We start from the raw sequence: 72,089 nt of genomic DNA on the forward strand, positions 1-72,089 counted from the left end.
GATTGTGCAGTCTAGAAGAGGTAACAGAAATTCAAAAAAAGTACCAGAATGAAAACTAGAAAGCCAGAAAATAAACATGGATTTTTCTCCAGGAAAAAAAAAAATTATATATAGAGACTGTCCTGCTTATCACTGGATCATTTTGGATTCTAACACGGGGAAGAACTTTGACACCGTCACCTGTTTCTATCTACTCTTCTAGGTTGTGCCAGAGTTTCCATCAAGTTACCACAATAATCAATTCAGACATATTCTACCTACAGACTATCATGTTCTCTATTACTGACATCAACATTTTTTTTAAGATTCATAGACATATTTAAGAGTTTCCAAATGGCAAGTATGTTCATGTGTGCACTGACAGGAGCATGTCTTTAACATGGTTTAGTAGCATCCTATGTAATTAATGTGTTCAAATCCTCTAACTGGGAATATATAAAATTATTTTTCAATTATCTACATTTCTTTCTGCCTTTTAGAAGCACATAAAAAATTATTTGCAAGGCATAATATATGCTTTGCATGATTAATATCTCCCCCCATCTTTAGGTTTCATTACACTTAGAAATTTAAGACCAGGAGCAAACATCTGTCAGACTAAATTTTTGCTTTTTCATAAGTGCAACTTTTTAATAAAAATTTACATCTAGATAAACAATCTTCAGATTTTTGAAACTTTAATAAGATTTTAAAAACATCATGACTTTGAACTGAAAAACATACATGTTTAGCACACAAATATTGTAATATGAATCAACTCCAACTCCACATGAAAACATGTGACTCAAATTACAGTTTTAGAAGTTAGTAATTCACATTTAAGCAAGTTAGCGCCTTGCTGAATTCAGCCGTGGTAAAAAAAGAGACTTAGTGCATATTGTAATGGCACAATGTGCTTTTGTACCATTTTGTTGGTATTTTTCACCTTATTAAACAAGATCAAGTTCTTGAAAGTTGGTAGATATCAGCTAACTTCCTATGACATGTGAAATTTCCAATGGTAACAGATACATTTTGTAACAGAACACTTTCTATAGACTTTTCCTATCTTAAAATTTTAAAAGCAATCATTTGTAAGGATTGCATCAACATCAATGTAGCAGAGGAAGATCAAACTTTATTGAAACTGCTTGCATACAAAATATATTGCACTATAACCAAACAAATGTCAACATAAAATCCAATCTGTTGTCGCTAATATGTACAGAGAATATTGCCCAAGAGCAGTTACATTACAAGGTCATTCTACCTTGGTTAATTATCTACAGTATTTTAAACCGAACAGCTTACAGATGATGTGTGCAAGGTACCAATTTCTGTTTTCAAATACTATACATTCCCAGAATAAATAACTAGAAATCAACATTAATGTTTGGCAATACTTTTAAAAGACTTTTTAATATTCTTGAAATCATGTGCAGTTTGTTGCCATTTTTATATGCTTATTTGTATGCAAGGAAAAGTAACCGTAATATGAAAATTCAAAGAAACAAACTCACAACAGACATCAGAGGCAGAACTTCGGTTTGTACGGCACTGTACAGATTCAGTGGTACCCCTACTTGGAGTTATTTTTTAAGAAAAATATAACATCTTAGAGTGAAGATCCTTCACATATTTTCCTCAGTAAATCTCGTAAAAAAAAAAAAAAACACAAACCCTCAAAACTGAAACCCAATATGTCAAAAAAACAAAAGGAAAAAAAAACTAAAGAAAAAAGTTTCATGTGTTAACCATCCTAGTCTGCTTTCCAATTCTGCTTATACATTAGACCTAATATTTCAGAGTTTACAAAACATTTAACCTGCTTCCAATGTTTCTCAGACAAAGTACCTGTACTTCACAGGATTATTATGCACACAAATGACCTTTCTACCTCCCCCAAATAAGCTTGAAATGAAAATGAGAAACTTCACAAAACTCGGGGAGGACAAAATAAAAGACAGCTCTAAGTTAAAACTGGTCATCAGGCCAAAGAGCAGGCGTATCCTACTAACTTTCAACCAGGAAGATTTGTTCCTAGCTGAAAATATTTGAGCCTCTTGCAAATGAAAAGACCGTTACTACTTTTCCGGTCTATACAGAAAAATTACACATCCCTCTCAATAACACTATTTGTCAAACTTCAGTGCAACAGAACAAAAACAAAAGTCTTATTCTTTATACTGCCTAACCTGATGTTTATGTAAGAAAAAAAATATGGAAAGCATGCATTCTTCTATAAAGTACTAATGTTTGACAGGGTTTGCTACATCTTTTAACATTTAGTGTTCCAACTTATCTTCCCTGAACTCTGCATCCAAATATAATATTCCTACCTGCCAAGATATAAAAAAGGCACAGATCATACAACTTTTTTTTTTTTTTTTGCTAATGAAAATGACAAACGTCACATCACACACATCTCAGGGTCCACTAAAATACTGGAAAAGTGGACCAAAACATAAACTGACACAGGACATGAAATGGTTTAGTATTTTATGGACTTCTATATGAGATTGAAAATAGAAGTCTAATATGATTACCATAAATGCTATTATTCAGAAAAACTGAAATATACCAGTGAGTTATCACCCAATGCAGGGTAAACGGTCCAAATTAACAAAGAATATCACTGCGCGGTATTTAAAAAGTAAACCAAATGAAAATCCTGTCCTGAAGTGCTAAGTATACTTAATTATTTAAAAGTAATGTTTCAAAAATTTTAAGACCTCATTGTGTGCAAATTTGAAAATTGCTGCTTATGGCCAATGTGAAAAAAGCAAAATTCTTAACGGAATTGTTCATTTCATGCCCTGTGCCACCTTGCCTACTATTTGTCTTTGGCCTAACAAAGTTTTCTAATATGGAATAAGAATTATGGAAATGGTATAGGGGATATATCACTCCAGAATTATGCAGTTTAGGGTACTCCATTAACAAGTGGTTGCTGGCCATCCACGGTGTCTGGCTTTTCCTTCCTCTGGTTACGATCTTTACCCGTGCGCAGCCGATTACCTTCACTGGAGGTATTCTGTAATGTTTTAGTGTGGACACTCCTTTCATTATTGCAGTCAACTCTGATCTAAAACAAGTTATAGTTGTTATATACACAGACCATATTCTGTTGTAATCTGCAATTGGCCTGACAAGAAATTTAAGCCCAAAGTGTATATTCCACATGTTAAAAGGGATTTGAATAGAAGAAGTGTGAGAAATTAAGGTCAGGTAGGAGCTTTATTTGGTTTATGATTCTAAAACACTCTTCTTCTGTAACTGGAACACCTTGGTCATCTCACTGCATCCAAAGTTAGATAAAAACTCACAATCCTACTGTGTCTTCTTCTAAGTAGAACAAAACAATGAGAAACAAATAGTTAAAATGAACTCCTATTACGGATTGCAAAATATATATGCAAAATATACAGGTCTGTTCAAAAAAATGGTTTATTCTTCAAAGATATGAAACCCAGGAGGAGAGAGACAAATTATTGTCTTCCTATTCTGACGTTACCAGAGCAATAACTTAACTCACTTATTAACTAGTCTTTAGTTGACATCTTCATTTCTATCGTAAGTATGATTAACTTTTTCTACACTGAGGGCTCCCTTTGTCTTACAACATGTGTGTGTATATAAATATACACACATACTGTATATATTCATATATATATATATACACACACTATATATACTCATATGAGCACTGGTTTCTAGTAGCTTATATTACCGTAAGGAAAATCAGAGGATCATACAACTTAAACTCTGAAGAATAAGAATAGTACAGGGAAATTTGAAGACACTAATGCGTGGGAGAACTGGAATCCCAGGAAGAGAATAGAGATGGATATGATTTAAAAAATAATATTCTGAGATTTATATAATATTTTAAGTGCCAGCACTGAACACTTAACACTGCTAATGCAATTGTAGATGCTGTACAAAAGAAAGATAATGTTGACACACAGGCCTAAAACAATTAATGAAAGTACTGATATGCTTCAAGTACAAATGGGACTACCTATAGTCCCAAAATGGTGCACTCGAATTTCAAAGTGTGTTTAATTGTTGGTCCTGGGTGAGTGTTTTAACTGTTTGGTTGTCAACAGGGGAATTATGAAACTGGTACATAAACGCCTTATAATTTCATCAATCTCTAGGTCTAAGATATTTTCTGTGATGATCCTTAAGCACCAGCTAATAGTTAACACCTACTTATAAATGCTAGGACTTCCCTAGTGGCTCAGACGGTAAAGCATCTGTCTACAATGCCAGAGACCTAGGTTCGATCCCTGGGTTGGAAGATTCCCTGGAGAAGGAAATGGCAACCCACTCCAGTACTTCTTGCCTTGAAAATCCCATGGACGGAGGAGCTTGGTGCAGGCTACTATTCATGGGGTTGCAAAGAGTCAGGCACACCTGAGCGACTTCGTTTTCTTTCTTTCTTTCTACAAATGCTATGAATTCTAAGGAATATTCTGTCATGAAGTTTCTGCTCTTAAAATTTATGTCTCACTAATTCTAGGTACTGGTCCCAAACCAATCCATAGTCATGAAGGGACCCCCAACTACTTGGATTAAGTCTTCAGAGTTAAAGAAGCAGCTGAAGAGATCATGCGTTCTGGGAATGAGGTACCAGGGTTCAAATATTACTCTGCTGCTGCTGCTAAGTCGCTTCAGTCGTGTCTGACTCTGTGCAACCCCATAGGCGGCAGCCCACCAGGCTCCGCCATCCCTGGGATTCTCCAGGCAAGAACACTGGAGTGGGTTGCCATTTCCTTCTCCAATGCATGAAAGTGAAAAGTGAAAGTGAAGTGGCTCAGTCATGTCCGACTCTTAGCGACACTATGGACTGCAGCCTACCAGGCTCCTCCGTCCATGGGATTTTCCAGGCAAGAGTACCGGAGTGGGGTGCCATTGCCTTCTCTGAAATATCACTCTAGTGTATGCTAACTATGTGACTCAGTCTTTCTAAACTTCAGTTTACTCACCTATAAAACAGAATAATAGAACTTCTTACCTCAGGGTACTGTTGAAACATTAAGTGAGATACAATACACCCAGCCAAGATACCTGGCTGTGCTTGGGGGCTCATTTTAAAATTATGTTAACAATGTGTTCAGCACAGGTGCTGGCCACATGAGATGCATTCTCAGGGTAGAGGTTGGCTCTAAATAGGCAGCTGACTGATTCAGCATGTACTAGCCAAGTGTCATCAGCCCTGTCTATTGTGAGCTAGATACCTTCTTTTTCTTACTTTCCAGTCAAAGAGGACACCCTATCCTTGCAACTCTGGTGAGAAGGGATGTGGGTTCCTCAGGGCTTATACAAGTCTCTCTCAGTACATTCCTGGATGTTTCTTTCCTTGGAGAATGGGGGTAGGGAGGATTACCTATGTGGTACTTAAGTCATAATGTGGTTGTCGAAATCTTTACAAATACTGAGACTGCACATTCTTTAGATACATCTTCTTTGTATACTTGTCATAAAGGACTAAAATTGACCACAAATGTAATGTTGAAAGGAAAGTATTTCACAAATACCTATATAGTATAGCAAATTCACCTAAATCTCAAACTTATGTAACTGGGACAATTTGGATGAAAAGAGGCACGTAGGTTTACCTGGAGGGATCCATCTGCTGTTCTTCCTTTAGCCTCTCTTGGATTACGTGGACGATTATCTGTTCGGGAGTGATCGTCGTTTCCTATAGGGACATTTTTAAAAGGTTCAGTGGTCACTGATTCTGACATGCCTATTGTAGAGTTCTTTGTTCCCACATCCTCAATTTATTTAGACCAACCACAGAATCTAAAATATAATCAACCTAGCAATTTCAGTTACACACTGTCTAATAATCTAGCATCCAGGTGGCACTAGTGGCAAAGAACCTGCCTGCCAATGCAAGGGACATGAGACCTGAGTTCGATCACTGTGTCCGGAAGATCCCCTGGATAAGGAAATGGCTACCCACTCTAGTACTCTTGCCTGGAGAATCCCATGGACAGAGGAGCCTGGTGGGCTACAGTCCACAGGGCTACAAAGAGCTGGACATGACTAAAGCGGCTTAGTGCACAGAAGCACATGTTACAAAAAACATTCCTAAGCCATCACAGTTCTACATCAACTGTGTGATAGGTCAATCTGAACTAATGATTAGATGTGATGTTTAGAGTACCCAAAGAAGCTGAACTAGTTATCAGGGGTTATTCATATGTTTGTAAACTGTAAGGAAGCCTGTCTGATATTGCTAATTAATTACGTGAGCCTTTCTTAGGTGACCAGTACAAAATGGAAGAAATGGGGGCTTGATAGTATGTCACTGAATCACCTAGCTTTTTCATAGAACTTCAGACAGTTGTTACAATTCAGCTTCATTTCTTAAACGAAAAACCCTCTGTACCTTTGAAGCTGCCTCCACGTCCTCTTCCTCCTTGTCCTCTTCCTCCGCCGCCACGCCGCCGCCCGTCTCCTCTGCGCAGGAAGTTCTCCCTCTCTTCCTCTGTTGGAGCTAATGACCAATCACTGAGTTCATCTCTGTGGTCAGATTCTGTTTCAGAAGCATTTGATGCTTCAGAATTAGTTCCTATCGAGAGTTAAAAGTTATATACCATTGTCCGACTTAAAAAAACGTTAGGTTAACAGAAACTTCCAGAGACGTTTCTGGGGGTAATCCATTACACTTCCCAATTTATAAGCCCACCAAAGAGTATATATCACCTTCCATTTTGTAAAACAAATTATCTTAAGTTCAAAATGAAGGTTTTCACGATATTTGAGGTCAATTTTGTTTCAAACATTTTTGGTTCTCATTTATAAAAAAAAAAGGAATTCTATTAGCCATCTAAGTTCAAACCTGAGTATGCCACATCATTTAACAGCTGTGCTCCTTTAAACATCTGTGCTCTCTGGAGGAAAAGTTGCCTACAACAATTAAATGCAATACCTTGATAAACAAAACTTCTAGAAAGAGAGTTCCTTTTAACAAGGTTTGGCCAGGGACAAAGGGGAATGCACACATTTTGGTCATCTTAGAGAGGGTGGCAAAGGTGGCCATCGTGGCTACTATCTCAGGGAATGGTCTCTTGTGAGATCAGGGATTGGACCTCGTTGAATGGGGATATGCTTGTCTGATGCTTGGTCCACAACCTTCCCTCCCACTCCCGCAGGAATAACTGATTATTAGAAAGGATTTACTGTAGTCAACTTATTATGCCTGAGGGGGTGGGTTAATAACACAGGGGATGGGAGATGGGAAAATAACTTCTTGGTGAGGGGGAACCTTCCACAGCATCAAGAACAGACTGTTGGGAAAGGGATGAGGGCTCAGGTTCAAGGTTGGCCTTAGGAGTAGGTAGCTCTCTCCCCCACTCCAGAACAGCAACTCTACTACCTCTCTCTTCCTCTGTTGGAGCTAATGAGCAATTATAGCTTCACCATTATAGCTTCATTCCTGTGGATCTTGAAGGCTTTTCCATCTTACAGAGTTCCTTTTTGAAACGCAAATATTTGTGAGATGGATTATACCTTATACCATCATTAGCAAGTTACATAGTAGATACACAGTTGAGCAAGACAGTAGGCACGGGCAGTGGGATAGCGTTCAGTGAAAGGTACTGGGAGAGAAGAAAGAAGCACTGAGAGAAGAGCTGGGGAGGCAAAGAGAGACTTCGCCTACTTCTTGACTTTGCCTAGGGCTGACTTTGGCCATGCCACTCAAAATCACCTTATGAGCCACAGGATGCAGACCCCTGATTTACACAGTCCATCCAGCAAGTATGACCAGCACATGCCTGACGAAACATGAGCCACAGTACACAAATGAAAAAACTTTTGGCTATATAGTAATAAAATAAGGAAAGGCCTTAGGAAAGGCATTAGCATACAAGGGCTTAAGCAGATTTATCCCCAGTCAGACTGTGGACAGAACTCACACCTGCCCTGTGAACTCTATGGGTTATTATCAGGTTTTTCACTCTATGTGTCTTGCAACACAATTTGACCCACTGTGAACTGGAAACCATGTAGTGAGAAATTGTTATAATGGGGTTCTAATGAATATTAGAGATTAGCAGCTCTTAAGTCTAGGAACAGATAAAGTTACTGAGTAAAATGCTTAGTTTGTACCTGAAGTATATCCAGGACCGCGTCTGCCGTGCCCCCTATTTCTGTAAGGTCTACTACCTCGACCCAGTCCTTGACCATCATCAGTCACATAGCCTTTTTCCTTATCTGTACGATTTGGTGGTGGTCTAGAACTAGCTCCAATCTGTCGCAACTGCTCATCAATTTGTAATCTCTCCAAACGCAACTGGTCTACTTCCTATTTAAAATATACAAGATAACAGTAAAAATAATTTGACATTTTACTTAATAAAACCTTTCTCCTTTTCATCAGATAAAAAGTATACTGGAAATATTTCAATTTCAGCTCTAAGTTTATAGTAAACACTGTTACACAGAATTATCAGGAAATTGAATGGTCTCCTTAAAAAGAAAATTACTACAGATAACATATTATTGATGTCCAGAATTAAGAGACAGAACAAAAATACTCAGCATTAAAATTATACTGAAAGAATTTAAAGTTATTTAATTTGGCAATATTATCCAATAGATCTGCTAAGGCACAAATATGGTAGTTTTGGGACTTCTTGATAATAGGTTATTGAATAAAACAACTCTAAAATGTATGAATACAGATAAATGACATTTAAGACTTAACCAGCTAAGCTTAAAAATCACACATTGTAAATAACCTTAATTAATGAAACACTGAATTTGGGCCATCTTCTACTTTCAAAGAACAGGAACTATCTAACAGTTAACCCAAAAAATTGGATATCATGCCTTGAAAACCTCTTAAAGACTACAACTCTGCTAAGACAAGTATGATGAACAGTATAAAATCAATTGACCAAAATATACACCTGGGGTCCACTAACAGACCCTCACGCACAATGCTTCCAATATGCTAGGTTCTGTCAAAACCAGATGATGTCTCAGTTCTAACCCTTCTCCTTCCAATCTATTCATGAACATCGATTTACTAGCTGCAGGGAACTGGGTCCACAACTAGAGTAGTGGTTGGGTGTCTCAGTCAAGCAGAGGCAATCATAGGGACTGTCCACATGAACAGTCACTGGGGAAGCCCCTGTAAAGCTAAGTTCTTAAAATCTTAGTACAACAGTTTCAGGAAAAGGGCAGGTAAGGATCTAGATGAGTGTCATCTGTGCTTTGAACCAGACATTGTTTTACAAAGGACTTAATTAAAGGAGAGACTGCCGCTGAGTGGCTTACTCCAAAAGTACAGTCATAGCTCATGGAATGGGTGGATCTTGCAAAACAGAATGGTAGTCCAGGTTATCCCATGGGGGCAAAGCAGTCACCACTCGGTGAGAGATGCAAAGCCCACTCAAGGGAAGATCTGGTGATGGGAAGCATGGCAACAGGACAGCTGCTAATAATCCAAAAAGATATTCAATGTGAAATATAAAGCAAAAGATCTAAAGAAGAACACTGGTTAAAAGAACAAGGGACTGATGCAATGCAACCTTAAATTTCCAGGTCTTCCACATTATTTAAGCTAAGAATAGGAAGAAAAACACATACAACAGATTACACATAAGACACACTTTAAAACAAAAGTGAATAAGCAAATCAATGGGGTATCCTACCCACATAAACCTTGCTGGATGAAACCTCTCCATTTTCAATTATTAATTGACCACCATAAGAAGGATAAGAAGTGCCTAGCTACTATGTGTTTCTTCCTTATTTACATGTAACTATAAATTGCTTCATTTTATTTAAGAAGTCAGCAGAAAAATTCTTAACAGGATAGCCTCATAAATACAATAGAAAGTTGGATTACTTTAAAAATAACATTTACTACCTGTTACAGTATGTTTTTGATACATGTGGATACAAAAGATGGAATTATAAAAGTGACATTGGTAAAATTCTATTTTTTTGAATTACAGAACAGTTGGCCAAAATAAATTTTAAAAAACACCTAGTCTAGGGAGGTGATTTTCCTACAAACACAGAGCTGGTCATGGCAGAAGATTACAATCAAGTGCTGGACTGCCAATCCACTGCTTTCTCTGCTACGCCTTGCAGTCTCCTGGTTCCTGCTTTCCAGATTCTAAGCTGGAGTAGGCACAGTGGTACAAATACCAACTAAAATGAGCTTTTCTACAAGGAGACATAAATTGCTTCTAGTTTGTAAAACGGAGTATAGAGAAAATTATGAAGGGTACACATTCAAACAGAGGACTTCATGAAACTCTGGGCTATTCCTGATAAATGACATAAAGGGGACAACAAAGTTAAGTGTTACAGACATAAAATTTGGCCTGGAAAAAACTCTCAAGGGTTAGGAAGGATCAATGAGATGAAAAAGATTTCAGACAGGATCGTCTAAAGTGGTATGACGGTTTAACAGAAAAAAAAAATGGGAAATAGGGGAATTTCTTCAGAATAGGGATACTGAGTCTTAAATTTAAAATGATGGAAAATTGACTTATGTTTTCAGAAAGAATACAATAAGCTAAACAAAATGAGGTTTTTTTCTATTATCTTTCATAGGTCTTTCATTATCATGTACAGGCTAGAAGAAATCTTAATTGTGTTAAGATTTACTATGGAGTTTTTCTATTTTAGTGCAAAAAGATTCAAAGTTCTTCCTGTTCTCACCTTTAAATAGTTTAGGTGATAATCCAAAAGAACAGTGGCATTAGCAATGCTGTCTTTTGTTCCCACAAAAACAAACGGTACCATACCCTGAAAAAGAAATGACAAAAACAATCTTATAAAATTAATGATGAATTACAATCTGAAATATGCAAATAATGACTAAATCCCTAGCACAGGATCTGACAAATGGTAGGTACAGCAAAGTTTGTTGAAAATATGAAATACATAAAAACAAGAGTAGTTAGTATATTTTACACATCTCCTGTGTATAAGGACAGATCAACATAGCAACCATTAAATGTATCACGTTACTATGATTTAAACACTGTTAAATGTTGGCAAGCGTGTAAATTATGTAACTCAAAATTATACAAGTTTTAAAATGAGACACATAAACAAAATGAGTACTTTAAAATACTCATTAATTTACTACAGGTTTTATCTAGATAAAATTCTTTAAAAAAATTAAAATTAGATACTAGGGCACAAAAATAAAAACTGAATCAACTTTGCTAACCAAGTCAACAGAGTACAAGCAAGACACAAACAAGAAGAGTTAGGATAAATTAATGTGCACTTAGTACTTATTACGTGAAGGGGGGAAACTGGGCATATTCATGAACATAAAATTTAACATTTCAATATATTTCAATAATGTACTCTGAACACTGAAAAGGATTGAATCATTAGGAAAGTTTGATCTCCCTATGATACAACTTTAAGGATAAATTTTTTTAAAAAACAAGTATACTAAAAATGTGTACTTCTAGCTCAAAATGTATACTTCTAAATCATCAGCAGAAATGAGGGGAAAAAAAAAATTGTTTCTTGTCACAAGTTACAGGGAAGCCTAGGCCAGTTCTGTCGGAGAAGGCAATGGCACCAGTACTCCAGTACTCTTGCCTGGAAAATCCTATGGACAGAGGAGCCTGGGAGGCTGCAGTCCATGGGGTCGTGAAGAGTCAGACACGACTGAGCGACTTCACTTTCACTTTTCACTTTCATGCACTGGAGAAGGAAATGGCAACCCACTCCAGTGTTCTTGCTTGGAGAATCCCAGGGACGGGGCAGCCTGGTGGGCTGCTGTCTATGGGGTCGCACAGAGTAGGACATGACTAAGTGACTTCACTTTCACTTTTCATTTTCATGCACTGGAGAAGGAAATGGCAACCCACTCCAGCGTTCTTGCCTGGAGAATCCCAGGGACGGTGAAGCCTGGTGAGCTGCCGTCTATGGGGTCGCACAGAGTTGGACACGACTGAAGTGACTTAGCAGCAGCAGCAGGCTAGTTCTATAAGCTAACAGCTGGCAATTATGACCTTCAAAGCTGAAAATAATTCAGTATTTCACTACTGATGAAATTCTCATGGTTACTGATAGTCACAAGTGACTAAAGAAAAGTACACAGTAGTTTTGATGTAGATATATTAGAATTTTCTAGGTGAAAGCAGCCAAGAAACTTAGCAAGTATCAATAACTCTTTTAAAAAGAGCATTTATTCGATAGGTGTTGGTACTGCTAGGCTGCTTTTGTCTGCTTGCACTCAGTACATAGCATCTTAAACATATGTGGGGTTGGAATAGGTTTTTTTCTTTTTCCTTCCACATGGACGTGGCTGTTGACAGGGTACAAGACTGAATAATTGGGAAATATTACTTGCAAACTGGCATCCATCTGGTAGGCAAGGCATTGCTTCCTAGTAACAAGGACCACCTGAAGAATCAGGTGCCACTGAAAACGCATGGGCTTTTTTTTTTTTTTTTGACTGAATGAACTATGGAATTAATCAGGCCTATGACCCAGATCTCTTTTTCTCAAAAATATTTTTGACTGTTGAGTTTTTTTGTTGAGTTTTTTTTCCCCAACTGACTTTCTTACAAAGCAGTTAACCATATTATTTTCCAAAATGCCCTATGATGAAATGCTATGCCCTTCTCCTTGGATCACATACTATCAAAATAAGCTTTAATGCCATAGATTTAGCTGATCAACTTTGAAGCAAATAGTGAAAAACAAAATTATCTTTCAACATTTCCAAACTGATGATGTACCCAAGTGCCACTCTATTAAGCATAGCACTAGTGGACCAGAATAGTTAAGACAAAGAAAGGCAAGAGCGGAACAGTGACCTTCAATGTAGATACCAGGAAAAAGTGATTCCCTGATCTGGGATGAGAACTGGACTCCCCTGCACAGAGGAATCTCCAATCCACTTGCAGTTACATTTCTCTTTATAAAATGGTATTTTCGCTTTTAATCCCTTGTTACTCATACCATTTTTTCCCATCAACAGTTCTTACAGGCCAGGTGGGGGGGGGGTGTGCCCTCAAGAAACTAACAATGTAAGGATATAACAAGTAAACATCTATGTGGTAAGTGCTACAGACAGGGATGACCACATCAGAGCATCAAAGGGGAGAAAGGCTCTTGAGCTCATCATGGGGAGGGACCGATGGCAAGTACACGAGGAAAGAGGCACATGAAGCAAGCCCACAGCAAGGTGGCAAGCTGGAGAAAACAGAGGGCTTCTGGCAGAGGAAACATATGCATATCTCTAGAAGCAACAAGGAGTAGACAGCAGTGTTTGGACAACTCTAAGTATGGCTCAAGCCTCTCTCCAGTGCAAGGAAGAGAAGTGGAAAGAGATGATATTGGTCAGGTGGCTATGAAAAAAAGGCCTTGTAAGCAACAGGAAGGAGTATCAGCTTTCTCCCCAGGGCAATGGAGCCAAAAACCCCACAGATACACCTCCACCATGCCCCAACTCTGATGATCATTTGAAGTCTTTCTTAACAAGGGGAATAAACATTAAAATATAAAATTAAAATGTATTTTTCAAGGAATGGTTTCCTACCTGCCAAGCCTTGAGTTCAGGTTTCTGGGATTCCCCTGCTACAATGGATGAAACCACTAACACCTAAAGCAGTATAAGGAATGCAAGTGATGTCATTAACTATAACAAATGATACACAGAAGCCTGAACGCAGGACTTTCACTGCAGGACTTCTAAATCCGTTTCTAAACAATTCGGTTAGTTCAAATATTGAAAGTCAGTTTAAAAAATATGGCTTTAAGTAACAATTATGCATCTAACAGAAGGTACATTTGGATATATTACAACCTGCAAAATTTCAAGAGCTAGAGCATGAAAAAATAAAAGTCCACCCTCAAAAGAAAAATGTGACCACTAAATGCAACCCCATATTTTATGTTTACAGCATAAGATTTGTCACTGTGAATAAACTGAAAAGTAGTTATCCCATTGGTCTGTAATATCTCATAAGCTGGCAATCAGATCTGAAACAGATACAGCATGAATAGCCTATAAGCCTAACCAGAGAACACACCCAAAACAACAACTGTGACATTTGGGGCAAAGAAATTACTTTCAGTATAATTCAAAGTGAAAATTATTTCCTACCCTCTGGACTTTTGTGCTGTTAGGTTGTGAAAAGTGAGTGCTGTTTTCCTTTATATCTGTATGTTTTTTTTCTTCTGAGGGAATAGGTCCAACCCTTGAGTTACTGGAAGGTAGGGAATTTGGTGGCATCATTTCCTGGATGAAAAACACAAAAGAGAAAAAAGGGTCCATTTTTAAGACTTTACTGAGCACCATTATTGTATCAATGATCATCTTTAAGAACAGAAACTATTACAGACAGTTTCGGTAAACAAACTTACAGAATGCAAAAATTGTGCAATAAAAATGCACACAAATTGAACTTCAGTTAAAAGAACCTTTCACAAAAGCAAAGACTAGACAACATAAGAAAATTATGGCAATTTGGAAGGATTTTATTTTAAACAGTACCATTGTACAGAAGAGCACGCCCTCACCTTCTCCATCCCAAATACTTCAAAAAATGTAAGGCACACAAACACAAACACACAAACTAAAAAAGCCAAAGATGAAAGCCAAAAACCTAATTAGTCTCCCAATTTTGTCTCTGCCAGTAACTTAAGTGATATTTGAAGTGTGCTTCAGATTTTGTTTTTTTTTTTTTTAATTTTTAGTTTTTTATTTTTTAAATTTTAAAATCTTTAATTCTTACATGCATTCCCAAACATGAACCCCCCTCCCACCTCCCTCCCCAGAACATCTTTCTGGGTCATCCCCATGCACCAGCCCCAAGCATGCTGCATCCTGCGTCAGACATAGACTGGCGATTCAATTCACATGATAGTATACATGTTAGAATGTCATTCTCCCAAATCATCCCACCCTCTCCCTCTCCCTCTGAGTCCAAAAGTCCGTTATACACATCTGTGTCTCTTTCCCTGTCTTGCATACAGGGTCGTCATTGTCCATCAGCAGATGAATGGATAAGAAAGCTGTGGTACATATACACAATGGAGTATTACTCAGCCGTTAAAAAGAATTCATTTGAATCAGTTCTGATGAGATGGATGAAACTGGAGCCGATTATACAGAGTGAAGTAAGCCAGAAAGAAAAACACCAATACAGTATACTAACACATATATATGGAATTTAGGAAGATGGCAGATTTTGTTTTTACATTTGTGATGGCCCATGCTAAAGATCTAGAAAAAAGACTTAAGGAGTTAAAGGGGCTAATACATAATCACAGCATCAGAGACTAGAAAGAGGCCGTCATCTATAACTTCAATTAACTGGCAAGCCTGACAGAGGTTTTACATTCACATTATGTGCATATTAGAGGCCTCTAAGTTACTGTGTCAAATAAAAGACTTTATTAGACAAACCAGAAACATGCACTAGAAACATACCTCTTCTTGTGGAACATTTTTCTCATTTTCAGCCTCAATTCTCACCCTCACAACTCCTGACTTGTCCACAATCTCTTGAATCAGTTTTCCATTTTTTCCTATTACTTTGCCTAAGTTAAAAAATGAATAATTCATGTTTGGTTTTAAAATCACACACCTCAAACCAGTAAGCACACCCTACTGTAAACTATAACATTTTTTATGTATAAAATTTCATATAATTTTAATTCTATCTCAAAAGCAAAACAGAGACTTTTTTCAAAAAAAAAAAAAAAAAACAGTGCAACTGGCTTTTCATTCTATGAAGTCATCACAGTTCAAACTCCTTTGGTCCGGTACGAACTGAGTAATAACTTGTGAACTGACAGGATAATTTTGCATTTTTAAGGCAGTTCAAAATAGGCTCTTATTTGGCATACAAGGGCACACTTTAAATGTTCAGGTAGAGTGGTGTGTATCCTTCTTTCTGCAAAGCTCTATAAAAAGAATTAATGAAAAGGATAAATAATAGAAAATACAATTGCTTATTTGACAATTTCAATCCTATCTGCATCTGATTTACACCTGCTTCTTTGCCCACGGCAAATATTTTTAGAATTTTATACGGCACATTTATAAGACACTCTAAAAGCGGCATAAGCAGCTATGCTGCTGCTTAGTCACTCAGTTGTGTCCGACTCTTTGTGACCCCATGAACTGTAGCCCACCAGGCTCCTCGGTCCATGGGATTCTCCAGGCAAGAGTACTGGAGGGGGTAGCCATCCCTCCTCCAGGGGATCTTCCCAACCCAAGGATCGAACCCTGGTGTCCTACATTGAAGGCAGATTCTTTACCATCTGAGCCACCAGGGAAACCCATAAGCAGCTATACGTTCATCTAGAAGTACACATTTTTCAGGCCAATGTGTTAGTGGACTACTACTCTTGTGCGTGACTCACAAATTAAACTAGTATGTTAGAAGGTGAGGTGATTGGTTACAGAATAAAAGATTAAGAAATCACAGTTTAGCTTAAAACCACAATGAAAAAGTTTAAAACCAGTTCAAGATTAAGTTTTATCATATCACCTGTTAAAACTCTGAAGACTTCAAATACCAGCAATGGATAGGCACTCAAATCTCTCTCACTTTAAAAAAATTAATCATGTACTTAGCTGGGAAATGACTGCTTTCAGAGCCAGCAAAACAAGACATTCCAAGTACTAAAAACAACTCATTGTAGAAATGTACATACGAATTACATCCAATTCCAAGGGCACACTCCCAGGTACTTAAAGCAAGCTGAGCTGGCCATGCCCATAAATGGGCTTGCCCCCCCACTTCATCTAAGGTAGGGATGGGGATCCTAAAGAATTCCTAAATGAAATCCTCAAGGAAATCAACCCTGAATATTCATTGGAAGGACTGATGCTGAAGTTCCAATACTTCGGCCACCTGATGCCAAGAACCCACTCACTGGAAGATATCCTGATTCTGGGAAAGATCAAGGCCAAGAGAAGAAGGGGGCAACAGAGGATGAGATGGTTGGATGGCATCACTGACTCAGTCAACATGTTGTTTAGTCGTTCAGTTGTGTCCGACTCTTTCTGAGCCCATGGACTGCAGCATGCCAGGCTTCCCTGTCCTTTACCATCTCCCAGAGCTTGTTCAAACTCATGTCCATCGTGGAAGGACAGGGAAACCTGGTGTGCTGCAGTCCATGCGCTCAGAAAGAGTTAAACACGCCTTAGCCACTGAACAACAATAAAGGAAAAAAACAGGAATGAAAATTTGTTGAGCCAATCCTAGATAAAAATGCAGGGAAAGCCTTCTCAAAGCCAGACCTTGTGGTTCTTCCAATCAGAATAGCCTTGGTATTCCTGCTGTGTGTGCCACTCTCACTTACCCCCACAACCTCTTCTGACTGGTCAGTGGTCAGGGAAAAGAACTGACACACTAAATCAGGACTCCTGACCTAGGTGTTTCTGCAATTATTTCTGTTGTTCTTCCCTTCAAATGAAAAGGGATAGAAGGAGGAGAGAAGTTACATGGAGTCTTCCCATTTTCTTTTCTTTAAATCTGTAGCACATTTTCATGAACTGATGCTGATTTTAATAAAGGTCTTTTAAATGAGTTAGCAAAAAGAAAAAGGAGATTTTGGCCCAGGTTTCTACTAGTATCTTAACCATCCTATATATAGATAGGATATATACTATTATATATAAATATATATATATATACATACTGTGTATTAACTACGACTGAACAATTAAACAAATTAAACAATTAAACAATTGTTTAATTAAACAATTAAACAAATTCAGTGGGTGAAGAACAAGCAAATTATTAGAAAAGTTCGTGGGAAATAAGAGATACCTTGTTTGAAATCTGATTTTTTAGCACTTTAAGTGATAGGTTTTTAGAAAACACTACTGAATAAAAGGAGCAAAATATAATTAATTTCAGTTCCATTGTTATTGTTGTGTTAGCCACTCAGTCGCTTCTGACTCTTTATGACCCCAAGGCTTCCCTGCTGGCTCGGACAGTAAAGACTGCCTGCAATGCAGGAAACCTGGGTTCAATCCCTGGGTTGGGAAGATCCCCTGGAGAAGGAAATGGCAATCCACTCCAGTATTCTTGCCTGGAAAATCCCATGGACAGAGGAGCCTGGTGGGCTACAGTCCATGGGGTCACAAACAGTAGGACATGACTGAGTGACTAACACTTTCACTTACTTTCATTCTAACTATAAAATGTATGCAACTGCTTGACAAACTGTAAATAAGAGGGAAAAATACATTCACAACCCCTCTTCTCCTGAGGTAATCAGGAGAGTGCTAATCATACATTTCCCATACACACAACTGGCAGTGACATTACATCATCATGCTCTTTAGTTGACTGTATGTAGTATATAGTTGAGAAAATAATTCTGCATTATTTCACTAGTATTTACACTTTATCTTCAAACTGATTTTCTTTGGGCGAAAAATACTATTCTAAGTGTTTTTATAATGGCATAGGAAGATGTTTACAATTCTATGCTGACAAAAACAGCAAGCTAAGTAGAAGTGAAAGTTTGTGAAGAAAATGCACAAAGAGCCCTTATTTTCTCCTTTAAACCTTCCAAAGGGCATGTATTACTTTTTGTAATTAGCCAAAGTTAAAAATATTTTTTAAACGTAGTATGTCCCAATTTTATTGATAAATTTAAAACATATGCAGTATTCTGATAAAACTGCACTTTGCTGATAGATTTTACTAAAGATAACTGCACCATTGAAGAGCACTGGTGGAGAGTTCCTATGTTATTTACACATTATTGTGATGGTCATGAAACAACTCAAGTCAAAATGAAGAATTACAGCTGATGTTGCAGAAAGCCCAAGAGACTTTCAGAATTACTTCTAGCTTTGGAATTTATTAGATTTAAATAACCTATATTCAGATCTTCAACACTGAGATAACTGATATTTTATAGCCCCGTTAGAGAGATAAAATACCAATCTACTCTAAATTATAAAAAGGCCCCAAATGTCATTCATTTTGAAAAAACATTATTTAACATGGAAATATATACAGCAAAAAGGCTGTGCAAAACTTATCCTTCCAGGAACCAGTAGGTCTGAACTAGCAAAGCAGTACCGTTTGTATGCCTTCTGAAAATGTAATCTTTGAGTGTATTTACTGAATATTTTTTGTATACTGCAGCAATAGACTCTATTTCAAAGACTAAGCTTCAGCTAAATAACTCCACAATGAGTGAAAATGGAATTCTATGAGCATAAATAAGTTATTTACCTAACTTGTTTTTGTAGTGTGTGTCAAAAGCAATTTGTGACTCACCTACTAAGTTCCTTGGAACTTGTATGACATCTTCAGCAAATTCAAGAAAGCTTCGAGCCTTTTTCACTGCATCCTGATCCTAATCAAAATGGGAAAAAGGTTTAAATCAACAAAAGATGAGCCATCTGAAATACCGTTTTATTTTAGAAAAAACTATTAAGTATAATATTTACCTCCCCATAAATATGAAATGTGCAGGTATCTTCATCTAGATCAATAGCAGTGACCCCAGGTACCTTTCTAGCTTGCTGAATATTAGCACCATGAGTACCAATAGCTAGACCCATTAGATCTTCTCGTACGATAAACTGTTCATGAAACCTTGAGGCAAGCTGCCTTGAACTCTGAAGAGAAATGCACATCTGATTAGTATGCTTTATCAATATTAAGACAACTGTATTTAGGTCAGCCATGTAAATTATCTTGACCCTGTGTATCAGTTTCTATCTGAAACTAACAGGTTTAAGAAAATATTTTGCACAGCTTAAGTACTTTTCAGGTTACTAAAGGTCTATGTCATTTGATATATTTTTGTTAATAGGAAAGGGCTTGTTGACAATTTTCCAAGGTAACCTTTGAAAACCTATTTGCAAGGCTGCCTTAGTTAACCAGTGACATCAATGTAATAATTAAGAAGGAGATCAACTGTTCCCAAATAAAAACCAGCTCACTGGGTCTGACAGACTCAATATTAAGCAAAGAAAAATTTTAAATACCATCTTCACAGAACACTGTATTCATTTCATTTGATTAAAGGATATTGGTGTGTATATTTTTCTAGAAACGGTGCCATTTATGTAACATCACTAGATACTGTGAGTTTAGATACCTCCCTGATGGACATTAAAGGGACACCCTCCCTCCACCACCCCCAAATCTGAGTAAAGGAATCATAAAAATTGTTGGTACATTAAACTGAATGTTTACAAAGTCAGAGATTTACAACTTATCTTACATATGTGTCTGCAACCTAAAATAAGATCAGAGTCTGTAAGACCTTGTGATCTGGATCCACAAGTATGATGAATTCTTTACATTCAGTGATGACTGAACTAGATTATACTGACACCCCAAAACTTGTGGATAATCACTCTCTTTAGATAGTATCATCAGTATTATCAAAATTTAATGTTTAGTTCTAGCATGCCATTAATGAAAACCAAACATATTAGTGGCTCATGTTGAAAAAATGGAAATTTCTTATCTGAATATGTGGATCTCTTTAATATTAGTAGTGAGGAAAGATAGGCATGCACACTAGTTTCTCATTATTCAAACATACCTGATAATCTGAATGAATGAGTGTTAACTACTATAAACAATTTTAAAAGTATAAAATCCTTTTTGTAGATGAGAGTTAAAAAGTGAATCAAATATTCCTAGGACTTTTCAAGAGGTCATGTTTTTTGACTCCTGGTTCATTCACCTGGTTCATTCTTTTCACTGATAATTCACTGATAAATGATAAGCCAAAGTTATGACAACAGATCATTTAAGAAGAATTAGATGTTTAAGAAGAGGTAAAAGAGTATATTTCCGTATTACAATGAAAGTAAGGAGGCTGTTCTGGCCTAAAAGCTACGAGACAATCACTAAAGAAACCACAAACTTGTGAACACAGGGACATCAAGAAAGAATGAGAGTAAAAAGTAATTAAATAGACCTCCACGGCCAAAAAGAAAATAAAGGAGCAAAAGGAGATATAAATGTCTCCTCTCCTGCTAGGTGTTAGCAATCTCAATTAAGTTGGAAGGTGGCAAGTTTCACAGACTTTTACAAGAATATAGCCTTTAGTAGTGGTCACCTTTTCTCTTCAAATGCAGTCTGGAACTCCTTTTTTTATTTACTATTTCAACTGCATGGTGTTTTCCCTCTAATGAAATGAATAATGATGAGGAAGTCTGGAATCTGGCAATTACATACTGGAGTTGGCACACTAAACTAAAATCCATTTAGTTTCTATGGTAATGGATGGAAGTACTAAATAGTTATCAATGAAAATAAATGTATGGTGATGAAAATTATTGGAAGATTAATAAAAGTAGATAAAATGCACCTTAAGAGACGAAATAGTAAGTTAGGGAAAGAGCCTCTGGCAGGAATCTGAAGACAGGAGTTTTAAAGAGTGACAACCAATTAGAATGAAGAAGTTCTATACCCTTTTAAACAGAGATAAACATACATAATGAAAGGAATATGATTAGATACTTAAATACTCTCTAGTACTTTAATGATAACATGTTATATGGGAGAATCATTGCTTCACTTTATTAGCAGCTTTGATGAACTTCTAGCAAAAAGTGAGTTGGCCAGAAGTTTCTTAATATACATAAACTGCTGCTTAATTCTGAAACCTCAGGTATAAAAATTTTAGTATGATTATGCATTGTACAATTTAATTTTTCAAAATATAGAATACAAGGAATTGCTAAGAACAATAAACAAAGGACAAGCTGCCCAAAGTCATGTTTTGTAACCACACAGTTATCATTTCTAGATAAGCCTTACAAGCATCGCTAGGGAAAGCCACATACCTCCAGCTGCTTACTGGCTTCTTCATTTCTCAGTATCAGAGACAGCTTAGTACGCAGACTCCGAAAGTGCATGTCAATCAGCATGTGTGCTCGCTTTGAGGTGACCTCACTGATGGACTGAAGGATATTTAAAAAAAAAAACTGTTATGATCAAAGCACATGCCCTAAATGAAACACACCAAAATAGACAACTCAGAAACACTCACCAAAACGACGAGCTGATAATTTTCTGGATCATAAGTTACAGAAAAGGCACCAACTGCCTTTTTAAAGTCTTTGTGTGCAGATTCCTTGGCACACCTAAAAGAAAAAAGAATAACCATTGTGAAGTTAAGATGAATGATTACCAACTACTGGGATAAATATATGCAGAGATATTTGCACTTAGCAGAATTGTAGATTCATATTAAACTTGATTTATGCAAAATATGCTATATCCATCTGTAAATTCAGTTTCTTTGCTGGGCTTCTCAGGCCAATTTGAGATTATAGGGAAACGAAAAAACCAGTTATGCTTGTAGGAAATTATTGGTGGTCCTAGATTATCAAAGATGACATCTTTAGGGGAACTTACTTCCCTGGTAGCTCAGCAGTAAAGAATCCGCCTGCAATGCAAGAGATGCAGGAGATCAGAGTTTGATCCCTGGGTTGGAAAGACCCCCTGGAGGAAGAAATGGCACCCCACTCCAGTATTCTTGCTTAGAAAATCCCATGGATAGAGGAGCCTGGTGGGCTACAGTCCATGGGGTCACAAAGAGTTTGTACACAACTGAGAGACTGCCCACCACTCTCCTCTGCAGGCTTCCTGACTTCAGTTATACATGATGCATCCATGGTCAGTAGTGTCTTACTCTTTGTGACCCAAGGACTACTGTTCATGGGATTTTCCAGGCAAGAATGCTGTAGTGAGTTCCCATTTCCTCCTCCAGAGGATCTTCCTGACCCAGAGATCCAACTCACATCTCCTGTGTCTCCTGTATTGGTAGGGAAATTATTTTACCACTGAGCCACCTGGGAAGCCCTAGTTACATATGGTAGGTCACTAATCTTCTTGAGTCAATTGTTAAAAACTTTTGGGGATAGCTACCAGGTGTTCAATTTTGTTCTGCTGTTTCTTTTCTAAAGAAAAAGTGCTGATCAATTATAGGGTGAGAAGAAAACATGTATGAATTAGAAGGCACAAACATACATATGCAATCTTTATAATTAACAAGTAGGATTTCTATGCATTTTGAACTATTAATAGAAGTTAATGTTTATCTAAAGTGTGATTCTAAATCAAATTTAATATATGCTCTTACTTTAAAGAGTCTTATTTAAGCATTACTTCATATCAAGGATGGTAAGAGAGAAGACCTTTGGAAGCTTCTTTAAGCTATACTTGTTACATATGTATCTCGGAATATTAGCTAAAAGGGAAAAAAACCTGGAGAAATCAACATTGCCTAAAAATTGGTTTGTAACTTATGACAGAACTGTATTAATCAGTTTCAAAAATCTTAAAATTCTATGATGAATGTTTATGTTAGAAAAAAAATGTACATTAGCCATCTATGTGGCCAAGTAAGTTTAAACAACTGGAATGTTGGCTTGATTCAGTTCAGTGCAGTCACTCATTTGTGTCTGACTCTATGTGACCCCATGGACTGCAGCACACCAGGCCTCCCTGTCCATCACCAACTCCCCGAGTTTGCTCAAACTCATGTCCTTTGAGTCAGTGATGCCATCCAACCACCTCATCCTCTGTCATTCCCTTCTCTTCCTGCCTTGGCTTGATTACATAACCAGAAAAAGCTAAATTTTTTTTCCCACTGCTTTTGCAAGCCATTTATGTCAAAGTTCACTGAGGTTAAAAATTGTTTCCTATTATTTGAAAATGTATTATTTTAAATTAATTGCACAGCACCTCTTAAGTTCTCAGCCTTTCTTGCAAATCAACTCACATTTGTCTTAAGTCTTCTGGAACATCCAGTTTGATTTTATGAAAAGTCTCTTTTGTGGCAGGTTTGTTGGGATTAACCGATCGCAAACGTTCAATTGTGACAATTTCATTGTATGTAGCATCACAAGCTGCATATTCTATCACGTAAAACTGTGAGAAATAAATCAAAGTCATTCCTGATCACAGAGTTCACATTAAGAACAAGAAGCTATACCTATTCAGTTCTTTTAAAATTCTTTAAAGGGAAAAAAAGCTATTTGATCAACTAACTGAAACACACAAAACATACTGAACATATACACATTTAAATAAAGTAATCAAGCTAGCTATTACTTTCAAATAGAAATCCAAACAGAAATGTATATACCTGGATTTAGAAAAGGGGAAGAGCATAAGAAAAATAATTGAAATAAGCATTTTCCTACCTCACCCTTTATCATCCTCACTTTAGCTAACCACCAACAGCAAGGCTCTTTTTCATTTGCTCTGGAATAAACCTACACAAAAATTACAACATAGAATATTTCACGATTAAAATCATTCAGAAATCTGTAAATTATCAGACATCAAGGAAAATTTCTTAAAATGACCTTAGGTATCTTGGTTGTAGACTTTTAACCAGACTGTACCCGCTTCTAGACAGAGACATTCAGAAACTACCTGGTTACCAGGAAGAGTACTGTAAAATACGCTTCCCTATTTCTCTGTGCTGTCTCTGTGCTGCCTCAGTAATCATCAGTATTCTGAATACGAAAGCTTGAGAAAAGCTGACCACTTATAAAGCTGGGCATGCTTTCTTTGGGTACTCTGTGAGCTATGAAAATGTATCTAAACATGTAAAGATGAACGTGTTTTTGTTTTACTTTAATAAGCAAATAACAAGTTGAAAGTTAGTGATCCTGGCCTACTGCCTGGCTCATGGTCACTAAATGGGTAAAGCCACTGACTATTCAGCCCACTAAGGATACCACCTGGTATTCATGTCTCCTGGGACTAAATGGACAGCAACTGGGTCACTCTCTGGTCTCCTGTCCCCTTCTCCACTAAAATGGACAACTCCACGCTGGCAATCCTCTGGATACCACCTTTCTCCTCTCACATACTGTTGATCAGTTCTTCTAAACTGATCTCTCTGGTGACCACTTCAAAGTTCACTTATGATGTACAGCATAGAACCTTTTGTGAAGACACTAGCAAATCAAGGTTAATAGGAAAAGAGACACATGGTGAGTGACAGAAATACTCAAAAGTAGAAAGAAGACACAGGAGGACAAGGGGATGGGGAGGAAAGGACAGAAGACAAACAACTCAGGGCTCCAACTCTGGTCCCCCTTTTACTACTGAAGTTCATAGAGACAAAACACAGTGATGAAACACAACTTAACTCAACCTACCTTTCCCTCTTGCCCCCATTACTTCCTTTCACCTCTGCTCTAGTCAGAGAAATAATGTCAGTTATTTGTTAACTGTTTTGTCATCCTGACAACAGCTTTTCATTGGTTCCCATTGGTCATGTGACTAAGGTGCGTAAAAAGTCCCCTCTATCCATTACTATTATGAGCATTCCTGGTGTAGACAGACCAAAAGACCTAAGTTAATGGTTATACAATACAGTGACTAAATATAACTTGATTTAACCCACATTTTCTTGTAACCATCAATTCCTTTCATCTCTGCTCTAGCCAGTGATAAGCTCAGTTATGTATCACTGTTAGTGGGGTCACTATGGCAACAGGATCTCATTGGCTACCACCTGTCATGTGACTCAGCTGAGAACTATAAAGAAAAAACAGTCCCTTTTATCAACCCAAACACTACTATGAGGCCTTCTGATACACACAGACCAAAAGTCCTGGTCCTTGACTTCAGGACACATGTAGTCTCCTGGGGAAGTGAACAACTAAAGGTCCTCAAGTACAGACAGTGTTTGTACTCTCTACTTGAGTCCTGACAAAACCAAACCCAGTTCCTTTCACCTAGTTTAAGTACTGAGTACATCTTGGGTAAATAAATAGCACTTCAGAAAAGAACACAGGCTGGACATTGAGACCTTACGCACTCCCTAAAACGGCACTCTTGCCCATACATCACCTTCCATCCTTGGTTTTCTTTCTCAGCCTTATTCACAATGGCCCTAATATTAACTCTCCTCACTAGAACAGGAACCTGTTAAAGGCTGGGGCCTCTTCTGTTTCACTGCACCATCTGTACCCAGTACAGAAAATAAGAATTCAAGGACCTAGCACACCTCACCTGACCTGCACAAATGGATTCTTAGCTGCTTCCATCATACTGAAAATAAAACTGCTACCATTAACAAGGCATTGTGGAGAAGAGAAGTACCTTAAAATGGAGTATGTGCAGGGGGGTGAAGAAGATACTACACAGACCAACTACAACATAAGGCCGACTCCAAGTGCCTGAAGTCTCACAAAAATTTTCAGTGGCTAGAGAAATCACAATCTTTTTGTCAATGTGTTACATCTCCATAGCACCTTTTGGTCAGACATTACTGGCACATAAGCAGTTGGTTCATAGCATCTCCTGTGAAAAGATATTTTACCTATAGGTGTATATACTAAAACTCGTAGATGAGTTTTTAAAAATATCCCAGAAGTCTTTATTGTTACTTAAAGAAATCCTAGGATGCTGCTCTATCGAAAGGCATGGTTCTTTTCCTAATCCATTTTGCTTAAAATGGGGACATGGTTTTAAACTAACAATATATTATTCAAACAAGATTCAGAAATTGAGGAAATGGGGAAAAGAAATCCTAGTGGACAAGGGAAATCAGTGGTGACTTTTCCAAGCTGTGCCTTGAATGCTGTTCAGGCAGCCACATTTAAGCATCAATAATGCATTATGTCAAATCATTACTAGGATGGTGCAGTCAAAAGCCTATTTGCATAAGAGCTGCAATTCTCAAGGTAGACTGAAAAGCATTAAAGACAAGGGATACAAAAGGCGCAAACAAGTTAAATGTTTCCAGTTCTTCAGTGCTTAATAACTTGATGGTGGGGAGACTTACCTCTACTTCATCGCTTTCATTTATATCTTTATTATAACCCACAGGTGGTGGGAATCTCACATCATGGAATGGAATCTGCCTGTCTGGCTGCCAGCTGCAAATAAGCAAACACAATTATTTAACATGTTTTCTGGTTTAATGGAAGGGATGACTATGCTGCCATCAACCTTTGGTTAAGTGTGACCCTGTTTTTCTAGTTTAAAGAAGCAAATGCTTTAAAACTGTCAGTGTTTCACTGAGTGGGGGCATAATGGTAATATAGAGACATTTCAACAAAGTCTGCATGCAACACAGCAGCCTTGTAGTTCTATTCGGAGTATTTCTCTAAACACAATAGATCAACATTACAATTTAACAAGTCTTTCTTCCAATAATTTCAACTTCTAAGAATTCTAAAATGCAGGCCACGACAGCAATTTCCTTTGGTGCTTAAATACGTTAGTATCAGTATGTGTTAGTAATGTCATCACCATACTTCTACTTGCAAAGGAATTTTAACCACATTCCACCAACCACAGAAACTGGTCTTAATGCCCTCTAATTTCCAAGCAAAACGGGGCAGTCAGCACATTAGCAATTCACAACTCACTTTTCCCCCTTTAAATTTTAGATCCCGCGAGGTGGTCAACTCTTGCCATGGATAGCTGGCTGCTGATCAGTATGACGTACCAACATGCACTGGACGGGTGGGGTCTCCTAAACCACAGAAACCCAATGGAGACAGCCTACAGGAGTTCAGTAAGTTGCCTATGTTTTTTCATTTAAAGTTATATGGAACAATTTTGAAAACACCAAATTATTCTTTTAAATCACGATGATATGAAATATTAAAAGATAAACTCTGCAAAACGCTGGCAGATTCAACTGCTAGAGCAGTCATTTCTGGGTTTTCTGTTAAAGGGCTTTCTTAGTAAAATCCTATCGAGAAATGTGCTATTTGTTTTGGGGGATTTTTTTTAATATTCTATTATATAAGATAGTAAGGTAAAGAAGTCAGAATTTGTGGAAATCTGACTCGGGCCTATGTTACACTGCACCTATTTTCTGCATTATTATAAACCCTTGAAAACTCTGCAACTTAAAAGAAAATATCTTCAGGGAATTCCCTGGCGGTGCAGTGGTTAGCACTCATCTCTCTCTCACTGCTGGGAGCCTAGGTTTGATCTCTGGTTGAGGAACTAAGATCCCACAAGCCGTGCAGTGTGGCCAAAAACAACAACAAAAAAGTGTCTTTACTGCAGAAAAACTTTTTTTAATATACTTACTGAAATTAGTGACCAATGTTACAGATAAACATGTATATCACAGATTCATTGCTAAACTTTATTTGTAAAGCATGTAGTGATACATAATTTTCTTCATTCCAAAGAAGGAAGAATTATTTTAAAGATACAGAGATTAAAATTCAAATTCTTTTTTTTAAATGTGAAACACAGAAGACAAAAAGAAGACATCTAAGTTAATGTGGTATTACAGGAGTTTATGACTGATAAGAAAGGATATAAGCTGACGTTTTATAAAACATCAGGTTCATTTTTATATGCTTGCTTTACAAAAATCAGAAAACAAAAAGGAAATGCAAGGGAGTACAAAGACACTACTTTGGTAGGGACCTATCAAATCCTGTGACATGCTCAAACCCAGTGTTGAATCGCATACATAGTACACAAACACAAGGAAAAAGTTGATCTATTTCAAATTCCCAGCATGACAGTAAGAGAAACTTGTATACAACTATGGTACAGGAGAGAACTAGAAGGTCCAAAGACAAAATAATTTTAAGTTTATAGTAGAAATATGATTGAAAACATACGAGAACTGATCACTGTAAAAACTAGAAACCAGACACTTTCTTAAACGCATAAAGGAAGTAAGAGTATTTGCTTAATAACTTAAAACAGTAGCAAATAATGAAAACTCTCCTTTTATGGAAAATAGTGTTTACCTCATGATGGAAGCAAGCAGATAAAGGGTGTAAAGGAAAAAATTCCTCTCCAAGTTATTAAAGATTCCTCTGTTAGAGGCATGATGCTGTTATCCAGTCTATAATGCATGGATAATCATGTAATGAAGCAGATTCTGAAACTTTTGACTCTATGTATTCAAAGAAAGATAGTCTATTACCCAAACTTGTATTTTGGACCAAGACCATTTGTCTAGAACTGAAAATATGATTGGAGACTCTAAATCCTTTTATCTCTGTCCCCTTAAATTTTAGGCATCTGAGACTACTACAGTTGACCCTTGAATAACTTGGAGGTTAGGGCCACTCACTCACTCTCTGTGCAGTCAAAATCCATGGATAACTTATAGTCAACTTTCCATATCCAGAGTTCCTCTGAATTTGTGGTTTGTATCATGGATTCAAATGACTCTGATTCGTGTACTACTGTAGGATTTACTACTGAAAAAAATCCACATACAACTAGTCCTACACAGTTCAAACTCATGACCCTTGGTCAAGGGTCAACTGTACTTTGTCCTATTGGTAGCTAAAAGATCCTGCTAACATTCTATTTACACCATGTCTTGGTCAGACACTGTATTTTAACAGATTTATTGAGATATAATTCACATAACCCTATAAGCCATCCACTGAAGTGTATATACAAGTCGATGACTTTAAGTAGATTCATAGATATGTGCCACCATTACCAGGGACTTCCCTGGTAGCTCAGTTGGTAAAGAATACACCTATAGTGCAGGAGACCCAGGTTCGATTCCTGGGTGGGGATGATCCCCTGGAGAAGGACATGGTTAACGCACTCCAGTATTCTTGCCTGGAAAATTCCACGGACAAAGGAGCTTGGCAGGCTACAGTCCATGGGGTTGCAAAGAGTCAGACACAACTTAGCAACTAAACCACCACCATTACCAGTGAATTTTAGAACATTTTCATCACTTCAAAAAGAAATCCCATACTCTTTGGCTATGGCTCTCCACTCCCACCAGCCCCAAGCAACCACTTATTTATATATTTTCTCTATAGATTTGTAATCTGTTTTTGATACACTACTGATTTCTCTAAATGCCAAAGAACTGATGCTTTTGAACTGTGGTGCTGGAGAAGACTCTTGAGAGTCCCTCAGACAGCAAGGAGATCAAACCAGTCAATCCTAAAGGAAATCAGTCCTGAATATTCAATGGAAGGACTGATGCTGAAGCTCCAATACTTTGGCAACCTGATGTGAAGAGCCGACTTATCAGAAAAGACCTTGATGCTGGAAAAGATTGAGGGCAGGAGAAGAAAGGGGCGACAGAGGATGAGATGGCTGGATGGCATCATCGACTCAATGGACATGAGTCTGAGCAAACTCTGGGAGACAGCGAAGGGCAGGGAAACCTAGCATGCTGCTAGTCCGAACAGTCGGACATGACTAAGCAACTGAACAACAACAATTAATTTCTCTTGTTAAATAAAAAACAAACATTGTAACTGTTGACCATCCTTGAGAGTTCAGTAAAATCCTAAGATCATGATCACATCTATGGGTTTGGCAAAGGAGTTTATACGTACTTGAGAATCTTGAATAGCTACTCTGAAAATAGCTTATTAACAGCATTCAAAAAATTTAGTCAAGAGACCTGTCTTCCCAATAAAATGTTAACATCTATCTCTACTATTGACGCCTTTGTACATACAGCTAATGTGCCTAGGCCTCTAAGTATTTTTATGTATTCATTTAACAGTAAACAGAAAAGATCAGTTACTGCTATAGATGATTTTAAATATATGAAATAGATAAAAAATGTTAATAGGCAAACGTAATTATTTCCAACAAAATATACCAAAGGACTAAAACTATCAGTTTTAGATTTAACATTACAAAACTCACATCAACTTTCCCAATGGATTCCCATGAATCCATTCACTTTCATCTTTAAATATTTACAAATATCTCTATTCAAACTCTCAGTTACTAGCACAGAACAATCTGGTTTCTTCGTTCACATTCAAAGGAACTGAGATGTAAGGGTCAAGATTATACAAAAGGGATCTCCGAGGTCATTAGCAGGAACAGTCATTCCATTGGTTTAATACTGAATTGTTCACGAACTTCCTGGTCAGTAACATGAAGATCCATTCCTGAAAAACACTCAAACTAGACTTGAATTTTTTTAAATGAGGAGTAAAAGGAAAAATTAGCATAGAATGTTAAAGAACCTAAATATTAAAATTATATCAAGACACTTACTTGTTTTCAAATGCCACTGTTATTGAATCTTCATGAACATCTTTTACAAATGCCTATTAAAAAAACACAGTTAAATTAACTTCTAAGCTTAAATATCATTTTTGTTTTTAGTTACACTTTACAGCAACACAAATATTTTATGTTTAACAACAGAATGAAGCTTCAAGTAAAAGATTGTTAGTTTGCGAGGCTCACTCATTCATGAATCACATCTGTATTTACATACCTACAACGTGCTAGGCCCTAGGAATACTGATTATTTAAAACAGAGGAAAAAGAATTGCTCTAGAGTTCAGCATCTAATAGGAGAAAGACAGATAAGTAAACTGAAAATTACAATGCAAAGCTGAAGGTATACTTTAGATTAAAAGTATTAGAAACTAAGAAACTTGTTACAGAACTATATACCAGTCAGTATGGATCTGTTATAACGTATCTTCTTCTCCTTAATACAATTTTAGGAGAATACAATAGTAAGTAACTAAATATAATCTCAAATCTCTGTGAACACAAGTACACTAAGTTCTCTTTAACAATATGCTGCTAATACCACTAAAAAGTCCAATTACCAGAGTTTAATTAAATTCTCAATCTCACAGGCACTTGGTGGAAAAAACAATAATATAAAGTACAAGTTTAAATCTTTTAAATCTGATGACGCAATTGCTAATAATCTGCAAAAAGACATAACAAAATAGCTAATTATCAAGAAATCTTTAATCAGCATGCTGTCTGTAATTCTATAAAATGATATAACAAAATAGCTAACTATCAAGAATTCTTTAATCAGCATGCTGTCTTTAATTCTATAAAATTAAGTTTTTAATAGGTGCAGAAAAGGAGGCTTTGTTTTTTGTTTTGACAATTAGAGGAGTAGGATAAAGGATAAAGAAACCCAAGGGGCTTTTTATATCTTAATTCATTTCAAAATGGTTTTAGAGATTTCAGCTTCTTACTCCAGTGTGTTCTGGGCATGTCTCTGTACTTTTGTGGTTTCTCCCTGTCTACAGGATTATGGTCAAACTCCTCCGGCTGTAGAAGGCCTGTGGTGACTGGAGGTGAGCATTTTTGAAGGCTGTAACCCAGCAATGCTAAACAACTTGGGCCTCTCTTCCTGCCTGCCTGCTGTCCTTCCCCTCTTTTCACTGAGCTATCTCCTATGGGTTTTATTTCAGTTCAGATGTCAGCTCCTATGGGAAAACCCAGAAGACTAAGTTCAATTTCACCTTCTAACTTCTTAGAGCATTTTACCAGTATCCCCCCCCCTCCATAAACTACCCTACTATTTTGCCCATTTTCGTACCAAAGGTAAGCTTCCTGAGGGTGTCTTTTATTTACAGTTGAACTTCAAAGTACCTATTAAGGGTTCACTGAATAGTTATCATCATGGATCACTGCCTAAAGGGTTCTTATCCTAGCCTCCAGGAGAAAAGGTATTTGTGTGCTTTGAGGGGGTGGAGCTGGGTGGGGGTGGAGGGTGGAAGGGGTGGGGTGGGGATGCTGATCAGGGAAGACAAATAGAAGAGGCTGAGGTTCCTATGCAGCAGGCCTAAATGGGCAGTGGGAACAAAGGCTCAGACCTGGAGAAACAGCTAGGGGTGTGGTAGAAATAAATCCTCTGTGGAAAGGAAGTCAAGACAATTCAATGGGGGGGGGGGCGGGGGGGAGGGGAAGAACAGTGCTTTCAACAAATGGTGCTGGGACAATTGGATTATCCCCTTGCAAAAAAATAATTTTGGCCTAACCTTATACCATATACAAAAATCAAAGACTTAAAGGTTAGAGCTAGAACTATACAACTCTTAGAAGAAAATATAGTAGTAAATCCCCCTGACTTCAGATATTGGGAAGATAGCTAGCTTGGAGTAAGACCCTTCTTTAACTTCTCTATGTATCCTCAGTAATTGGCACAATTTCTGGTATACAGTAGGTGCCCAATAGATGGGTTAAACAAATGATTCAATGCAAATATCTTGGTAAACAAATACATCATCAAAAGCCAGAAATTAAAGCATTGTTTAAAAACTAAAACTTCCCAAAATATCAAATTAAAACGTATCAGTCAAGTATTAAATAGCTGTGAGAAGTCATTTCAGTCGTGTCCAACTCTATGCCACCCCATGGGCTGTAGCCCAACAGGCTCCTCTGTCCATGGGATTCTCCAGGCAAGAATACAGGAGTGGGATGCCATTTCCTTTTCTATTAAATAGCTGCTCCTAAGAAAAACAATGGCAAGTAAGACAGGGCTCTGGAAACCATTTACAGTTGACCCTTGAACAACACAGGTTTGAACTGTGAGGATCCACTTACACATGGACTTTTTTCCCGTAAGTATTGTACCCATATTTTCACTTCATAGACATTTAAATTATCTAAAGGCAGGGACAGGGTTTAGGTTCAATTAGAGGTCACAATATGTAGAATCAAAAGAACTTGGGTTTGAGTCCTGATTCTGTCCAAGCTCTTTCACCTTCCTGCCTTTGGGTGAGTCATTTATCAACTGCTTTTGGTACCCTAGTCCCAGTGTCCAAGGGTTGACTGTACACTGAACCTAAACAGAGACACCAAACTCCTGTAATTATGCTGTAAAGAATAAAGCAAAGCTATGCTAAAAGAAAGTTTCCTTGTAAGATCAAGGTGGACTGTAATGGAACCTAGGTGTTCTGCTATATCCAAGATGCCTAAATAATTATTTCTAAATTAAACATATGTCTGTATTTTTACAGTTCTTCATTTCAAGTGGGGGGAATTCACATTTTCTTCCTATCATTTTGATATTGCTTATTTTCCCTCAGCTTTATTTAAATCACACACATTTTCAACAGAGTGTTGAGAACTCTAGTTAAATACTGACCATGATATCTTAGAATATACTCGAGATTTCTTAAGGGCGCATGCCCCCACTGCTCTAAGGGGTTTGCCTCACTATTACTATAGCAACAGAAAGGCTTGATTTTGAGTAAAGTTGGAGGAACTGGAGATTTAGTTTTCTAAAGTAAAATAAGCTTTTTAGTTTTAGTAATTAGTTTTCCACAAATTACAAAGAAAGGGAGAACAGGGCCCCCCTGCCCTCAATTTCTCCCGTCTTGACAATGATGGCTAATACCAAATTAACAACTTGCTTTTTGAGGGTGAGACTTCTATTAGGAGCTAATCCCTTATTTACCAAAAAATGTCATGGCCTCTGTCTTCAAGCTTGTCTAAAGCTTTATGTTTGCATGTCACGGCAGTAACAAATATTAGTTCCTTACTGTATATTATGGGGCTTTCCAGGTGGCTCTAGTGGTACAGAACCTGCCTGCCAATGCAGGAGACCCAAGTTCCATTCCTGGGTTGAGAAGATCCCCTGGAGGAGGGCATGGCAACCCACTTCACTATTCTTGCTTGGAGAATTCCATGGACAGAGGAGCCTGGTGGGCTTCAGTCTATAGTGTTGCAAAGAGTCAGACATAATTGAAGTGACTGAGCATGCACGCACTGTATATTAAATGCTGAAAATGTTAAGTCCTTTAGTCAGCTTAGAGAACCTTGTTACGGCTGGGTGAAGATTTGTTCTCACTAAATCAGGTATCTTTTCAATACTACTGCCCTTGTCTAAACTGTGCTACTGTTCACCACAAAAGCTGCTGGTCACATATAAATATTTCTATTTAATAAAGTACAAGTAAATAAAATTAAAAATCAGTCTCTGAGTTATACTTGCCACATTTCAAGTGCTCAAAAGCCACACATGGCTTAGTACCTACTGCAGAGGACAGCACAGGCAGAGCACACTACATCATCACAGATGGACAGATCTGTGGACAGCACTGATTTCCCCACTTAGAAATTTGGGGGAATGATTTCAAATCCACGTTGAAAGCACTCTAAAGTTCGTCTCATTATTTCACCACTACATTTTAGTTTTTTTTTTCTATTTGCAAAAAAATTTTTGTACAGTTTAATCACACTCATTCACTGCATTTGCCTATTTCCTAAAATTAAACATTCCTTCAAAGGAGGAAGATCTGCAATGGTTGTGACTATTTAAAAAAACAAAAACAGCTCTCAAAGATTTTAAAAACAATTCCGGATATACAGTGTCAAAAATGGCTTAAGCAATCATCACAGCCTACCAGGGCCACTGCCTTCGAGTTAATGAGGCTTATCTATATATGGATGTTTGCATGATTGTTTCAAAACCAGTCATTTTTAGTGGAATAAAATAAATTCATAGGTTACCTCTGCTTCACACACTCGCCAAGCACAAAGGTCTCCTGTGACTTCAGAGGCCTTTTGCTAAAATTCCAACAAAGGTCCCAATTTTCTGTTTCTCATCATACTTTCTCCAATAACTCTCCTTTTTGGCCCTGCTCCTCCCTTATCCCAATAATCATGTCCTTTCCTTCCCTGGCCGCCCGCAGAGCACTATCACCCCACCCACCAACGTGGAAAACTAAGGTTGGTTGCACTCTCTACCTATCCACACATCAAAGTTGATGAGACGATAGGTTGAGGGAATTTCTGTGGGGTTGGTTACCAAAGGCGGCAACTGAAAGGGTTTGAATGAATACAGGAAGAGAATTGCATGGAACTGGATGAGAACTAGGGCTCTTACAGGAGTCAGTAAACTTGGTGGTTAAGTGTTCTGCTGTGGGGACTTTCCTGGAGGTCCAGGGGTTAAGATTCCACGCTTCTATAGCAGGGGGCCCACATTCAAGTCCTGGATGCAGCACTAAGATCCCACATTCATCTATGGCCAAAACAAATAAAAAACGCAAACAACAACAAAGAAAAGAGCCTTTGAGGAAAAACAAAACAAAAACGAGTTTTGCTGTGAATGAGAGCTAAGTTCAAAATCTTGATTCTATGACATAATAGCCGTGGGACTCTCCAAGAAGTGGTCTCTGGGCCTTGTATGCCTTGTCTGCGTAAGTAAGGAATGGATACAGAACTGGACTTGCTGTCTGCTGTCGTGAATAAAGAAATCACACATGTCTAGTGCTTAGCATGAGGCCTAACACATAGTTGGCACTAAGTTAGTTACACGTAAAGCAGAGAAGGGCATATTTTATAAAAGATGCAGAGCCATAAACACTCTTGCACTTGAGAAAGTTACATCTCAAAAAATCATACTTTTAAAAAAGATATTAAAACTTAGGACAGAAAAAGAAAAGGGTATTTCCTCAAAGATACTAAGTACTAACAGGTAGTTTAGACTTTCAGAAGAAAAAAAAGTGACGAAAACCTTTGGGGTTTGAGAAACTGCTAAAAGTGCAGTTAAAGACAAGATATCCAAAGCAACTATACTTCAAAAACAAAAACCAAAAAAGACAGACAGAGACTTCTTATTGGGGGCAATAAACACAAAAAAAAATCATTATGGGATCCCATCCACCTTACTGGCAACTGCGCCAAAGAGGCAATCATAACATGATACTAGCCAAAGTGTGTCTTGACTAGAGTTATCTAATTCCAACATCACATCACCCAGACTGATGAAACCAAAAGAAAGTCTGTCCCCATTTCAGTGAACGTTTACTCTCCCACTACACCTCACACCTTGGCAAACTCTTCTCACAAACATGAGAGAGGTGACTGTGTAGAGAAATTTCAGTGTAAGCCACCGACCAGCAATGAACAGCTATTACATTATCACTGAAGACAGCTCATGTAGTGCAATGATGATTCTCATTAGAGAAAACTTAAAAGCATCGCAAAATATCCCTCAAGAAAATCTGTAGGAGATGACAAGGACATATGAAATCTGATAAAATATGATTCAAAGCCAAGGCTTCACATACAAAGTGAGTTATTACTTTGCCACCCTTTGAATGTGGGCGCTAACAACATATGAGAATGAACAACATATGAGAATGAACAACGGAGAGGGCAAAGTACAATAAAACTCATCAACAATTCTTCCAACCACAGTGCATGACTAGGAATACTTGACTTCATTTGGGCATTTACCACAAATTCTGAGGAAAATGCATTCTTTCTGGCTCTCTTTGACCCAAAGACAACACACAGGTACAGAAAGAATAGTATGAAGTGAATTCTTAATTTTCCTGTGCCTATGTATTCTTTTGAATGCATCACTTCTTACCTGCTCCTAACATAACAAAACAAATACTATAGGAAAATCAAAGATTTCAAACTTTATCTTCCTTTAATATGCATTCACATGAAGAATTACAGTGTGCAGGAGTTACTAAAAAGGAAGCCTACACATAAACAGAGTATTGCATGATGTCATTGTATGAACTTATAGAATAATGCTGAACCCGCATATCTTATACCTCCTGTGTTGGCATTCAGGTTCTTTACCACTAGTGCCACCTGTGAAGCCCAGAATAATGTTAAGACAGTATTACAGTAACAATTACAACTTTCAAAAAGTACAAAAAAAAGGATACAGGATGCTTGGGGCTGGTGCACTGGGATGACCCAGAGAGATAGTATGGGGTGGGAGGGGGGGGGTTAAGATTGGGAACTCATGTACACCCATGGCGGATTCATGCTGATGTATGGCAAAACCAAAATAAAAAATTTAAAAAAATTAAATTTTAAAAAGTACAATGAAAGTTTGAAAGTGAAAGTGTTAGTCGCTCAGTCACGTCTGACTCTTTGGGACCCCCATGGACTGTAGCCTGCTAGGCTCCTCTGTCCACAGAATTCTCCAGGCAAGAATACTGGAGTGGGTTGCCATGCCCTCCTCCAGGGGATCCGACCCAGGGATCGAACCTGGGTCTCCTGCATTGCAGGCTGATTCTTTACCATCTGAGCTACCAGGAAATCCAATTCATTTCTTTAAGTTAAATTTCATTGCTTCAGGAAGTCAGAGTACTTCATCTCAAAGCCCCAATCTGACCCTTACTAGCTCTGACACTTAAGTAATAAGTCATCTACCTCATCTCTTTGTACATCTATGTCCTTAATCTATTACCTAAAATGGGAGTAACAATAGTACCTCATGGTTGTGGGAGGTGATTAAACAAATTTAAAAGAGGTAAAGCACCTAGAACAGTGCCTGGCACCTAGAAAGCTCTCAGTATCTGTTAACAGTTATGCTTGTAGTTTTGTCAGGAACCACATTCTCACAGTGGTCAGGAATCAGAAATCTAACTTTACATTTAATTAATAATCTGTGGAGATTTTCAGAGTGCATGAGTATGAAGTTGGAAAATGCTCAATTCAAAAGGGTAATAATGCTGCTTCTAAAACACTAAAAAGAGTGTTTAGACAGGGAAGAAAAAAAAATGCAGTTGACCTAAAGCTGTACTTCCTTGAAATACAGAAGACTTCAGAGAAAATATGAAGACAATGTTCATTTAAAAAATTTCCTCTTGATCATACATTTTTAGGTAGATGTCCTGATGATAAAGACCTTTTTCAACATTCTTTGTTTAGGAGATGTTTTGTAAAAAATTCTGTGAGGTATAATTTAAGTGTTCTCATGTCCTAAGTAACCTAGCCTCTATATGGTGTACTCATGACTTTTCCAAAGTCAAAGAAATAACTAAGCACAAAAATAGTGGCTCTGACAGTTACTAAATTTAACTTTCAAGTTTTTTAAGAATAAACACCAGAGGGAAAAACAGAAATGAGCTGTTATGATCTTAGGTTTAGATTTCATGGTTCTGTTAATTCTGAATCTGAAGTTTAATTTTTTTAGGGGAAAAAACCTACCTGTTACCAGCATACATTCTATTCAGTTTATACTGCAAATTTGGACCATGTGCTCAGAAGACAGAGAACTGCACCTTCCAGTATGGCGGTTCTGGTAGGCAAATCAAAGTCTGAATTCAATTATACTGAAGTAGTTCGAGTTGTTTAATTCCTTAAGCCTTTTCAATCTGGTGAACCTAGGTTTCTAATTTTTCGTAAATGTAACATTTCTCCGTAATAGTTCATTTTTTGTCTTTATTTCCCATCTTTTCTGTCATAACTCAAATCAGTATTGAGTCCTATAAGAACTTAAACATTTTTCATTCTAGAAACTATTTTTCTATCAACACAGACCATTTGAGGTTTTCTTAAAAACAAAACCTAATTAAATAAGCATCTCGGCAATTTTTCTTCATGTGTGTGTTCACCATTTAATATTTCCCCTCAAGGAACTAACAGACAACCCATTCCTTCTATTCACCTTCATATTAAGCAACTTTTGCTAAAGAACAAAAAAGAGGGGGTGATAAAGAGGAGAGACAGAGGGAGTTTCTTATATTCCAATCAGTTTGCAAGTAAAATCACAAAGCAAATCATAGGCTGCTGGAAGAGAACAATAAATCCTTCAAGACTAGGATGTACTTGCCCTCTTTAACAAGCCAACTCCACAGTAACAGTGACATCCGATCTAATACCACAGATCTATTAGACTACCGCTCCACCTTTAGCCCCTATTCATATTTATTATATTTAGCGTCCCAAATCTGGTTAGCGAAACTACCAACCTAGGAATCCCAGGGACGGCAGGGCCTGGTGGGCTGCCGTCTATGGGGTCGCACAGAGTCAGACACGACAGAAGCGACTTAGCAGCAGCAGCAGGAAACAGAAGGGATCTACACAAACTAACCAGCAATAATTATGGATCATTGAAATAAATGCAACCAGAAACTGCAGAGTTAACTGGAAGAATTTTATATTGGTGAGACTTAGGAACAGAAATGCTGGGTTAAATTTTTCCTCCTTTTACAGCAAAAGATTTTATCATTTTGCTAAAAGCATGGAACAATTTACATACTTTACTCACTTATGAAATATAATGCTCTTCAAATTTCTCCATGAAATAGGTAAACACATATATAGTCAAGTCAGTGTTTATTTGCCTATACCTCATTTGAAACGTTTACGTTTTTCTATGTAGAGTTAAGAACGGCGCTTGGACAATGGCAATATTTAATTTCCACACTTTTCCATATGCACCTTCTGTTGCCAAAATACTGCAGTAAGGTGGGACATCACCCACCGAAGTTACAGAGAGACATTCAAGAGGGTATGAGGACTTATAGATTGCTAGATCTACAGCAAGTATGAACCAAGAGGCACTACCTGACATATGAAAATATTAAGCCTCTTTTTGAAAATGTAAGATATTAGTGAAATTTGAAATGTTGTAACTTTAAAAAAGCCTGTAGCAAAACCATGCATGCCTATTTAAAACCTCAACAATATAGTTAGCTGCAACATTAACGTTCAGAGAATATAAGTCAAGCGCTTGAAGCACAAAACAATCATTTCCACTCACTTTTTAAAAATTCCATAGGAATGATATACGCTTAGTAAATTTCCTAAAGTTTCATGGCATATACCCAGGCCTTTGGAGGGTTAATTTTTTTTTTCTTAAGTAGAGTTGCCAATGTTTTTAGACGCTGAAGCATCTGTATTCCAGAATTTCCCACATTTATAACGGGGGGGGGGGGAGTGCAAACATTCAAGATTACGAACTTCTTCAATCCATTACTCGGATATGTAAGGGTCTTCCTGAAACTTTTGAATCTAAAATCTCTTTTGAAATCCACAAAAAGAAGTCACTAATAATCAGTTGCCATTGTGATTTGGTACCAACTACAGCTTCTTACTACTCTTTCTTCACACCGCTCGCCCAGAACAGTGGAGCTCTCCGAAGTCCCAATGCTGGACCGGAAAAGAGAAGCCAAAGGAGAACGCAAACCCTCTTTGCAAGGCAGAAGGCGGCTTGACGGAAGCGCCCCCCGCTCCTCGGCAACTACCCACACGTCAGGCCCGGATCCCACTGGAAAAGGATATTTAAGAAAACAGAAATAAGCCTTCACCGTCACTTCGCGCGGATACTGGTGCTTCCCGCCCGGATCTCTTACCTGCTGTTGGCCCTCGCCCACCCCCAGCGCTCCCTGCTGGGGCTCGGCTCCCAAAAGGGCACCCTCTTTTCCTTGCTCGCTTCTCATTCCGACAGACGCTGGGGCCTCACACTGGAGAGGCAGTGGGGCTCGAGGGGTTTCCCAAAGGCCCGAAGTCCGGTCCTTCCCTCCCTCCCCAAGAACATCCCGCCGAGTGCGCCCCGGGCCCCGGGCGCGGCGCTCGCGAAGAGGGCTCCAGGCCTGCCTCCGGCCGAGGCTAGGAAGAAAAGGGAGGGAAAGCAGGGCGAAGATGGGGCCTGCCCTGGAGTCAAGTACCTTGTAGAAAGCGCCATTGGAGCCCCGCACTTCCACCACCAGATCCTCCATCTTCTCGTCCGCCCTGCTCGCTTCAGAAACCCGCCCTCGAGAGGTGGGCTGCGGGCGCTCGAGGCCCAGCCGCCGCCGCCGCGCTACCGCACGCCCCCCGGCAGCGGCGCCGCAGTCACCGCTGCCGCCTGCGCTCGTCTTCGGCTCGCCGCCCGCTCCGAAGCAGCCCCTCACCGGAAGTGAAACCGAAACGGAGCCGAGCGCCTGACTGAGGCCGAAGGATCCGGCCGCTCCGCGTGTAAACAGTGAAACCGCGTCATGTGACCGACGCCGCCCCTCCCCCCGCGGGTTCGGCCCCTCGGCCCCGCCCTCTTTCCCCTGGCGGGCCCAGGAGCGCGCGCCTGCGCGCTGCTCTGGACGGGCCAGGGGGGCGGGGCGCAACGTGAGGCGCACGGGCTCGGCGTGCGCGGGCTCGGCGGCCGGCGGGAAGGCGGGAAGGGCGGCGACAGGTCGCACCGCTCGCCGAGGTCGCGCCTTTTGGTGCGGCCTGGCATGGTCCTGAGCGCCCGTTCCGTTACTGGGGGCTGGGGGTCAAGCCAAGGGCGTGTGAAAGGGCCTCCCGTAGCGAACAAGTGTGTTCGCTTCTCCAGATCTGGACTGGCTTGGGTCGGATGTGATTTTTGTTTTGTGCTTTTAAGTGGGGCAGAGCCTAATGGAGCTGGAGGTGGAGTGGGAGACCAGAATAGAGGTGAAAAATTAGATTGACGAAGACTTTAAACTAGTAACATTGGCAACAGCGGTGACCTGGCTTGTGTGACCCTTAGAAGGTGAGAGTAACGCTCTCCCCTCCCCAGGAGATTTTGGGCCGCCCCGTGTGCTAGAAGAGGCAGTGAATTGTGTCAGGACCTCTGGAAATGTCTTTTCTCAGACCCAGCCCTGCCCCACGTGCTCCCCTTCCCTCTATTCTATTTCATACCATTTAGACACACGTTTAAAAAAATGCGCTAAACACTCGTTAATTTCTTTACAGTTAATTTCCCTACTGTTTCACGCCTGCCGCATGCCCGCCTTGCACCGGAGGTGACCTGTCTACAGGGGCCAGTGCACCTCTTTGCAGCTCTCCCCGCTTACCCCTCACAGTAGAACAAACCCTAAATTTTTCACATTTTGACTTCTGCACCATGCTTGTATCCACCTCGACCTCGGTTTCCTTTTGAAGGCTTGTATTCCACTGAGAAGTTTACTGAGCCTCTACCGTTATGCCAGTGGAGAAGAAAATGGCAACCCGCTCCAGTATTCTTGCCTGGGAAATCCCACAGATAGGGGAGCCTGGCAGGCCCATGGGGTCTCAAAGAGTCAGACACGACTTAGCAACTAAACAACAACTATGTGCCAGACGGCTTGCTGAGTGCTAGTGAAACATTGGTGAAAGAAAAAGTGAAAAAGTAAAGAAAAGACCACCTTCACTGAACTTGGAACCTAGATGAACATAAATTATCAGAAAAGAAAATCTGGAGTGGCAGCTGTGATAAGGGCTCTGAAGGATAGGTACACCTATGATAGTGGTGCAGGACCCAGTGTGGGGTGGGGGAAGGGTGGTCACAGCTGGGAAATGACTCCACCTGGAATGTGACCAGTGAGAGTTAACTGGCAGCACTGAGTTGGTGGAGGCGGTTGAACTGCCCCAGGCAGATGCCCCAGAATGCGAGGCATCCTTGGGCCTCCAGTTCCCTTCCCAGCCCACTCCTGGCCAGAGCAGCCGCCTTGCCTCTGGTGGAGCTCCAACATGAAAGCCTCAGATCAAGGCCACATTCCTTGAGGCCACATAAACAGGAGTGATTTGTTGAACTAGGGTTTCTGGAGTCGTCACAAGATGCGAAGATTCCAGTGCAGCTAAAAGAGACTATCACCATTGACTGGATGGAAGCAGAGCAGAGCATCAGCCTTAACCCCGATATAATAAAGGGGGACAGATTGATACGGATATTATAAGTTCCACGTGTAGGATGTTGTTCAGTTTAATCCAGGCATTCAAATATTATCAGCTCTTCATAACCACTGCAAGCAACACTAAACCTGGTGCTGTTCCCTGAAGCTCTGATGCACTTTCATGCCTTCGTGTGTCCCAGCATCTTGGCCCCCAGAAATCTTCTCATTAGGGTTATCGGCTGGATTCCCATTAGCTTGTTATTTGTATCTCAGGTGCAGAGAGTTTACTCTGCTCCACAATTCTCAGCACGTTGTCATCATCAGTCCCTGCAAGGCCCTTTTCTTACTTATATTGTTTTACTTTGGTTAAATTATTTGTCCTTGTCTTTCTCAATACCCACTCCCATTCTTCTTCTAGACACAAACTGCAATGTGTTTGGTATGGATTCTTGATCATTTAAGACATGGGGTTTCGTGTATGCCTTTTACACTTATGAAGATGGTCCTGGACTGTAAATCTCTTATTTCCCACTGTTTTCACTCAATGCTACATTCTTGAGCTATATCCACATTACTGCAATTTCCCTAGTGATGGGCGTCTAGGTTACTGCCAACTCCCTTATGTCACTTTGTGGTGAAAATCCTTGTGTGTGTCTTTTTGAACCTTTGCAAGAACCACTTTTGTGCTCTTAAAGACTTTGTACATGCCTCCTGTTTCTCACTGCACTACTCAGCATATAGAAGGGACTCAGTCGATGTTGAAAGCTCACCTATGATGCTTAATGTACTATCATCATTTATTTACATTTCTGTTTCCTTTGTTGGACAGTGAGTGCCTTATGGGCAGGAGAGATGTCTTAGGTGTCTTTACGTCCCTGGCACATTCAGAGTGGTGGTTGATTTTAGGAAATCTTGGATGAATGAATTCATGCCTATCCTTTCTGCCTCTATGTACTATGACTTGGTCTTTCCCAGTTAACTCTCAGTCTCAGCCTTGCTCTTATCTCTAGGTCCTTGAAATGCCCACTTTCAAGACAGCTCAGCTGAATTCAGACATGGGCTCAGTCCCACTCATGAACTTTTTACTCCCATATTCTTTCTCCCTGTCACTAGCAACCCCTTCTTCCAGGTGATTGCTCAGGCCTAAATCAGTCATTCTGACTCTCTTTCTCTCACGCATTGAATCCATCAGCAAATCTTTTCAGAGTCCACAACCTACTTCTCACCACTTGTGCTGCTAAAACCATGGTTCAAGTCCTTTTCCTCTTTTACCTGGATTATTTTAACAATTTCCCTGGTCTACCTGCAGTCACTCAGCCTCTGTCTGTTCTCAGCACAGGCATTGACCCTATTCAGGTGTCAATCAAGTCACTCTGTTATTCAAAACCTTCCAACTGCACCCTAAATGCCTCAGCATAAGGCCAAAGTCCTTATTCATTCTGGCCTCAGTGCCCTTCAGTCACTGGCCTCACTTATCTCCTCTGTCTCTCACCTTTTATCTCCTTTATCTCCATTCCAGCCATACTGGCTTCTTTGCTGTCTCGAAAACATCAGGTAAGTTCTGTATTCTATCATTAAAACGTAAGCTCAGTGAGAACAGAGATTTTTTTTTTTTTTTTTACTGCTGGTTCCCAGTGCCTACCACAGTGTTCGGAACATAGCACGTGCCTACTGAATATTTATGAAATGAATGAATCCATGTTGAGGATGTAGCTTGGCTCAAATCTGCTACTGTACATTTACTCAATATGAGAATGAGGCTTCAGCACCTCTAGGCTTGCCTTGGCCCCTAGCTTCCATTAAATTGTTACCTTTTGTCTTTGCATTGATTGATTCTGTGTTATTTCCTGCTGCTTCAAAATTTGAGCCTTTTGAATGTTTTTCCTGCCTCAATCCCAACTGAGATACCCTTTGCGCTTTCCAACTCTTGAAATCCTATGTATTCTCTTGGATCCACCTAAAGCCTCACTTTTTTTCATGACACATTCTTTGACACATGCATCTTCATTCACTTCACTTTGACATCTTCTTTGAACTAGACATTAGGAAAAAAATTAAATCATAGTCCTTATGTTTTAGAATAGTTTGAGATTTACAGAAACATTGAGCAGATAGTAAGAGAGTTCCCATATTGCTTCCCTGATACTTCCCTCCCAGTTTCCTCTATGATTCACATATTGCATTACTGTGGTACATTTGTTATCACCAATGAGCCAAAATTGATTCATCTTATTAATCGAAGTCCATACATTAGTTTAAATGGACTTCCCTGTAGCTCAAACAGTAAAGAATCTGCCTGCGATGCAGGAGACCAGGATATGATCCCTGGGTTGGGAAGATCCTCTGGAGAAGGGAAAGGCAGTCCGCTGCAGTATTCTTGCCTGGAGAATCACATGGACAGAGAAGCCTGGCGGGCTACAGTCCGTGGGGTCGCAAAGAGCCAGACACAACTGAGCGACTAACACACACATGTACATTGGTTGTATAGTGTATGGGTTTTGACGAATGATGTCATGTATCCCCCGTTATAGTATCATAGAGAATGGTTCCACCATCCTAAAAATTACCTGTGCTTCACGTATGTATTCATCAGCTCAACCCCCTACTCTAGGCAACCACCGAACTTTCTACTGTCTCCATATACTTGCCGTTTCTGGTATGTCATAGAATGGGAATCATACAGTTCGGAGATTTTCCACACTGGCTTCTTTCACTTAGCGATAGCATTTAAGGTTCCTCCATGCCTTTCATGATTTGATAGCTCATTTCTTGTTAGGGTTGAATAATATTCTGTTGTATGTATGTATCACAGCTTATTTATCCATTTGCCTATTGAAAGACATCTTGATTGCTTCCAAGTTTTGACGGGAGTAGAGCTGCTATAAGCATCCATGTGTGCATTTTTGTGTGGTTATGTGTTCAACTCATTTGGGTAAATGCAGTACCTAGAAGTGTGATTGCTGGATCCCATGGTAAGAGGATGTTTAGTTTGGAAGAAACCACCAAACTGTCTTCCTAAGTGGCTATGTCATTTTGCATTCCTACCAGCAATGAATGAGTATTCCTGTTGCTCCACATCCTCACCAGCCCAGCCAAACTTTTAGTGCTGTCAGTGTTCTGGATTTTGGCCATTCTAAGGGGTGTGCTGTGGAATCTTATTTTGTTTTAATTTGCAATTCCCTAATAGGGGCTTCCCTGATAGCTCAGTTGGTAAAGAATCCGCCTGCAATGCCTGAGACCCTGGTTCAATTCCTGGGTCAGGAAGAACCCCTGGAGAAGAGATAGGCTACCCGTTCCAGTATTCTTGGGCTTCCCTTGTGGCTCAGCTGGTAAAGAATCTGCCCTGCAGTGTGGGAGACCTGGGTTCAATCCCTGGGTTGGGAAATTCCTCTGGAGAAGGGAAAGGCTACCCACTCCAGTATTTGACTTAACAATGTTGAGCATCTTTTTGTACTCTTATTGTTATATGTATATCTTCTTTGAGAAGGTCTCTATTCAGATCTTTTGCTCATTTTCATTTTTTAATTAATTAATTTTAATAGAAGGATAATTATTTTACAATATTGTGATGGTTTTTGCCATACATCAACATGAATCGGCCACAGGTATACAAGTGTCCCCCTCATCCTGAAGCGCCCTCCCACCTGCCTCCCCACCTTATCCCTCTGGGTTGTCCCAGAGCTCAGATCTTTCGCTCATTTTTAAATTGGGTTGTTTTCTTATTGGTGAATATTAATAGTCCTTTGTATATTTTAGATACCAGCTCTTTTATCAGATCGTGTTTTCCACATATTTTTCCCAGTTATGGCTTGTCTTTTCTTTCACCTGTCTTTCACAGAGTAGAGGTTTTTCATTGAAAACTCCAACTTAATCAATTCTTTCTTTCATGGATTATGCTTTTGGTATTGTACCCCAAAAGTCATCAACAAACCTAAGTTCACCTAGATCTTCGCCTTTGTCACCTTCTAGAAGTTTATAGTTTTGTGTTTTGCATTTAGGTCTGTGATCCATTTGTGTTACTTTTTGTAAAAGGCATAAGGTCTGTGGCTAGACTTATTTTTTGCATATGGATGTCTAATGATTTTAGCACCATTTTTTAAAAAAAGACTAGTTTTTCATTGATTGCCTTTGCTCCTTTGTAAAAGATCATTTGACTATATTTGTATGGGTCTAATTCTGGTCTCTGTTCACTTCACTGATGTGTTTATTCTTTCATTAATACCACTGTCTTGATTACTGTTGCTTTTTCAAAATTAATTTTCATTGGTGTATAGTTGCTTTACAATGTTGTGTTAGTTTTTACTGTTGATTTAAAGTACATTTTAAAGTCAGTCCTCCAACTTTGTTCTTCAATATAGTTTGCTATTCTGAGTCTTTTGCCTTTACATATGAACTTTAGAATCGGTTTGTCAATATCCACAAAATAACTTGGCTGTATTTTGATTGAGATCACACTTGAATCTATAGAACAAGTTGGGAAGAAGTGACAATTTATCAGTAATGAATCTTCCTATCCATGAATGTGGAATGTCTCTGCATTTAGATCTTCTTTGATTTCTTTCATCAAGGTTTTGTAGTGTTCCTCATTTAGATACTATACATATTTTGTAAGATTTATACCTTAGTATCTCATTTTTTTGGTGCTGATGTGATATTTTATTTTTAATTTCAGATTCCAGTTGTTCATTGCTAATATATGAATCTCCCTTTAACCACTGCTTTTGCTATATCCCATAAATTTTGATAAGTTGCATTTTTTTTCATTAGTTCAAAATATTTAAAAGTTTCTCTTGAAACTTCTTTTACCCATGTGTTGTTTAAAAGTGTGTTGTTTAATCTCCAAATATTTGGGGATTTCACAGTTATCTTTCTGTCATTGATTTCTAACTTCATTGTTAGAAACTTGTTAGAAACATTGTTAGAAACTTGTTAGAAACATTGTTATAAACGTTGTTAGAAACTTCATTTCTACCTTCATTAACTTCATTGTGGTCTGAGAGAAGACCCTGTGTGATTTCTACTATTTCCGATTCGTTATGGGCCATTCTTGGTGAATGTTCCATGTGAACCTGAGGTCTTATGTTAATCTGACTAGGGGCTGAGCTGTGTTTAATGTTTGCTGCAGCTGTTTCAGTTTCTTCTAGTAACCTTGTTTGTCTCCTTTGTTATCTTTGAGTTTCCCTAAGAACTCCTCCTTACATAGTGTGTTTCTCAGCTCTTTTAGTTCTAATCAGCTATTATACTGGAGCCCTGTTGATGTGGTGGCAAGGTGTTAGGGAGGGCATGCATTCTGTCATCTTATGATTAACTCCCAGATTTTTAGTGGGTTTGAGTCCCTGGGCTATGATCTTCAAAAGCCCGTCTTAGCTTTTTTTTTTTTTTTTTTTCTTCCCCTCCCTTTAGGTGATACAGAAAGGTTAGAGGGGACTGGCAATGGCTAATAGCCCCTCTCCCAGGTTAGGAAGTGCTTGAGTAAGGTAATTTCCTTTAGAGAGCAGGCATTTGTTACAGAGAACACTGTGTGTATTTTTAAATGATTGTGTTTTACAACCTCCTGCAGGAAATGGAGGGAATTTTTCTCTGAACTTCACTCTGAGAACCTGGAGTGGGGGCAGGATGGGGGCGGGGGCGGGGGTGGGGGGGGGAGGGGGCAGGGGGAAGGGCAGGCTGGTTTCCAGAGGCAAAAGCCATGAAAATACAGGACTTAGCCCAAGATTGATTCCCGCAGGAGTTTTCAACTCTCAAGCTAGCCCCACTCAGCCTCAAGCAATTCATCAAAACCAGCATTTAAGTATTCCTACCAATAATTGGCTCCAGTGGCTTCTGCCTCAGGTAACCTGAACTCTGTTGTGATTATCTGTATTCACCTGTCTCTCCACATTTGGGACAAGCCTGGTGATGTCAGTTCTCTAGGTCTAATAAAAGTCATTGCTTTACTGTTGCCTCAATGTCTTTCTTGTTTTAAGGCTTGGAATGACTATTTCTAAGCTCTTAATCTACACTTCAGTTTCTAAGCTCTATACTTTAGAGCTTGATATTAAACATTTGGTTGGAATTTCTTTTGTACTTGGGGTTTGAGTGTCAGGATTCATGTTCATAGTCCAAACATCACCAATAAGCCTGCACAGGTGGAAGTATTAATGCTCAAGGTCAGTTCAGTACCTACTTCATAAAGAGATAATCACATTATTTTCTCTTTATCCTTTAAGAACAAATAAGCATTGATCTGTGGCAGACACTGGGTTGGCTAACTCCTCTTCCATTCCCAGCCTCATTCTCTCCTGCTTGCCTCTACCCTGCTGCTGCTGCTGCTAAGTCGCTTCAGTTGTGTCTGTCTCTGTGCGACCCCATAGAAGGCAGCCAACCAGGCTCCTCTGTCCCTGGGATTCTCCAAGCAAGAATATTAGAGTGGGTTGCCATTTCCTTCTCCAATGCATGAATGCATGCTAAGTCGCTTCAATCGTGTCCAACTCTGTGCGACCCCATGGACAGCAGCCCACCAGGCTCCTCAGTCTACATGATTCTCTAGGCAAGAGTACTGGAGTGGGTTGCCATTTCCTTCTCCTACCCTAGAGGCTGCAAAATCTAAATATGCACATTTCCACCCCCTACTTCCCAGCTAGAATGGCCATGTGACATATTTCTTTGCAAATAAGATGTAAACATGGACAGGAGTTGGAGCAAGTTCTGGGAGTTGGTGATGGACAGGGAAGCCTGGCGTGCTACAGTCCATGGGATCACAAAGAATTGGACATGACTGAGCAACTGAACTGAAGATGTAAACATAAGTTACTGGGAAGTTTCTGGGGAAGCTTTTGCTTTTTTTGAGAAAAGGGGACAAATTTGGCTGATGTTGCCTCTTCCTCTGTAATGCCTGCCTTGGCAGTGGATGAGGTGCCGAAAGCTAGGAAAACCATGAGAGGGGAGCCAAGAAAATCACAGTGGTATCACTGGACTGTCACCAGCAACCACCTACCACCAGACTTTTTATGTGAGAAAAATAAACCCCTACTTGATTAAGCTTTCCAAAGATAGCTTTTCTATAACCTGCAGCCATATGCACTTCTAACTGATGGAGCACCTAACCTAGCTGGAAGCTGGGGTGCAAAACCAAGAAATCAGTCTAATAGATAAACACGAGGAAAAGCAGCAGTAAATTTGGTTACAATGAAGAAGTGATGCTGACACCTATCCCGTTCAAAGAATGGAAGGGAAGATTAGTCTTAATGTTGAAATAATGAGGGCTAGAGCTTTGACTGCCATTTGTTGTCTACATATGTTACGTGAAATGTGGAGGGAATATTGATTCTGTGAAGTTCAGAGTACCAGTGACCAAGCATGAGAAAAAGGCAGTTTTCATGGAGGTGGGGCTTGTAGCAGTATCCCAGTACTGCACAGAGGGAACCAGTCTAAGGATGGATTGCTAGAGTTTTCTGAATTTGCCAGTCTTCTTGGGCAAGTTATTTGTTCTGTGTTCAGTTTCCTTATCTGTAGTGAAAGTGAAAGTTGCTCAGTCATATCCGACTCTTTATGATCCCATGGACTATACAGTCCATGGAATTCTCCAGGCCAGAATACTGGAGTGGGTAGCCTATTCCTTCTCCAGGGGATCTTTCCAACCCACAAATCGAACGGGAGTCTCCTGCATTGCAGGTGGATTCTTGACCAGCTGAGCTACTAGGGAAGCCCTTATCTGTAAAATGGGGATAATAAAAAGAATGCAGCTCATAGGGGGCATTGTGAGCATCAAAGGAGATAATCTATGTGAAGAGCTTAACCAGTGTCTACAAACAATAAGGGCTGTATCAACTGTGTTAGGACTGGGTTGTGGGTGTATCCTCTGCTTGCTTTGCCATTACCAGCCACAGACTTACAAACCCTGCCTCACTCTGAAGAGCAGCGCATCTGATGGCTTGTTCTCCTGACATCAACGGAGTACTCCAAGAATGGCTCTTATATCAGGGCAGAGAAGTATTTCTAAGCTATGATGGACCTTGGTTTGATCATTCATTGGAACTTGATAACTTGCCAAAGTTAAGTGAACTTTCACCTGAAAGGCAGTAAGCAAAGTCCTTCAGAAGTGTGAGTTTGTTGAGTTACAATCACATTTAGAGTTCTGCTGGGAATTGACTGAGTTTGGAGGTCTGTGTGTCCTTTTTGAAATGGGGAATATTGTCTGTCTCCAGTTTCTTGGCATTTTTCTCATCCTCTTCATTTCTCAGAGAAGATTTACAGCAGTTACTGACCATTACTGTACTGCAGTACTGGGTCAGTGCATGTTGCAAGTGTGACTCTGTTTATCAGTATGATTACATTTGATTATCTATCACTTAAACCTAACAAATATTGACCTAACTAAAAGATTTTATTTCTATTTCATTATCATATGTAATAAAAAGTCTGGGGACAGGTTGGGTGGAGCGGCTATGGGAGCTCCTTCTGCTTCACACTCACTGTCCTTGATGTTGCCATGATGTTGCCATGCTTGTGGGTTGACTGCTTCTCCTCCAGCTCTTGAGCTTACATTCTATGCAGGAAAAAGAGGGAAGAATAGAATGCACAGGGCATATGCCAACAGCTTGTTTCTCCACTCCCTAGTTTTCAAATCAGAAAAATAATAACTTTCTCAGAAGCCCTTGTAGACCTCTGCCTCCATCTCATTGGCCAGCATGATGTTACCTGGCCATGCAGAGCTGAAAGGAAGCCTGAAGCTTGACATTTTTTAGCCAGACACATTGCTGTGCTAAACAAAACTGGCCTTCTTTTGGAAGAGAAAATTGTGAGTGGCATTGGGTATGCAGCTAGCCGCGAGTGCCACACTCTGCATCTGCAGAGTCGACTGTAGAACAGTAATAGCTGGGGTAACCATGGCTCACAGTTGCAAGCTAGTTGACAGAGTAGACGATGTGGGTAAAAAGTGCAGAGATTTTTGTTCTCGGCCTCCATGAAAAGGTTGCCTATTCAACAGACTGGTTCCAAATAGGAAAAGGAATATTTCAAGGCTGTATATTATCACCCTGCTTATTTAACTTATATGCAGAGTACATCATGAGAAACGCTGGACTGGAAGAAACACAAGCTGGAATCAAGATTGCCAGGAGAAATATCAATAACCTCAGATATGCAGATGACACCACCCTTATGGCAGAAAGTGAAGAGGAACTAAAAAGCCTCTTGATGAAAGTGAAAGAGGAGAGTGAAAAAGTTGGCTTAAAGCTCAACATTCAGAAAACGAAGATCATGGCATCTGGTCCCATCACTTCATGGGAAATAGGTGGGGAAACAGTGGAAACAGTGTCAGGCTTTGTTTTTTTGGGCTCCAAAATCACTGCAGATGGTGACTGCAGCCATGAAATTAAAAGACGCTTACTCTTTGGAAGAAAAGTTATGACCAACCTAGATAGTATATTCAAAAGCAGAGACATTACTTTGCCGACTAAGGTCTGTCTAGTCAAGGCTATGGTTTTTCCTGTGGTCATGTATGGATGTGAAAGTTGGACTGTAAAGAAGGCTGAGTGCTGAAAAATTGATGCTTTTGAGCTGTGGTGTTGGAGAAGACTCTTGAGAGTCCCTTGGATTGCAAGGAGATCCAACCAGTCCATTCTGAAGGAGATCAGCCCTGGGATTTCTTTGGAAGGAATGATGCTGAAGCTGAAGCTCCAGTACTTTGGCCACCTCATGCGAAGTGTTTACTCACTGGAAAAGACTCTAATGCTGGGAGGGATTGGGGGCAGGAGGAGAAGGGGACGACCCAGGATGAGATGGCTGGATGGCATCACGGACTTGATGGACGTGAGTCTGAGTGAACTCCGGGAGATGGTGATGGACAGGGAGGCCTGGCGTGCTGCGACTCATGGGGTCGCGAAGAGTCGGACATGACTGAACGACTGAACTGAACTGAACTGAGAGGAAAGTCCAACTTCAGAAATAGAATCTGGGATTGTTATGGTATAAAGCAACACTCTAGAGCTTTCTCGCTCCTCTCTTTAATGACAAACCTGCCTTTTCAGAATTAACAAGAAGAAATATTTTCCATACCCTTTTGTATATAGACAGAGCAGGGCTCAGACTCTTCTTGTAGAACTGACATAAAAATATTTCAACTATTTAAAAATTCAGCGTACAAGGAAAGACTGAGGGATGTTAACAGACAAAAGGAGATTAAAAAGATATGCTGACAAAACGCAATGTGGTATTCTGGATTGGCTCCTAGGAGAGAAAAAGGAAGGTAGTGGGAAAGCTAGTGAAAGCAGAATAAAGTTGGTATGCAGAAATCGGCTTCTTAGTTGTGACAAATTCAAGGTGATGCGATGTGTTAACCTTAGGGGAAACTGGATGTATGGGAACTCTAGATTACCTTTGTAACTGTTTTGTGAGTTGAAAATTATCTCAATATTAAAAATGCATTGAGCACTGAGACGACCCAGAGGGATGGTACGGGGAGGGAGGAGGGAGGGGGTTCAGGATGGTGAACACGTGTATACCTGTGGCAGATTCATGTTGATGTATGGCAAAACCAATACAATATTGTAAAGTAATTAACCTCCAATTAAAATAAATAAATTTATATTTAAGAAAATAAAAAAATAAAAATGCATTGAAAAATTAAGGGAATGCTGAAGGAAAAAGTTGTTACATGACAAATGAAGTATTTACACATCCTTAGTAGCCACTGTAGTTAGAATGAGAGGGATTCAGATGTACTGGAATGAGCCTAAGGTATTTTTCACAGCTAGAATTGATGCATGTCCAGAAAATGGATGGGGGGAAGGCCATTAGTCTATTTTTCATGAGAGATGCAAAGCCTATTAGGAAAAACTTAGATTTGGAGTAGAGAGATCAAGCAGATGTGGTTCCAGGACTGAGGCCACCATGGGACAGGACTGATTGTTAGTGTGGTATTAGTCATTCAGATTGTTTCCTGGTTCTAGAACCCCTGGCATCATGCCAGAGTTCTAGATATAAGATATAGTATGGAATTAAGAAAAATGGTACTGATGCAACTATTTGCAGGTCAGGAATAGAGACACAGACACAGAGAATGGACATGTGGACACAGAGAGGGAAGGAGAGGGTGGGACGAATTGAGAGAGTAGCATTGACATATATACACTGCTGTGTGTAAACTAGCTAGCTAGTGGAAAGCTGCTATATAGCACAGGGAGCTCAGCTTTGTGCTCTGTGATGACCTAGAGGGGTAGGTTGATGGTAGGAGGGAGGATCAAGAGATATATGCACACTTATAACTGATTCACATTGTTGTACATCAGAAACTAATACAACATTGTAAAGCAATTATACTCCAATAAGAAAGTGAAAAGTGAAAATATTAGTCCCTCAGTCATGTCCAGCTCTTTGTAAAGCCATGGACTGTAACCTGCCAGGCTTCTCTGTCCATGGGATTCTCCAGGCAAGAATACTGGAGTGGGTTGCCATTTTGTTCTCCAGGGGATCTTCCCTACCCAGAGATTGAATGTGGGTCTCCTGCTTTACAGGCAGATTCTTTACCATCTGAGCCACCATGGAAGCCCTAATATTCTAATAAAAACATAATAAATGCCAAAAAAAAAGACATTACCAAAAAAAAAAAGTGAAGCAGTAGAAGAGCTCTTAAAGCTGAACTACTGAGGATGGAAGGTATCAGCTACATTGAGCCCATGATTTTTTCAAGTGATGGACATAACTCTGGCTCTGTTAGCAGTGATGGGCTTTCTATCTTCAGTTTGCTGGTCACAGGACCTTTAGCAATGGCCCCAAGCATCAGTGACCTAATGGGAGGCCAGAGGTATTAGTAGTCATGTTTCCAGTTAGCTGTGGTAGCATAGTTTTAATGATAGGAGATCTAAATACAGGAGAAAGAAATATAAAATGCCTCAGGAGCCAAGAAGAAGGCAATGGCACCCCACTCCAGTTCTCTTGCCTGGAAAATCCCATGGATGGAGGAGCCTGGTAGGCTGTAGTCCATGGGGTCGCGAAGAGTCAGACATGACTGAGCGACTTCACTTTGACTTTTCACTTTCATGCATTGGAGAAGGAAATGGCAACCCACTCCAGTGTTCTTGCCTGAAGAATCCCAGGGACAGGGGAGCCTGGTAAGCTGCCGTCTCTGGGGTTGCACAGAGTCGGACACGACTGAGGCGACTTAGCAGCAATAGCAGCAGCAGGAGCCAAGAAGGCTAGTTCTAAGAGATCAGATGAGGCACAGTCAGAGATTCACCAGAAGTATTTTTGAGAAGCTGAAGAGGCCAAGATTTTCTCAGAATTGTACAGGAGCATGGTCAGAGTCACACTAATATACAACTGACATTGGGACTCTCTTTTGACACCTTGGTTGATGTGACCTGAGAATCACAGTTTATGTGAGAATGCATTTTGTAAGGCCTCACTATAGAATAAAAACACTGTAGAACTGATTGCTATTTGCTGGGTTCTTTTAGTGTGTGAAATCTGACTTAGGGATGCTGACCAAATACAATATGATAAAAAAGGAAATGAAAATCACTTTGGCTTGAAAGATGTGTCCTTGAAAAATGTTACTTTCCCCAATAAATGGTAATCTTGCCTTGTAAGAAAGAATATAACAAGCTACATGTTAAACACACTGTTATTATTCATGGAAAATGACCAACTGATTATTCAGGAGAAATTAATTCTTCAGCACCAGGGTTTGGGGCTGGTGTAAATCTGATCACTGACAGGTCTTGTGATAGGACTGTGAAGAAAAACAAAAATGTTACAAATCTTGTAGTTTGTAAAAGCAGGGGCTTCTTTATCATGAATTTCTGTAGTGCTTGCAATAAACCTAGCAGAAAATTGGGCAGAGTTTTTTAATGTAAAGTCAATTTGCAGCTTAAAATAATACATTCCCTAATACTAGTGGAGTTACAAAGTCCTGGGAGTGGAGAGAGAGCCTTTGGACATATAGATCCTAGTTCCAATCTCTCTTCTTCTCTTTTTTAAATTTAATTTTTATTTTATATTGGAGTATAGTTGACTTATGGGCTTCCCTGGTGGCTCAGTCAGTAAAGAATCCACTTACAATGTGGGAGACCTGAGTTCGATCCCTGGGTTGGGAGATCCCCCAGAGAAGGGAATGGCAACCCACTTCAGTATTCTTGCCTGGAAAATTTCATGGACAGAGGAGCCTGGCAGGCTACAGTCCATGGGGCTAAAAAGAGTTGGACACGACTAACACACACATAGCTGATTTATAACATTGTGTTAGTTTCAGGTGTATAGCAAAGTGATTCAGTTTTACATATGCATGTTGATATATCCATTCTTTTTCAGTTTCTTTTCTCATGTAGATAACTACAGACTGTTTTTAGAGTTACCTGTGCTGTACAATTACTGGTCCTTGTTGATTATCTCTTTTATGCATAGTAGTGTATGCATGTTAATCCCAAATACCTAATTTATCCTTCCCCACCACCTTTTCCCTTTCAGTAACCATCAGTTTGTTTTCTAAATCTGTGAGTCTGTTTCTATTTTGTAAATAAGTTCATTTGTATAATTTTTAATATTCCACATATAAGTGATATTATATGATATCTATCTTTCTCTGTCTGACTTACTTTACTTAGCAAAATAATCTCTAGGTCCGTCCACATTGTTGAAAATGACATTATTTCATTTTTTTTTTCCTTTTTCATTCTTTTTAATGGCTGAATAGTATTCCATTGTATATATGTACCATACCTTCTTTATCCATTCCTCTGTCTGTGAACATTTAGGTTGCTTCCATGTCTTGGCTATTATAAACATCACTGCAATGAACATTGAGGTGCATGTATCTTTTCAAATTATGCTTTTCTCTCAATACATGCCCAGGAGTGGGATTGCTGGATCATATGTCTCTCTGCTTCTCTTGAGGCAAACAGATGCTGAGACCTCCAGCTAATGGGTGCAAATGAAGCTTTGGACTCTGGAAGCTCCAGTGGAGAGAATTGGAATGGGACTTTCTTCTCCATGGGCTGTAGAAATGCTTGGAGGCCAGCATGCACAAGCTATGGTCTGAGGGGGAGGACACTCTCCATGCTGGAAGAAGCTGGTGATTTGAGCCAAAGGCAGACTTCAGTGGCTGCTTGCAGGGCACTGGAAATCTATCTGCTTCCAAATTCTTGACCTGGGGACTGAGTCTTTTTTACCTGCCTTCACCCAGAGGACTGATTCAACTTTATGCTCTCTAAAATCCAGAACTCAGCCTCAAAGAGGGGACAACAACAGTAAAATAACTACCAGCCCAGGGGCCTAGCAGCCAGAGAGGAAGATCCATAAGGATGCATCCCAGTCAGCAACCTGCTGGAAGGACACAGGAAAACTCGAATAGAAAATAACTAGAGCATTTGAGGCGACTCAAGAGTAGATTAAAAAGAAGTCTGAAGCTCTGCAAGTTAATTTCCCAACTACATCATAAGGCCAGTGAATCATGGGAGAGAGCAGTCCCTGTTGAGGTCCAAATTTGTGGCCTAGAACATCAACTCGAAACACACAAAAATAGAGAGTGATGGGAATCATGAGAGAAAAGAAGGACAGAGTTGGAGGAGAGATTTAAGAGATTTTATGTGCAAATTAACAGAAATTCTAGGAGGAGATAAAGGAACAGGTGGACTAGAGTCCACAGTAAAGAAATGAGAGAGTGACCAGAATCCATAGATTGAAGGAGGTCACCAAACTCCCAAGTGAGTGATGGGAAGAGTCACCAAGGGGAGATAGGCTGTCCAGGACACCAGAAAGCCGGAGGATGAAGTATTGGCCAGGGACAACAGGGCACTGACTGTGCTCCTAACAGGTCCCAAACCCCAGTCAAGACCCACAAGAGCTCATTGTTTATCAACATTTCCTTAAAGGAAAGCAGATTATACAAGTTGTCCAGAAGGTGACATGAGTTTGAGACTAGAAGGGCTGTGGTGGAGAAACTAGCCAGCTACTTTCCTGATCGGGGAACCCTGCCTGCATGAACAATGCCACTGTAGACTGTGCCCATACATGGAACATAGAGGCCAGGGAAAAGCCAGGGCAATTTAGGCTGCATCAGCTCCTGTACTGTGGTAGCCGTTAGTGCTGTTTACCAAATAATTCGAATTCTCTTCTGTTCTGATAACAGGATAGCAAATTACATTGCTGCCCTCTATTTTTGTTTGTTTGTTTTGGTTTATTTTATTTCTATTAACAGCAAAAAGAGAGTTGGAACCCTGAAGGGGAGGAAAGCTTGATGTTCAGGCAGAGGCATGAACAAGTATCTCAGTTGGATGCCCCAATTCCTATATGAAATGAAGGATGTCTTGAGGACCACCTTGAGACCCTAACAAATGAACAGTTAAACTGACTTTTCAGACAGGGTTTGATAGCGACCAGGGCTTTTCGAAGTAGAAAGTGGTGACAACAGAGATGATAAAGCTTTAACTTTCATGGAGCTAACTCTTGCAAAAATGGTGCAAAGTACAGAGATTATGAAACAAGGGGATTTAAGTCAATATCTGAAGGTTTAAATATAGGAAGGAATAATAGTAATATCAATAGAGCTTTAAAATTTTTGCTTTTATTGACTTTCCCTGCAAAAGTGGCTAAGGAGGAAATGAGCTTCAAGTTAAAAAGAAATTTTGTTACAAGTTTGTTAGAAGAATTCCTTCTTTGAAAGAATTCTTTAAAGGCAGTTGGAATCTTTGAGCTCTGTGATTTATGTGAGTGAATTCTTTTGTTTTTAATCGATGGTCAGAGGACAAGAATTCAGAAATGATTTTCTTCATGGAATGTGACCCTCCACCCCCTGCCCAAATATGTACATCTGAATAAGACATAAAGCTTCCATTGGCTAATAGTACAAACAAAAAGTTTCTGACATTTTTCTTCAAAGACAAATGAGTGTATGCATGAATTTTGGGCAAGTAGACCAGACAATGTTTGGACTTTTAATAGACCTGAGCAATTGATCCCTAAGTTCCAGTATGTACATGATTATCTGTGCGAAGTATACTGAACTGAAATGGCTTTCAGACAATTTATCTAAATGGTTAAAATAAGTATGACCTTTTAAAACAAAGCACTTTAGTTTACTTCAGACATGACTTTATTTAAGGGAGAAGATGGTCCTGCTGGAACGGCATGCAACTGACGTTGGGAGGAAGGAGGTGGTTGTTGTAGATAAACCCACATAGTTGTTATTGAACCGTTCCTCTCTAAGGCTGCAGTCTTGGGAAAAGAATAGTTTGTTTCCTTTTCTTTTGCTTTCTTCCTCTTCGAATGTTTCAACATCTTGACTTGAGGCTGAGATATCTGAGCTGGTGAGTAGAGAATTTGGACTATTCCTTTAATAGAAGGTGGGGAAGCACACATTGTAAAAGATGGGAGCGGTGTTAAATGGACAGGATGGGACAGGATGGAGATCTATTGTGTTCATGGTGCCATAGGAGTTCTAGCAATGGGCGCATGGGAGGGGAGAGTAAGAGGAGGAAATCCCGCAGGAGATCTGAGAACTCCCACTTTCCCACCCTGCCAGGTCACAATGAGCTCCTCCTGCTTGCACAGCCATGGTGAAAGATGTCATGAATCAGAAAGGCCAAGGAAGTCATGTAAGACCTGGTGGAAGAGAAGCTGCTCCTCAGTTTCAGAGCCCAGAAAAGAGACTCAGCTTGGGCACAGGGAAGATGTAGAATTCGGGGAAAACACTGTTTAGAAAACTGAACTCTGGGGAGCCAAGCTTGACTGAGCGCTGCCCCCAAAGTCAGTTTGCTGCTGACAGCAGGTGCTGATTGGACATGCAAAATGAGAACGGCTGCTGTTGCTGCTGCTGCTGCTAAGTCGCTTCAGTCCTGTCCGACTCTGTGCGACCCCATAGACGGCAGCCCACCAGGCTCCCCCGTCCCTGGGATTCTCCAGGCAAGAACACTGGAGTGGGTTGCCATTTCCATCTCCATTAGAAAAGAGTTAATCTCAAGCAGTTAAATTGCTGAAGAATACATTACTGGCCCTGGTCCCACCCAAGTTTGAATAGAATTTCAATCCCTAGTTGGCTTGCTAGGGTTTTGGCAAAACCGCATCCCATACTTGAGTTTATGGGTTGTATTCATTAGATCACTTGGAAGGAATAAACTTTGTGCTTTATCACTGTGTTGATTATGAGGCCATCATAGAGTACAGAATTGGATTATTTTTTTTCCTTTGGATTGTTTTTAGTTTTGAATGTACTTTACGTAAAATACAACTTACTCTTTTTAGTGTATGGTTCTTTTTATGAATTTTGACAAATGGTTACAGTTGTATAACCGTAACCTCTGCCTCTCACACCCAGCCCCTGGCAACCACTCTGATATGTTTTCTTTCCCTAAAGTTTTTCCCTTTCCAGAGTGTCATGTTAATGGAATCATACAATATGTATGTAGCCTTTTGAGTCTGAATTTTTGCACTTAGCAAAATACATTTGAAATTGCATGTATTAGTACTAGTCCATAACTTTGTATTGATGAGTAATATTACATTATGCGCATATGCACATGTTGTTGTCTGACTCTGTGCAATCCTATGGAGTATAGCCAACCAGGCTCCTCTGTCCATGGGATTTTCCAGGAAAGAATACTGGAGTGGGTTGTTATTTCTTTCTCCATGCCTGACCCAGGGATCGAACCCACATCTCCTGCATTGGCAGGCAAATTCCTTACCACTAAGCCACCAGGAAAGTCCCATATGCACGTGTACCAGTTTCTTTATCCATTCACTTTTTTGGAGGCCATTTAAATTGTTTCCTGTTTTGGGAGATTGTACGTAACATGATATAAACATTTGCATGGAGATATTTGTATGCATATAGTTTTTTATTTCTCTGAAGTAAATACCAAGGAATGGGATTGCTAGATCATAAGGCAAGTGTGTGCTCTATAAGAAATTGCCAACCTGTTTTCAAAAATGGCTGTGCTATTTTGCTTCTCTATCAGTAACGCATGTTGCTCAGCCATTTTTGCCAGCATCTGGTATTGTTACTTAAAAAAATAGACATTCTAATAGGTGTGAAGTGATATCACATTTGGGTTTTACTTTGTATTAATTCTTCAAGCCAGGCTTCAGCAATACATGAACCGTGAATTTCCTGATATTCAAGCTGGTTTTAGAAAAGGCAGAGGAATCAGAGATCAAATTGCCAACATCTGCTGGATCATGGAAAAAGCAAGAGAGTTCCAGAAAAACATCTACTTCTACTTTATTGACTATGCCAAAGCCTTTGACTGTGTGGATCACAATAAATTGTGGAAAATTCTGAAAGAGATGAGAATACCAGACCAACTGACCTGCCTCTTGAGAAATCTGTATGCAGGTCAGGAAGCAACAGTTAGAACTGGACATGGAACAACAGCCTGGTTCCAAATAGGAAAAGGAGTACGTCAAGGCTGTATATTGTCACCCTGCTTATTTAACTTATATGCAGAGTGAGTGAGTGAGTGAGTGAAGTCACTCAGTCGTGTCCGACTCTGCGACCCCATGAACTGTAGCACACCAGGCTCCTCCATCCATGGGATTTTCCAGGCAAGAATACTGGAGTGGGTTGCCATTTTTACATCATGAGAAACACTGGGCTGGAAGAAACACAAGCTGGAATCAAGATTGCCAGGAGAAATATCAATAACCTCAGATATGCAGATGACACCACCCTTATGGCAGAAAGTGAAGAGGAACTAAAGAGCCTCTTGATGAAAGTGAAAGAGGAGAGTGAAAAAGTTGGCTTAAAGCTCAACATTCAGAAAACAAAGATCATGGCATCTGGTCCCATCACTTCATGGGAAATAGATGAGGAAACAGTGGAAACAGTGGCTGACTTTATTTTTTGGGGCTCCAAAATCACTGCAGATGGTGATTGCAGCCATGAAATTAAAAGACGCTTACTCCTTGGAAGACAAGTTATGACCAACCTAGATAGCATATTCAAAAGCAGAGACATTACTTTGCCGACTAAGGTCTGTCTAGTCAAGGCTATGGTTTTTCCTGTGGTCATGTATGGATGTGAGAGTTGGACTATGAAGAAGGCTGAGCGCCGAAGAATTGCTGCTTTTGAACTGTGGTGTTGGAGAAGACTCTTGAGAGTCCCTTGGACTGCAAGGAGATCCAACCAGTCCATTCTGAAGGAGATCAGCCCTGGGATTTCTTTGGAAGGAATGATGCTAACGCTGAAACTCCAGTACTTTGGCCACCTCATGCGAAGAGTTGACTCATTGGAAAAGACTCTGATGCTGGGAGGGATTGAGGGCAGGAGGAGAAGGGGAAGACCCAGGATGAGATGGCTGGATGGCATCACGGACTCGATGAACGTCAGTTTGAGTGAACTCTGGGAGTTGGTGATGGACAGGGAGGCCTGGCCTGCTGTGATTCATGGGGTTGCAAAGAGTCGGACACGACTGAGCGACTGAACTGAACTGAACTGATAAGTAATCAAGTTCATATGTTTATTATTCGCTTGTATATCTTTTTTGTGTGTAAACTGCTCTAAAATCTTTTCCCTGTTTTAAAAATAGGTTGTTTATTTCTCATATTATCCTGGATACATATCCTTTGCTAGATATGTAGCTGGTCTTTTCACTCTTTTAATACGTCTTTTGAAGAGCGGTCATTTTTAATTGCGATCAAGTCCAATTAATGTATTCTTTATAGATTGTGCTTTGTGTTTCCTACCTAAAAAACAATCTTTGCTTACACCAAGGTGGCAAAACTTTTTTCTTGTGTTATCTTCTAGAATTTTTATACTTTGAACTTTTAGGTTTAGCTTTATCATCTACTTCAATTTAACTTTTGTGTAAGGTGGGAGATATGAGTTGAACTTCAACTTTTTGTTCAAATGGATATTGAATTGTTCCAGCATAAAATGTAGGGGCTACATCAAAAGCTGGGAGGTGAGAAGAAATAAAGGCCTTTATGAGAATAGGCAGAAGAGGGTAGAGTGAAAGTATTCTAAATGTTTCAATTTCTTGGAATGGGGCGAAATGGAGAAGGAAATGGAGCATTTTGATGGAAACAACATTTGATATCTTATTTTAAATAGTAAAGAAATATGTGTGTTAGAAAGAAAAATAGCAAACAGCAATGTAAAATAAATAATAAATATAAAGCTAGATGCTCTATGCAAAGCATAGAATTAGGCACATCAGACTTCATGTTATATTTGAATGGACTTTTTATCTCTTTAAAATATGGAGACTGTCTAGTAGATTGAAAACACACTTAAAATGATAATAATTGAAATTAAGTGTATGAGCAAAAAATATTAGGCAAACACAAATAAAAAGAATATAGGAGGGATTTAAAATTAAGAGCACCAAAGAGGACAAAGAAGGACATTATGTAATTATAAGGGGCGAGGCTATAATAAATGTAAACATAGAGCTATATGCAGGAAACAACATAGCAACTAAATACATAAAGTAGGTTTGGCCACTAACCTATAAACAGGAATCATTGGATGAGGGTTCTAGGAAAGCTCTTTAAGGAAGGATGACTTAACTATAAGACCTTTTTTGCCCCTTCCTTTCCCCCTTCTGCCTGGAATATTGGATGCGATGGTTGAAACTACCAGCCCTCTTTTGGCCATGAAGCAACTTTGAGGATGAATTGTGGCACTAAAAACTGCAAAGTAGAAAGAGAAAAGAAACCCAGAACATTAATAACATCATAGAGATGCCATGTCAGCCCTGAGCTGAAATTTACTCTGTGTATGTGTGTGTGTGTGTGTGTGAAAGAGAGGCAGAGAGAAAACCAGTACCTTGTTTAAGCTACTGTCGTGCTGATCCTCTTTCTAGCAGCTGAACATAATTCCTGTCTGATACATAGTGGACTTGAATAATATAATTAATAAACTTAAGTTAGTAGCTATATGTGTATTGATAAGTATAGTATTTTGTGAGGGCAAAGGGCAGGGGGAATAAGGGGATATATACACTGCCAATCATGACTTGGTCCAAAAACAGACATGAAGCAGAATTTTAAAAGTAGTTCCTTATATGATATTATACATTGGGAGGGGGGTTCAGGATTGGGAACACGTGTACACCTATGGCGGATTCATGTTGATGTATGGCAAAACCAATACAATATTGTAAAGTAAAATAAAGTAAAAAAATAAATAAATTAAAAAACAAAAGTAGTTCCTTTATAGATTATACTCAGTAATAAAATTTAAGTAACATTTGAAATAAATAATATAAAGACTAATCTATTTAGATATCAAAAACCTCTCAGATTTCCAAATAATCTTTGGATCAAAGAAACAAATTGAAAACTATTTAGAAAACAATGTGCAATATGTATCAAAATATATATTCTCAGAGTAAAATTCATGCCCTAAATATCTTCATTTTTAAAAGGACCATGAAAAGTAAACTAAGTGCTTATTTAAAAATATTGGGGAAAGACAATGAAATAAACCAGAAGAACTAGGAGAAGGTAATTAAGAAAAATAAAAGCTAGCATTAATAAGTTGGGAAACAAAAATGGTTATTCTTTGAAAGTACCTATTCTTTGCTAGACTAAGGGGAAAAAAATAGAAAAAACAGAAATCCTTAACATTAGTAAGCAGAAAGGAGACATAAACTTGTGTGTAATTTGTAGTGAAAGAAGTATGTCAGTATTACATACATGTGTTTGGCAGCAGATCTGAAAACTGAGGCATCACTGATTTCTTTTTAGTATGTGGTGACCAAAATTGACCAAAGTAGTTGTGGAAAACTGGGGAAGATCAATTTCATTAAAGAGATTGCAAAAGTGATTTAAGATATACCATGGCAAAATCCACCAGACAATGTTGGATAAACTTTCACAAACATCCTGTCAAAAGCTTACCTGAGCTCAAGAGAAAGTAAGGGCAGTTCCCAAAGAATAAACCCAGTAGAGCTGAAAACCAGAGGGGTAAGCTGGAGCTGAAGTTGAGCCTATGGTGTCATTCTGCCAACATCAGTAACAAAAGGTTTAGAATACAGTGACTGTGGCCAGATGGGAGATAAGTCCATGCGACTGCATGACATGGAGAGTTAAACTGAGATCCTCAAATAATATTGAGGCAGTCTCAGTGAAAAACGAACTGGAAACACCTATGTGCTCCTTCCCTCTCCTGTCTTCAAGTTTCCCCCAGAGTTAACTATTACTTGGGATTATGTTTTTGTGTTGACACAAATACCTGTTTGTTTTTGAGCTTTATGAAAATGAAATACTAAAATAGTCTTGTGACTTGCTTTTTTTTTTCAAAAAAAAAGCACTGTTGTGTTTATAAGATTTATTCATGTTGCTTGTAGTTATAGTGAATTTATTTTCTCTGCTGTATAACATTCCATTGTCTAAATTTACAATCATTTGTCTTTATTCACCTGTTGCTAGAGTTTTTTTTCCCCATTTTTATTGTTTGCTGTTATTAACTGTGTATAATCATGGTGAACATATGCAAGAACATAAACATATATGCATATATACGTATATGCATACATACATGCTGCTACTGCTGAGTCGCTTCAGTTGTGTCCGACTCTGCGTGACCCCACAGATAGCAGCCCACAGGCTCCTCTGTCCCTGGGATTCTCCAGGCAAGAATACTGGAGTGGGTTGCCATTTATATATATGTAGGCTATATTCCTAGGAGTGGAATTGCTGCCTTACAGAATATATGAATGTTAAACTTTACAACAGTGCAAACTCTTTTCCAAAATGTTTATACCTGTCTATACTCCCACCAGAAGTTCCCAGTGATCTGTATCCTGACAAAGATTTAGTATGACCAGACTTGTTAATTTTTGGCAACCTGCTGCTGCTGCTGCTGCTGCTGCTGCTGCTGCTGCTGCTGCTGCTGCTGCATCTCTTCAGTCGTTTCCGACTCTGTGCGACCCCATAGACAGCAGCCCACCAGGCTCCCCCGTCCCTGGGATTCTCCAGGCAAGAACACTGGAGTGGGTTGCCATTTCCTTCTCCAGTGCATTAAAGTGAAAAGTGAAAGTAAAGTCGCTCAGTTGTGTCCAACTCGTAGCGACCCCATGGACTGCAGCCTACCAGGCTCCCTCGTCCATGAGATTTTCGGGCAAGAGTACTGGAGTAGGGTGCCATTGCCTACTCCTTTTGGCAACCTAGTGGATATTAAATAATGTCTAATAATGATATAATTTATATATATTTCTCTGATTATTAATATGTTTGAACATCTTTTTACATGGTTATGTGCCATTCATTTTTCTTTTCTATGAAATGTCAGTTCAAGTCTTTGCCCAGTTTCTAATTGGTTGTTTGTCCTTTCTTTTTGATTTGTAAGAATTCTTTATGTATTCCAGATATGTTGTACATATCTTCTCCCTGTTTATTACTTTTTACTTTCTTTTTTGACAAACAAGTTAATAATTTTCATGGAGTCAAATTTATCAATATTTTCTTTGTCATTGTTTTCTGTGTCTTATTTAAGAAATATCTCCTTACTTTGAGTTTATAGAAATATCCTACTATATTGTACTAAATTTTTAAAAATTTTGTTTTTTCATATTAAAGTTTTAATCCACTAGCAACTGATTTTTGAGTATGGCCTATGGTCAGACAACCAGTTGTTGCAGCATCATTTGTTGAATAATCTATCTTATTTTTATAGTACCATTTCTAGCACATATCATTTTTATATATTTATGGGTTTATTTCTCCATACCCTATTCTGTTTCATTTTCAGTTCTTTAGGCCTATACCAATATTATATTAATTTTGCTTTATAGTAACTTTTGACATCTGATATAGCAAAGGCAAACCTTGGATATTCTTGAGCACGTACATTTTAAAGAATGTACCTGTTGAATTCCTTTAAAAAATTTGCTAGGATTTGAGTTGGAATTACACTGAATTATGGATCACTTGACCATGAACAAGGCATCTTTTTCCATTTTGAGGATTTTCTTTAATATCTTAAGAATTTCAAGACAACGACAGCAGAGTATTAAACCAAGTGCTTAGTTCTTCTTGGTGCGAGGCTCTGTGTAGATTGCACAGGTTGCATGCCAAAGAGGCTGGCCCTGTCCACATTCCACCTCCTATACTGTCTATGTTATTTATATTTGCATTCTGTCCAAGAGATACTATCAAAAGTTGATAGAACTAGAAATAGAGCTTTAAGTACAATATTTAAAGTTACCAAGGTAACCAGAGAGAGAACTAAAAATAACAAAGATCAACAATCAGGAAGATGAGAGAGGGCCAGAAGGATGTTGTAAATTACGTGCTTCTTTCATATCAGGGCTATCAGGGCGTAAGCAGATACAAATAAGGAAATAGATGTCTAAGCATATCATTCATACTTCCAAAGAGCTAAAGAGAGAAATAGCAAAAAGGGATTGCTTTTGAGAGGTGGATTTCCTGTTGGGAAACAGCGAGGAGAGGGTCTGTGGCCTCTTGTCTTTGGATTTTTTGTTGGTGGATTACTGTTTGCATTCATTGCTTTTATAAAATAGAAATAAAGACAGGGAAAGATGCTTGCTGTTTTGCGTTGTGATAAGCTAATATGCATGAATTACCATAATTCACTCTTAGCTGATTTTGGACAGAGTAAATTTGATTGCTTTTTGAATATGAAAATACAAAGTTTATCGTGATTAATTAGATTCAGATGTTTTCTTATTCTCATGAATTGGATATTTATAACAATGAAATTTCTCTGTATTTTATATAATAATGATTTAATCTGAATAGATATTTATCAAATAGAAAGATATTTTATTTTATTATGTGGCTGGTATTTCCAACTTGTGTATTATGTGGTTTTCTGTTAAACAAGACAAACTAAGGTTTTTTCCAGACTGGTTAGCTACTTCCAGGGGGGCATTTTAAAACTAGTTCTAGTTGTAGGAACTAGAGAGTGGTAGTTAAGACTGTAAGACTGTTGTGCTGGAGGTTCAAATCCTGATTCCTCTGCTTACTAGCTGTCAGGCCTCTGGCAAGTTACTTAATAACGCGATGCTTCTATTTCCTCTTTTCTCAAATGCAAACAATAATAGTACTCACCACCCAGGATTTTGTGACAATCAAGTGTGATAAAATATATTAAATATTTAAGCAGATTTGTGAAATTTAGCAGATCAGAATTAAAAGTTTTTGTCATATCTTCAGCCATCCCATATATCTTAGAGCTCACATTTAAGATATATATATGTCATTTCTGTGTCTGAGACAAAACAACCGTCCAGTTCCTGTAAGAACCATCGGAAAATTGTGCTCTAAAATACCTTTCTTTTTATCTAAGAAATGGAGACAGAAGCCAATAATTTCGTGTATTTTAATTTTTTTGAAAGTCAATTCCAAAGAATCAAAGTGATTTGAGTATTTAGTCTTCTACTCCCCTAAAAATCCTAATTGACTCTGTATCCTCCATGGTGAGTAACATGTTTAAAAGATAAGCAAAGCCAAAAATCTGGATCAAGTGTTTTGATGGCTCTAAATCCATTTAAAATGACTTGAGATATGTCTAGTAATAGATGGTTTACTTGATTCTTCATTCTGGCAACTGTATGACATTAAACTGCAAAGGTAAAGCTATCTGATTTTGAAAACTTCCTTTCCTTCTGAGATACTGTAGTGGGAAAATACACACCCCTGAGTTACAATTTGTTTATACCCAGCTTAGAACACATCAGTTTGGGAACCTGGCATGATAGACTTATAATTATGTAAAAATCTTCTGCCTTGTATTTTTGCACCCTTAAATTAACAATTATACTCATAATTAACAAATAATTCAATTCCAACTTATTCTTTCTCTTCTCTTTGCTTTTCCTTTCTTTCCCTCCCTCCCTCTTTTTCATTTTCCTTCCTCCTTTCTGGAAAGAAAAATGCATGTATTCAATTTCCAAAAGAAAAAAAACACAAATTAAAACTTCACACTAATCTGAGTCCCACATAAACTTATTGTTTATAGCAGTATTTAAAAAGATTTTTCTTTGTAATTCTGAAAATATACCCTGAGGAGAATACATATATACAGACTATGAATAGGAAATTAGAACAATTAAAAAATACTATTTGGAAAGTTTAAGAGATTCCAAAGGATTTGTGAAACTTAGCAGATCAGAATTATAAACTTTTGTCATGTCTTCAGTCATACCATATATCTTAGAGCTCACATTTAAGATATATGTCATTTATGAAGATAACACTGTCTTTGTAAAATTAAGTTTTTACACCAACAACACACTAATGATGAATTACAGGTACAAAATAACTTGATAGGCGAATAAGATCTTTCTACTCCCTTAAAAGACCTCATTGAAATGTGGGTAAATCTGGGGAGAAAATCTTCATAGTTGTTACTTGAATTTTTTGAGTGTACTAGGAATGCTTGCTACTATTGGAACCTACCCTTGGGAAACTGACAAAGTTAGCATATTCTGGTGATTACTGTCTTATATGGTTATTCTCCTCTGAAATACCAATGTAATGAATTGCTGAATTAGTCAATATTCTTGGTTTTAGGTGACAGAAATTTATCCCAAATGAGCTTATACAAAAAACGAGGATTGGTTGGCTTACATAACCTTGGATGGTCAAGGCTAGAGCTAGTTCCAGGCATTCAAACAATATCGTTTCAATTCTCCCTTTCTCTTTCCATCTCTTGGCTTTACTTCCCTTGTGTTGGCTTCATTCTCAAGTGGGCCTCTCACACTTGGCTGCAAAGACAGCCCCTGGCAGCTCTAGGCTTATAGTGTCCCTGGTGCTTACAATCTCAGAAGAGGCCCTTTCAGAACCAATATCTGTAACAGTCCTTGAAAAAGAGCCGGGCTTGGCTTTATTTATTAAATGTATTCATTCCTGAACCAACCAGACACCTTGATTGACCTGGAGGAGGCACCCTTTCCTGAGGTAGGGGAAGAAGTATTGAGTGGTGATGGATTGTCTCCACAGTGGGGCAGTGGAAGGTTCCAAAAAGAAAAGATGCGTAGCACATGGAGCTCTGCTGGATGTTATGTGGCAGCGTGGATAGAAGGGAGTTTGGGAGAGAATGGATATGTATGGCTGAGTCCCTTCGCTATTCACCTGAAATTATCACAATATTGTTAATTGGCTATACTCCAATACAGAATAACAAGTTTAAAGTCAAAAAGGAAAAAAAAAAAAGGAAGAAAGAAAAGAAAAGGTGTAGGGCAGTGAGAAAACTAACAGAAACTTTTAGGATCTTCCCTTTGATCTCAATGTTCTAAAATTTCTCAATGAGATGACTAGGTATGTTTCTATTTTCTTTCATTATATTGGGCATGCAATGGTGCCTTTCAAGTTGGAAACTCATATCCTTCAGTTCTGGAAAGTTTTCTTATATTCTGATATTGCTTTGAAGTTTTTCTTCTATGGAAGATTGCATTTGCCAAAGATGACCATGCCAATATGTCTCCTGTCTCATATACTCATCTTACAATGTGACCTTGACATTCCTCCAAGGAATGGTAGTGTCTGTATTCTTTCCTTTTGAACATGGGTGGGCATTTGTAAACTGCCTCAACCAATAGAATATGGGAGAAGTAACACTGCTCTTCTTCCAAGGGTAGGTCATAAAAGGAAATATGATTTCTGCCTGGACCTTACTTTCCCTCTCTATTTCTCCCAACACTTATTGGAATCTAGCCACTACATTGTGAGAAAGCCTAGGCCACATGGGTATACCAGTTGACGGCCCCAGCTAGACCTTCAGTCAACAGCCAATACCAACCACTAGATATATGAATGAGCCCTCAGATGATTCCAGTCTCTAGTCCTGGAGCCTTCCAGGTGAGACCCAGACATTGTGGAGCACAGATAAACAGTCCCCACCAAGCCCCGTCTGAATTCCTGTCCCACAGAAATCACAGGAGATAGTGATTATTGTTGTTTAAGCCACCGAATGTTTGAGGAACCTGTTATGCAGCAATAGATAACTAATACATTTCGCTGTTTTCTCTCTGTTCTCTCTATTGCACTGCCATTATTTGCAAGTTGTGTCTTAGACTGGTCTTCTAATTTTCTTACCTTTTTTTAATTCCAATATTTTGTTTCTTCACCTTTTTGCTCTACTTTCTGGGAGATTTTCTCAATTTTATATTCCAATCCTTATATTGAATTAAATTCTTTTTACCATAATATATTTCTAAGAGCTTTTTTTTTAAATTTTCCTTGTTTATAGCATTCTGTTTATAGATATCTATATACACTATCTTTTCAGATATCTCTGAGAATATTATTATATAATTTTTATAGCAGATTACTGAGACATAATTCATATACAATACAATTCAACCTTTCAAAGTATAAATTCAGAGTTTTTCAATGTATATTCAGAGTTGTGTAACAATGATTATCTAATTGCAGAAACTTTTCATCACTCCCTGCTAAAACCTTGTACCCATTAGCAGTTTCTCCCTGTTTCCTTCCCATCCCGTCCCCTGGCAACCACTAACCTACTTTCTGTCTCTATGAATTTGCCCATGCTGGACATTTCATATAAATGTATCCCTATACTACATAGCCTTTTGTGTCTGACTTCTTTCACTTGGCATACTATTTTCAAGTTTATCCATATTGTAGCATAGATTAGTACTTTAGAAGTGTTTTCTTTTTCCTTCATGAATAGTCGCTGCTTTCTTGGAATTTTTTTTTCTTTGTTTCTTATTTTCTTGCTTTGGGTTCTATCTTTCATGTTGGAAGCATTCAGATATCTGATAATCCTTGGATGTATGCTAAAATGCTTGAGTGGGAGACCAAAAGTCATTTGGAAGCAGTCATTTGGAGGTTGTGGGTAGACCTGGTCAATGTAGAGTTTCACTGCAGGGTGATAAACTGGGCCATTTTGAGAGGAATTTGAAAAAGTCCTATACTAGTCCTATACTAGTATAATAGTCCTATACTATGCTATGGCTGCTGTAATGTACCGCAGACTGGGTGGCTTACACACAAGAAATTTATTGTTCACCAATTCCTAAGACTAGAAGTTTAAGACAAACTGTCAGCAGGGTTGGCTTCTTTTGCGGCTTTTCTCCTTGGCTTATAGATGGCCCTCTTCTCCCTGTCTGCACATATGTATTTGTGTGTGTCCTTCCATATATGTCTGTGTCCAAGTTTACTCTTTTTGTATGAA

General features: G+C 39.0%; 1 protein-coding gene across 19 annotated transcripts; it reads right to left on the reverse strand.

Annotated features, from left to right (window-relative positions):
• Positions 1-602: 602 nt before the first annotated feature.
• FMR1 (fragile X messenger ribonucleoprotein 1) lies at positions 603-41,447 on the reverse strand. 19 transcript variants are annotated; one of them, XM_070290621.1, is made up of 17 exons: positions 41,087-41,447; positions 30,951-31,003; positions 26,755-26,848; positions 24,152-24,223; positions 23,728-23,876; positions 21,991-22,084; positions 21,785-21,901; positions 19,424-19,594; positions 19,251-19,329; positions 15,428-15,537; positions 14,099-14,233; positions 13,532-13,594; positions 10,678-10,764; positions 8,107-8,302; positions 6,383-6,490; positions 5,604-5,686; positions 603-3,013 (listed from the first exon to the last, which is right to left on the reverse strand). In XM_070290621.1, exons 1-17 carry the CDS (start codon positions 41,135-41,137, stop codon positions 2,903-2,905), a joined length of 1,773 nt encoding a protein of 590 aa, XP_070146722.1. In that variant the 5' UTR covers positions 41,138-41,447; the 3' UTR covers positions 603-2,902. The 19 variants fall into 19 exon arrangements, with proteins under 19 accessions (XP_070146722.1, XP_070146718.1, XP_070146719.1 ...); XM_070290617.1 differs by having other exon boundaries at positions 603-3,064; XM_070290618.1 differs by having other exon boundaries at positions 6,383-6,529.
• Between the last annotated feature and the right edge of the window lie 30,642 nt (positions 41,448-72,089).

The sequence above is a fragment of the Ovis canadensis genome, chromosome X (genome assembly GCF_042477335.2).
Source record: "Ovis canadensis isolate MfBH-ARS-UI-01 breed Bighorn chromosome X, ARS-UI_OviCan_v2, whole genome shotgun sequence".
Lineage (NCBI taxonomy): Eukaryota > Metazoa > Chordata > Mammalia > Artiodactyla > Bovidae > Ovis > Ovis canadensis.

Excerpts from the sequence above, each read along its gene's own strand:
- FMR1 (XM_070290613.1), bottom strand. The coding sequence starts at position 41,137 with ATGGAGGATCTGGTGGTGGAAGTGCGGGGCTCCAATGGCGCTTTCTAC. Across the intron at positions 21,902-21,990 it reads ATTATCAGCTCGTCGTTTTG|TCCATCAGTGAGGTCACCTC; the intron begins GTGAGTGTTTCT and ends AATATCCTTCAG. Across the intron at positions 8,303-10,677 it reads ATCACCTAAACTATTTAAAG|GAAGTAGACCAGTTGCGTTT; the intron begins GTGAGAACAGGA and ends TATTTTAAATAG.